Here is a 60,948-nt window from a genome sequence, read left to right on the forward strand (position 1 = left end):
TTCGTTCAGTTGAGAGCAGCCCAACTATAGTGAATGCTGTCTTTTCCTCTAACCTATCAGTTCAGAATCAGGAATGGTTATGTGTAGATGGCCTTTGTGTAGCTTCGCGAAATTTGAAAACAAACAAGCAAACAGTTCTTTGCTACGTTCAGTTTCGTAACGGTATTTAATGAATGCAACTAGATCACTGTTTTAGTCGTTTCAACACTGTTGACGCACGTGTAGTTCTTTTCCATGTTAAACTCAAATGTGACAGCATTATAAGGTTTTGTTTCTACTCTTTTAAGAAAAAAACCCTTTGACCTTCTTTACAGTACTTCAACAGAGGAACTCACCACTTTGTTTCCAGTACGAACAAACACAATTACCTAATTATCGTTTCCATAATTTAATTATCGTGATCTATGAGACTGTGCATTTTGTTTGTTTCAATATTCCAGTAACCGTATAATTTCATTTTGTGAACCAGTTATTTGTAATATTGTCTATGCATAATAATATCTCGTTTTAAAAAGAAAATAAATCAGAATACGATAAACCTATTTAATTTTCGTATTGTTTAAACAAAACAAAACAATAGAAAATATTAGAATTATTCTTTTACTTGAAATAACATAGAAAGACAAATTTATGGAGTATTTACCTGGCCAGGTGGTTAAGGCACTCGACTCGTAATCTGAGGGTCGCGGATTCGAATATCCTTCACACTAAACATGCTGGCCCTCCCAGCCGTGTGTGTGTGTGTGGGGGGTATAATATGACTGTCAATCCCACTATTCGTTGGTAAAAGAGTAGCCCAAGAGTTGGCGGTGGGTGGTGATGACTAACTGCCTTCCCTCTAGTCTTACACTGCTAAATTAGGGACGGCTAGCGAAGATAGCCCTCGTGTAGCTTTGCGCGAAATTCAAAACAATGTGTGTTTGTGTGTGTGTTTTTCGTATAGCAAAGCCACAAAGGGCTATCTGCTCAGCCCACCGAGGGGAATCGAACCTCTCATTTTAGCGTTGTAAATCCGGAGACATACCGCTGTACTAGCGGGTGGCAATTCAAAACAAACTAAAACAATATAAGCATGAAAAATACTTCCAAATAAGCGTGTTTTTTTTCCTGCTTTCAAAAGCTTGTGAATATTTAATTAATAACATAAAAGTTTATTTGAAACATCGTAAAGACATACAATATTAAAACTAGATTTTAAAGTAACAACATATTGGGGAAAAGAAAAATTGCTAAAAGCGCAGTTTTGACTTTTAAGACATATAACGTAATCTCCTGAAGTATCGCTTGGCTCTTGAAGGTTGTTTGTGCATACACACCCTTGAAAAAGATAAACATTTAAACGCAGTATTTACTTTCCAGGAAGCCATCGATTCCTGTTTTAACTGCCTATAAAATACTGGCCTCTACTACCACTGTTGGCAAAGTATTTCACAAACCAATAACCCTCTTAGAAAACTAAAGTTGTCTCAGCTGAAGCATAGGCTATATTTTTCACAATTTAATCTTTTGTTCTTTCGACCTTTGTCTTCAGATTATAGCAAAAAGAAATCAGACGCTTTTATCATATGGATTCCCGGGATAATATCATAAACTTTAAAAATATGATCTCTGATATTAATGGATTCTTACAAAATAACCCTTCAATTCAAGGACTCATCTCAGTAGCCCTTCTAAGAATCCTTTCAAATATAATTCAATGTATATTCTTAAGTAGTAACACTAAAACAGAAGGTTTCAGTTAATTGGTATTCGAATCAACAAGGGTAAGGTTTTGAAAGCAGGTGACTTTTAACCACTGTGTCACACAAATAAGAGTGAGTGTACTGTCGTGGTAGCGAACATGAACCTTTGGTTTCAAATCCGGAAGCTTGAGCCCAAAGTTATAGATTCCAGAGTTATTTCGTCTAATGTTTCACTACTTAAATCTATACGTAAATTTGGATTAAAAAAATACTTCGAAAGGTTTTGAGAAACTATGTGGTGGGTTTAGTAGCAACGTTCAAAGGTAGGTAAAACCAAACACACACAATTTCAATTCACCTTTAGTAATGACCTTGCTTTGCCCTCTACTTATTTGAGTAGGTGGTGTCACCTCACCTTACAACCACTTTTGTTGTGTCACGCGCGGTACCGCTACGTGCCAGGTACGCGTTGCTTCGTCACGTGGAATGACGTCATGTTGTACGTGCACTTCTCTGCATCTTTTTATTCATTTTTAAGCCAGGTAAACAACGTTGTTAAGCAGATCATTTTTGTCAAATTAATAATGTTAAGATATCGTAACTGTTAAACGTTCCATGATTTAGTGTAACTACAAAATGATTCAACATATTGATAAGTCGCCCAAAAGATTACTGGTTAATTTTATGTAGATCACACAAGTGGTAGAGAGAAGTAGAAATACAAGTAATAAATTAATTGGATTGAAATGTTTTGCTAACAAAGCCGTATTTCAAGTAGTATTAATATAAATTACGTATATTATAAATGAATTATTCTAATGAAACATTATTACAATGGCTTTATAACGTAAGTGTTATAACACTTTAACACAATTTGGGAATTCGATGTCATACATAACACATATTAGCATATTTGCAAATATTTCAGTTGTTGTATATCAGAAATGTAGTAATATGTTAAAATAAGCACACAGAAAACAACTTTCATTGGAACAGTTTGTTCTGAGTCACTGCATTCAAATACTGAAAAGAGTAGAATATGGCCTTATCAGATATGTTAATAACTTTTCCTTTAGTAACCGCAATAAGGAACGATAGTAAGTGTTCTGTGGAATTGAATCTAAGTTTCCGAATTTAACACAGTTGTGAAGACACTGATAACAATGTGAAAACAAAGTGAAAGTGATGTGTTATTTAAGACAATACGAATCTGATGAACAGAGGACTGACTGGCCACTCTAAACGTTGAGCACTCATAGTGTTAGAGATAAATGTAACTCAGGGTGATAATGCTGTGTTGAATTAAAGTAAACACCAAATTATTCTCCTGGTATAGATTTCGACAAAGCACGCAGTTAATGGTTTACAAAAAGCCAAAGCATGACTTAACGGAATTTCCTGCTACTAAGCAGATATTAGGACAGAAGTTACAAAAAAACTCATTCATCTTTTAGCTGAGACCCATCACATATAACTATGACTAGTTAATGTCATTTGCAAGAAAAAATACAAAAATTTCGAGGTATTTTGACTCAAGTACATCAAGAAATCAGGAAGAACCTAAAGACCCAAGGAAGCAACAATATATTACAATATGATACCAGTAACTAAACCAAACTCTTCTAGAATAACTGTGATTACAGACAATCAATCCCAAGAGAGAGAGAAAGAACGATCATAAAAACTGCTATTAAACTGTATTCACTATAAAGAAAGAAAATTATAGACTTAAATTGAAACATATGTCATCATCAATACATTTTTGGTTATTTGAAGAATGTTTTGGACAAATGAGAGATGACAACTTTAAGGAAATTGGATTCACAAGAACTCTATCAGATCTATCTCGACAAAAGAACTCAGAGAAATGTTCTAAGTGAAAATAACTCGTGGGGTATATCATCCAGTACCTCAACAATGATGTAATTCAGAAATCTCTCTATAGAACATGAAGACGAAAATAGAACCCGTTACACATTATATGGATCTCAAAAAAGGAAAACAAATCGTGTTTCTATATATTTATGTATATACGATAGGGACAATAATGTGAAAGATGTGGGAACATATCTTCACACTACCTATATTAGTGATTGTAATTTCTGTTTTCATAATAAAAATAGATTGAAACCTTGGTCAGCTAAGAGCAACGGCACGTCATCTTGGCTGAGGGTGGAGCCTCATTGTTTGAAACAATAATTAGGATAATTTTGACGTACCAATTCACAGCACGTGATACCAGTCATATTGGAAGTAAAACATTATCTCAATTTGCGCTTTTATATAACACCTGTCTCAAAACGAGAACTAGCTGATAGGGAATTTCTGAAAACTACTTTAAACTAAACAACAAGTAATGACTCAATGTTCTCTAGTTTACAAATTATGAACACTCTTTTATGAACATTAGTTTGTATAAAGCTGAACACGTTATTAAAACCAGTAAAACACCAAGTCATAAATAAGCTTAACGTTTCTAATTAACTATTACTCCAAACAAAGACTTGGAGAAGACCATGGAAGAGAAGAAAAATAAAAAAAAATGTTATCGTTATTATAATTTGATGTCATACATTTTTTGAATATATTTTAAAACTTTTTGTGTTTAGAGAAAATGTTTGAAAACACCTTCCTTTAAACACCGTTACAACTCCTAACGTAGTTGAAACTGTTTTAAATGAAATTATTATTTTCAGACATTTAATGAATTCTTTAAATGCTGAAGTGTTATAGTCAAACTTATAAGCTTTTTTTTTGAAATAAAAGAAAATAAAAATTATTTATTTAGCAGTAAATATGAATTATTTTAAATCAGCCTTTATCTTTATACTCGAAATATTGTTGAAGACACTTTTATTAGAAAGCACCTCAAAAAAAAAAAAAGGTTGAATGTCAATGTCATTTACTCGTTTGCTAATAGATCCTGGTCCAGCATGGCCAGGGGACTAGGGCGTTCGACTCGCAATCCGAGGGTCGCCTTCCCTCTAGTCTTAACGGCCCGGCATGACCAGGGGGCTAGGGCGTTCGACTCGCAATCCGGGGTCACGGATTCAAATCCCGGTCTCACCAAATTTGCTCGCTCTTTCAGCTGTAGGGGCGTTGTAATGCAACGGTCAATCCCACTATTTGTTGGTAAAATAGTAGCCCAAGAGTTGGCGGTGGGTGGTAATAACTATCTGCTTCTCTCTAGTCTTACACTGCTAAATTAGGGACGGCTAGCGCAGATATCCTTCGTGTAGCTTTGCGCAAAATTTAAAACAAACCAAACCTATCTTTTTGCAGTTCATTTCTTTCAGCAATGCAGAGAAGAGCTTGGTTTATGACTTCCAGTTCTATCCTTGTGCTACTAGTGGGAAGCTTGGATGCTATACCAGCCTTACATAAAATGTTGGTCCATGAGATGATGATTGTACCATCAGGAGAATGATAGTATCTACAGAAAATGATGATGATTTGTCCTCATCAGCATGCTTGTTGTTGAGAGTGTGTAGCTGAGGCATCACTGATAAACTCTGATGAGGGATGGTTTGTTAGGAAGTTCGCGCAAAGCTATCTGCGCTAGCCTTCCCTAATTGAGCAGTGAAAGACTAGTCATCCCCACCTACCGTCAACTCTTGGTCTACTCTTTTACTAAAGAACAGTGGGATTGACCGTCACATTATAACCCCACACGGCTGAAAGGGTGATCATGTTTGGTATGACGGGAATTCAAACTCGCGACCTTCTGAATGCGATTCGAGTGTTCTAATCACCTTACCGTGTCGGGCCAGCCCATTGTGTAGCTTTGTGGTTAATTACAATCAATCAACTCTTAAGCCTTTGTAATATTTAGCTATGTACTCCTATACATATTTATTATTCAGTTCTTGAGATCTTTATCGGTAAAACTTAAGCAGCAAGATGAATGTAGCAGCTGTAGCTAACAATAACTTTTATGAAATCATTCAGTGACGGCCTCCTAACTAAAATGACTCACGGATCTTAGGTAATTCCAAACGTTTTAAACCTTGTTGAATATAAATACTGTTATTTTGCTTCTGGTTCGTTCAATAATCACAAAGGTTTTCTAACCACAAAGTACTTGCAGCTAAAGACTGCACACTCCCAATATGGTAGCCAAGTTTCCATTTTAGCTTCGTCATGTCTTAGCTCGAATACTATAAGCAACACTGAATATACCTATAGTGTTTATCGTACTCTTAAAAGAAAATTAACGCAGTTTTTCTTGTTTTTGAATAGAATACATTCACTAGTCAACTTCTTTAATGAGTTACTATTTCTGCCTCAAAAACTAAATTTCTCATAACAAAAACAAAGCTTCCACACCAACTGCTAAATGTTCAGTTATTTTATAACTTTAATAACTCATGTGACACCCTTCCTTTAAAAAATTCGTTATCTTCAAATCAAAATAAAATATTACATTTTACTTAGAACATACACGGAACTCAACACATCATAGTTCCGGAAAAATAAGGTGTATTTTGGCCTCATTAATTTTACGAGATTTCTTGTCAACGGTGTTACGACTACACTGAATTTCCTGGTCCAGTTTATAAGAACAGATAAATCAGAATATAATGTTATTAGTATTTAGACCTATCCCTCATAAACATACATGGCAACTTCACCCAAGAGTGAAGGAAGACAAATAAACGCGTCCGTTGGTAAATGTTGAATTACGACTACCCAAGATGATACTTTATGACATCTTTGCCCTTTATGATTTCCTTTCATCACAAACGTATTTTTTTTTACGTCAAGTGTAAGTTTACCCATTATTTCTTTAGACTAAGGTGCATGATGTATTATGCAATGACATAAAGTATTGTAAATCATTAGCCGATTGGATCTTCAGCTGTTCTTGTGCTAACGTAAAAATTATAATATTTAATACGTTATGACGTTTTTACTTGTGCGGAATTAGTCAATAAACAGGCAGTTCGTCGTATTTAAGTGTGTGTTCCAAGGTGTTTGCTCCAAGGTGTTGGTTTATCCGAATTCTTACACTACTTCTTAATGTTATTCCAATGTAATCACACAGTTTACCACACATCACTTTCTCCTGCTCAGGCCCGTCATGGCCAGGTGGGTTAGAGCGTTCGACTCGTCATCTGAGGGTCGCGGGTTCGAATCCCCGTCGTATCAAACATGCTCGCCCATTCAGCCATAGGGGCATTATAATGTGACGGTCAGGCACACTATTCGTTGGTAAAAGAGTAGCCCAAGAGTTGGCGGTGGGTGGTGATGATTAGCTGCCTTCACTCTAGTCTTACACTGCTAAATTAGGGACGGCTAGCGCAGATATCCCTCGTGCAGCTTTGCGCGAAATTCAAAAACAAACAAACTCTCCTTCTCAATTTCCAGAAAATCTTGTTTTTCAAATTGTGTTTTTCATAATGACTCCTTTCATACTCTCACAACGCGTTTATAATCTACCTCTATTACCTCTAATTCTTAGTTTCATTAGAACACTGCAACGTATTTTATTATTATTAAAAAAATTCAGTTATCGAACTCGACCACTGTCTTTCATACCTTGTTTTTTCTCAGTTCTCACCAAATCTTTATGGGATCTCAGATATTTCGAAATATTCCTCTAACCAAGTTATACTTTGTAATCACTTTTATCACACTTTTAACTTCATTAAACCTTTTCCAGAATACTATATTTCTATTTTGTTCAGCCTCACGAAACCTTAAGTTATTTTTTCTTTCGAAACGTATCACACTTTTAACTACCTCTCTGATTGTTACTTATTGACCCTCATAACAACCTTGCAGAAAAATGTTTCTCATTATGACACCCACAACAAATCACACTAACTCATTCTTTCATTGATACTAAACTTGGAAATATCTCCTCTTCTCAGTTCCCGACATTCAAGGTCCTTTTCTTTCTAGAACGGATTACAAAATAACTAATATTTTAGCCCAATCACATCCTGGTTATGACGCCTCCCCTTCTTTCTTCTAATTAATTACCATTTGACACACCTTGACCCGTCTTCTGTTACAATGGCGGTGTGAGTATGTCCCAGGTGATTCAGCGGCAAGTCTCTACACTTATGACGCTAAAATTCAGGTTTCGATACTGTGCGTGTTTTTCTTTTAGCAAATCCACATTAGATTATCTGCTGTGTCCACCGAGGGGAATCGAACCCATGATTTTAGCTCTGTAAATCCGAATACTTACCGCTGTCCCAGCGGAGGACAGGTTTCGATACTCGTGGTGAATTCAGCACAAAAAGGTTGTTGTTCAGCTTCGTGCTAAAAACCAAAACAAACAATCCCTTATAATGTGTCTCTTCTACTTCCTATATCTTATTACAGAACTTTCATGTACTCTTTATCTTTCTAATCGTATTACACTTTTGAATATGTCAGTTTCGGTAATTTCTTTGTGTCCACAAATTCCTTCTTAAGAACCCAAATTTTTTTCTTGGTTCCATCATATTTTTATTTAGTCCTAATTATTCTTTTCCAGTCAAATTATTGTGTCCAGTCAAATTTCTTATCTTCATTCTCAGTTTTTTGTATCATTGTAAGGTGATGTTTTATGCTATAGAAAATGTACTTTTTTATATCTCAGTTATCATTAGACCTTTCCAGAGTCAGATTCCTTTTGAATTCTATTGAACTCCTACTAGGTCGCAGGCCGAATATTTCTTATAGGTCTAGAAATTCACACCCATTTGACAACTTTGGAGACCAAAAAGAAAACGTGATTTTAGAGTATTTTGAGAGTGATGATTTCTAAAATGCAGTAAAATAGATTCTACAATTGGACATTGATGCTCCAGAGGGTTCTATTTGTTTGTTTGTTTTAAATTTCGCGCAAATTTCGTCTTACATGAGGGATATCTGCGCTAGCCGTCCCTAATTTAGCAGTGTAAGACTAGAGGGAAGGCAGCTAGTCATCACCATTCACCGCCAACTCTTGGGCTACTCTTTTACCAACGAATAATGGGATTGACAGTCATATTATATCCCCCTCCCACGTGTGGGAAGGCGAGCATGTTTGGTGCGACGGGGATTCGAATCCGCGACCCTCGGATTACGAGTCGAACGTCTTAACACGCTTGGCCATGCCGAGCCATAGAGCGTTCCATATTAACCCTTTGTTTGACGCTAACTAAGGGCTTTCCTGAGTGTGATGTAATACCAGAAATTGGCAATGGAACATTCTAGTCCTTTTATTCAATATCATTTTGCAAAGAATTTCCTCCAACTTTTAAATATATAATTTTTTGACACATCTTTGAGATTTATTGAATATTTGTGGTAATTGATCACCCAGTAAATTACGTGAAACCCCAAAAAAACAAATATTTTGGCTTATGAAAGCTTGCAAACCGGTGACTGTGTCCATCGTTTTATTAATGCGACCAAATTTCTCTCGATTAAAAAAAAAATCATTCACTTATTAGGTGTCTTTATTGGCAATTCAGAGGTACTTATAAGTCAGTTGTGGAACTAGGTTTATTTAAATGGAGAAACTTAATTGTCTTTCATTAACTTTGATGATCTAGCTTCCAGTCTTTTAATTCACTTTATAAGAATCAAGCACATAATCCAGTTTTGTTTTATCTTCTATGTGAAAACAGTAATTCACGGTACATGGTAGAATATGCCATGGAAAGTTAATAAATACAAGGTGACACAGCAGACATGCAGGAATTAGTGAGCCAGTTTTAAGTCAGCATACATGCAACTCCTATCAGATTAACCCTCCAAATCACTTTCATCACCAAAGTCTGAAAGAATGTTATCATGCTCGATCACATCAGTTGCCCCAGGCTGGTTTTCTGCAGACCAAGCATATTTTGATCAAGTAATCCTTTCTCTTAACATGAACCTTTTCCCCGGGTCCCGGGTTTCTTGGACCAGTACGAAATGTGTACCATTAGATTGTCTGTAGCAACTGGAATACGATTTGATAAAACAGACATAAGACCATTTTCAATGTGTTACCCGAAACTTTGTGAACCTGGAACAGCTGTTTCAAGGATTGATAGTGTGTTGCAACTTGGTAGTTATCCTAGTGATTAACAAGAACATCCTTGTTTGGAGGTAGTGTGGCATCAGTCTTATAGTGATATTTGAATATTTCATACCTCACATCATTCACAATATATATGTGGCTATTGAGATACAACTCGCAAACAAACATATCCATTGTTGGCAAGTGAATGTTCCCCAGTTGCCAATTTTTTGCCAATTGTCTGAAATACACTTTCGTAATCATTGGAGTGGCAGAGCCACCAGTTATCTCTGGCAGCCTGGCTGCTTTCGAATACCGTTTTGTGGCACTCACTATTCTTGTTACAACTGCAAATTTAGAATATAGCACCTCCGATAATACCCAAAGTCTAGTCTTTCGAGGCTTTTCAAACATACAACACAAGATAAATTATCAGAATCAGAGAATGGGAACACATGATCAGGGCACTGTTTCTGTCCCTAGATAACTGCAGAGTAATATCTCACTATCTTTTGTTTAGGTTATATCGTTGTAACAAATTCACAAAGTTTCTTTAAACTTGTAATTGAAAACCCTGTATGTTACTTTCTTTTTCGAACATGAAAACAACATGTCGTGCAGGCTGCCATGATGAAACAATGCATCAGTGTGAATGGTTAATTAGTGGAGGAAAAAAAAAGCATTTTTCAAATGCCTACTACTAATTAATGTGCACACACTTTTTCCAGAACATTATTATTTTATTTTAAACATCTGGAAAGTGATCTAATTATTTTGATCTTAGTATATCTCAGTTGTGAAACGAAATTTAAGATGTTTCTGCTTATGTCCCGTAGACAATACAAACTCCCGTTTCTAACATCCTTATTATACACATTCTTGTAACATTTCATTTTAATCTCTCTTATTTATCCTCTTACAACGTTTACCTTTCTTCAATATCCAACCAGACTCGTAGATCAAAACCTTTAAATAATTGTGTATTTTAAACTTTTGAAGAAAAGTTTCAAGAAGGAAAACCAAAACAGTACAAAGATGATGGTGAGACAAAAGAGGAAACAAGGAGGCGAAAGAAAATATTTCAAGTAGAAAAAAAGTGTCGGGGAGGGAAGAAAAATGTTGCAAAATGTGAAGACGTAAACTACGATTATTGTTTACAAACATAAACAGCCACCCGTTTCTGCTAGCACTAATACTTTACGTCTCTTCCAGATTTCTTCTTACCTCTACCTGATTATCTCTGACTAACTATCTTAATTGTCCCACCAAAATGTTTGTTTCTTAATTTCGCGCAAAGCTACACGAGGGCTATATGCGCTAGCCGTCCTTAATTTAGCAGTGTAAGGCTAGAGGGAAGGCAGCTAGTCATCACCACCCACCGCCAACTCTTGGGCTACTCTTTTACCAATGAATAGTGGAATTAACCGTAAAATTATAACGCCCCCATGGCTGAAAGGGCGAGCATGTTTGGTTGTGACAGGGATTCGAATCCGCAACCACTAATATGTTTGTTTCTTTTGAATTTCGCGCAAAGCTACTCGAGGACTATCTGTGCTAGTCGTCCCTAATTTACGAGTGTAAGACTAGAGGGAAGGCAGTTAGTCATCACCACCCACCGCCAACTCTTGGGCTACTCCTTTACTAACGAATAGTGGGATTGACCGTGACATTATAACGCCCCACGGCTGGGAGGGCGAGCATGTTTGGCGCGACGGGGGATGCGAACCCGCGACCCTCAGATTACGAGTCGCACGCCTTAACGCGCTTGGCCACGCTGGGCCTCCACCAATATGTCGCTCAAAATTATGTTTCTTTATTAGCTTTAATTACTAGAACTTCTAACATCAGCTCATAAACAATGGATGTCATTCAAATTTATGGGTTAATATAAGAATTAAAACTACGTATGTGTTGGATGTGTTCACAAAATTCATTGAAATACAAAAATCAATAACAGAAATTGTTACTAGTGTTGTCATTTACACAGCAAATAAAAGGTATTTATTATCCGAAAAAATATTATTGAGTTTTAAATCAAAGATGAACAGTTCAAATAGTTTCATTATATCACAGTGGAAACACACATAAAGCATTTATTTTCTGCCTGAAATATTATATTCAAGCTAAGTAAGCCTTATGCACACAGAAATCATTCCAAATTTCATGGCCAACTCGAGGAAGGTCACATGATTTAAGTAAGCACAAGATGTGACACGATACCCTACTCGATAACCTCTGACGTCATGACAAACGCCTGGGAATTCGAGATTTTTAAACATTTTTTTTAGCAGTAAGCTCTAGCCAATAAACAGCCGTCTAAGGAATACGCCCTCGTTTTAATCAATGATGTTTATTATTATTTTTTCACTTATGAAGACCTTGTTTCCAAAGTCTGATGCAATATTTTAACTTAATCCTTAGTGACGTCAAGCTCTTCTTCAGTGTGGTTCCACTTCTGATCTGTATTTGTGGCGTTCGTCTCATTTTACACTAAAACATGTGTCGTTTAGATCTTATGCTGATGAACAGAAAACCTAGCCTTAATAAAACATATTTTAGTTACTCTGTATTACTGATGAAAATATGACGCTTAATGTGGGAATAATTTTCATATAAATGTAGCCTTTACATCTGCTGACTGACAGTTAAAGAAAATAACTTTACATCTATTAAACGATAGTTAAAGAAAATAACTTTACATCTATTAAACGATAGTTAAAGAAAATAACTTTATATATTTAAATAAAAAACTGCAAAACTTAATGCAGTTAAAGAGATGTCTAATAATTTTTAAATCAAATTACACAGTACTTTGTCTGTTTTAAACCATAATATAACGTGCACTGTTCCCTAGAGCAGAAATTCCCAAATCGTGGTCCGCGGCCCTGCTGTGGATCCGCAATAATGCGCAAGGAGGTCCGCAGTAAAACAATCAATTTATGAAATTAACATTTATTGAAATAGTAACGAATAAAATAAAATGCTAAGACATTATAAAACTGATATAATTATATATACATATTAGCCTCATATTAACAACTAGGCCCGACATGGCCAGGTGGTCATGACTCCTAATCTGAAAGTGGCTGGTTCGAATCCTGGTCACGCCAAACATGCTCACCCTTTCAGCTGTGGGGGCATTATAATGTGACGGTCAATCTCACTGTTCGTTGGTAAAAGAGTATCCCAAGAGTTTACGGTGGGTGGTGATGACTAGCTGCCTTCCCTCTAGCCTTACACTGCTAAATTAAGAATGGCTAGCGCAGATAGCCTTCGCGTAGCTTTGCGCGAAATTCAAACAAACAATAAACAATTAATAACTGTAATTAACGTAAGTTTAATTACGTAAATTCGTTGTGGGCCTGGCACCATTGCCTGTAGATCCCAAGAAAAGAAGACAGTTGTATTGATGCTTATATAAATCGAAGTGGGCCCGGCATGGCCTAGCGCGTTAAGGCGTGCGCTTCGTAATCTGAGGGTCGCGGGTTCGCGCCCGAGTCGCGACAAACATGCTCGCCCTCCCAGCCGTGGGGGCGTTATAATGTTACCGTCAATCCCACTATTCGTTGGTAAAAGAGTAGCCCAAGAGTTGGCGGTGGGTGGTGATGACTAGCTGCCTTCCCTCTAGTCTTACACTGCTAAATTAGGGACGGCTAGCACAGATAGCCCTCGAGTAGCTTTGTGCGAAATTCCAAAACAAACAAACAAAAACAAAATAAATCGAAGTATATAAATAACATAAATGTGGAGCCTGACCTTCGTTTGAAACTGTCAGACATTGACCCAAAAGTTCAAAAGATTGTTTCAGCATAGCAATATCATTCTTCACATTAGCCTACAGTGGCACAGTGGCATATCTGCGGACTCACATGGGCTAGAAACCGCGTTTCGATACCCGTGATTGACAGAGCACAGACAGCCCAATATTTAGCTTTGTACTTAGTTACAAACAATCAGTTCACTAACAAAGCAGAGACCAACGTTTCGATCTTCCTCGCCGTTCTGAGATACATTTTTATTTGAAATGGGTTTTTCGTCATCAAGAAGTCGTAAGATACTTCTTAGCTTTACAAATTAAATCGCTTCTCGTTGTTCTTTTCTTAAAGTCAGAATCAAGCGATAAAAGTAGTATAATACGCATATAATACACCAGTTACACGTAATAAAACTATTTGTAACAGGAAGTGGTCTGCCAATACAGTGATGAAGTTGAAGTGGGTGCAGGTCCGCCTGTTGGCAAAGTTTGAGAACCCCTTCCATAAATATTCATTAAGAACCGTGTAGTCTTTATTACGTGTGCACATATTTATTTATAACGCATGTTGCAAACGTGCAACTGTCTTCATTATTGGAGACCTCCCTGATAAATAAAGCCAATGAAATTTGGACATTACATGAAGAACAAGAAGATAATATATAACTAGCTATAACGTTAGTTTCATCTATTAAACGATAGTTAAAGAAAATAACTTTGCATCTGCTGACTGATAGTTAAAGAAAATAACTTTACATCTGCTGACTGATAGTTAAAGAAAATAACTTTACATCTGCTGACTGATAGTTAAAGAAAATAACTTTACATCTACTGACTGATGTGATCGAGCATGATAACATTCTTTCAGACTTTGGTGATGAAAGTGATTTGGAGGGTTAATCTGATAGGAGTTGCATGTATACTGACTTAAAACTTGCTCCCTAATTCCTGCATCTTTGCTGTGTCACCTTGTATTTATTAACTTTCCATGGCATATTCCACCATGTACCGTGAATTACTGTTTTCACATAGAATATAAAACAAAACTGGATTATGTGCTTGATGGGGCATTTGAAAAAAACAACAACAAATTTCGTAAAGATTGTAATAAAAAAATTGAAATGATTTCCATGTATGCACACCAGGAATCATGTTTTAAGCACTAATTTTCTCAACCACCATAAATTGATGTTGTACATTCTTAAGGCAGTTTATATATATATATATATGGGCAGTCTGACTTATCGGACAATTGCTCTGGGCATCACATATGGAAGGGTTCCTAATGCTATACCTTTTAAACTCCTTTTCAGTTTTATTATCGTTATGGAGCTCATTTATTTAATTATTCTTCGGATCCAGAAAGACTACAGCCGCCCCTGTATATACAGAACCAAAATTATTACATCATCCAAACCAGAGAGGGACATGAGAAAGTCTTAACACCCAAAAGTTATATTACTACATCATTAGATAACTACTTCAATTGTACACATGTCGAACTGAAATCCGCTGCTGTTATCAAGAGAGTTTTGTATTAAAGACTGCGGCCTGAAACCCAACTTTAAGATTCTGAATATAAAACATCATTTCTTATGTCAGTTGCAGCTGTGGTTAACTAATATACTTACATCTAGAACATCTTGACACCAAGTTAATGACCAGCTCAGTGGTCATCATGTTATCATCAGAGAGAAAAATGGATTCAGTTACAGACAGAAGTACACTAACACCAAAGCTAACATCGCTACTCTAAATGGCTCATTTACAACATAGACATTTTGAAGACCGAACTAGTGTTTCATCTACTCTGGAAAGTGACATTGATAACGTGAACAATATATTTGTTTAACGTCTTTTGCAAACATTATAACAATCTTTAACAAAATGTTTTTTTTTTTTTTTTTTACAACAGGATTCATGATTCGCAAGTAATTAGTTCAGTTACTATGTGAAACAGAAACCACCTAATGACACGAGTTACAACACGAAACATGAAACCACCAAACATTGCAGGGTTTATAATTCGACATACGGCGTGAACGTCATTAACCAAGAATAATAAAAGCAACCAGTATTTGGGGGATTTATATATTAATACTTTGAATGTATTTCTCAAACTGTTGTTATTTTTCTCTCTTGGAAGGTCACCACATAGTGTGTTATAGCTCGTTTCAAAGAAAGCCCCCCCAAAAAAAAAATAATAAAAAAAATCAGTGTGATAAGTCAGTTACATCCGTGGGGTGTAGCAGTCTTCGGCACTAGGCCTAAAAACATCGATTGAGACACTCTTAAACAAACAAATTTCACCTGTTTACTTTCAAAGAATTTACTTTATTCTAGTTTTCGTGGTGGACTTAAGCGTTATCAAAACAACGCAAGGTTATAACAGGAAGTGTTCATGATAACACACCTTACTCTAAAATCCCATGCTTCTGAGACTTAGCAGCGTTTTGCTTGTTTGGTGACGTTATGAGTAACGGCCAATAAAACAAAAGTTACCAGCGAAGCAGGATCTTGATCTGCAAGAATGTTATGTTTAGTCCTAACCGCGCACGTGACTTATGGTTCCCAGAATTTTTGGATTGAGGCCGGGATAGGAGGTTGATTGTTCTTTATCTACGTGTAAGGAGGGGGTCTGGGACGAGCAATGTGGTATTTGGACTGTTTTAATTTCAATGCGCGTGTTTTATTATGTAAAAATAAAATTGTGATTGTAATTTTATAAACATTTGTCGAAAATTACCAATCGCACTAAAAAAACACTTGGAAACACATTTAGCAGCTTGAGAATGTTTAGAATGCAAATAATTATGATTTTTAGTGAAATTTAATTTAACTTCAGGTTTAATCAATAATTTTACTGCCAGAATTTTGATCAAAGGTCTGTCGTAAGCGCACGGGTGCGAGTCTGGTATTCTGTCTTTATCTGCAGGGTCGTTCGTGTCCATTTGGGTGGCGTCAGATTCCCCACTGTAGAGCTCTACCCTTCATAGCAGGCACCTTTTGTGATATCATGGTTCTGTCTTTCAAGATTTTAAATATTTTCTGTATTGTGACTCTTACTTTCACGAATATATATATAAAAAAAATTCAGCTTCCAAATTCACTGTTTGTCCCCTCTTGCTACTCTCCATCGTAATTAAAAAGTCCAAGCAACGCCCAAGAAGTATTTTTCGAAAGAATGTGAACCCTGATTACCTACTGTTTAACTATGCATTTGTTATCGAGTAGCTTTTCAAATACGTTGAACACGGTGCAACTAAAATGGATAATTAACACGTTATGAAAAATGTTACTGGTGTGAAGAAGTCCCACGACAGACATTCACAACCTTCTAGTAGAAATACGAAGAAGGTTAATACCTCCACTTTAATAACAATTTATAAAATAATTTACACGTGATAATACTGTGGCGAGAGGTGGCGCCACGGGTAATTGTCTAACATCTACATTATTATGTGATCTACGGAAAAAAATCGCAACCATTTCACATTGTAATATCGTCGTAATTAAATATAAGATATTTTGTTTAATAATATATAAACATTAAAACTCAGTAGGCGTTAATTATTTGATAATAAAAAAAAACACAATAAAACATCACAACAGACGCATTTGTCTTTAACTGTTACGCGGATTCTAATGTTTGGTTTGATTTAGCGTTTTATGGCACAAAGTTACTAGGCGATCTGCGCCTTCTAAAAAAGATAATGATATATGAATTTAATAATCACGTATGGTTGTACCACGATAGAACGTATTTTAATTAGGGTAAACGGGCACATTATTTGTTAATTTTAACCATTGAATTTAAAATTGAAACAGTGACTTTCGATGACAATTATAGACAGGTCTCTATTCCTCTTTCAAAAGGGGCGCTTCACTGACGGGCCAAAATGGGGAGGTGAGAGTACATGCCCCAAGGATCCATTCTGGTCCTATTGCCTCTGACTTTAACGTGGCTTAGCTGAAGCGTACATTTACTGGTTTAAGTTTAATAAATGAAGATGCGAAGTAGTTCACCTTATGCCCAATATGCCAGCCCAACTTTAGCCTTCACAGTTTAATTTTACACATATAAAAGGAGGGTGCTTCACATGACCACATTTAACATTTTAAGTTTTTTTGTTTGTAATTAAGCACAAACTTATGCAATAAGCTATTCGTGCTCTGCCCTCCACGGATATCGAAATCCGCTGCAAGTCCGCACACATACTACTGGGGACGAATGTTTCTAGTTGTTTATCGCTTAATAAATTTCTTGCATTGTTGTTTCCTTTTACGTCTGAGTGCAGAATTGGTAGCGTAGTGAAAACTCTTACAAAACTAATATTTTAATGTCTTTGTATAGAGTTAACGTATACTCAAGCAACCGAAAAATTAAAAGCGATTTGTACTGGAAGGTACATCGGCCTCCTTCAAATAATCTTAATTTTTACGGTCACCTCTTTATATTGGGTGTTGTAACACGAGTAAACAGTTACTTAGTACGACGCGATATGTTGCATTGTAACAAGTCGGTGTACCAAAGTAAAGAGTTCAGGGGCGTCGGCAGAATTTTTTCCGGGGAGGGAGTAACTTGTACTTGGAGAGCAAAATTGTATGAAAATGCACGTACATGTGCTGAGTGAATAAATAAATAATTGTATTTTACATTTTCTGGGATTAAGGGGGACTTGTCCCCCTTCTTTCCCCGGATGCTTATGGAAGAGTTTGTTATGTTAAGCCTTTTAGTGATGATTCATATAGCAATCTTTTAACTTCAGGAAAATTGAAAACACGAAGATTATGTATGAATATTCATCAGTATACTAGAAAGAGCGCAGATATTTTTTTTAAAACAAGGTTTATATCATAATACAAATGTAGCACAATACAAAATTAATAATGAGCGAGATAAATTATACGAGGATCTTATTAAATTACTCGATGTGTTACATTTCAAGCTTTGGCGGGCTCCCGATCTAACTATGCCTACACATGTATACCTGGAGTGTTCTAAATGAAGTTACGAAAATCTGGTAACTTTGACGAATACCTAGAACAATGGTTCTTAACCTGGGGGTCGTTTGAAGTTTCTTGGGGGTCACGGAAGGCTTGGGAATTATTGGGGAAATCACGGAGCAGTTTGTAGTTTTTGTGGCAAGTGCCTGTAACTGCCCACCAATGAGAAACACACTGAAGTGCGGCAGTCGAACCACGTCGAGATGCTTGTTGCGCAACCACCTGTCTAATTTTGAGTAAAAATTTTCATATATTACAACGTTTTGAATTACCTAAATTTTTTAACTATATAATATTAACACATGGAACTTAAAATTTAAATATCAAAGTTTCCATCGTATTTGGTATATTTTCTCATTTTATATATATATTATATCAACCCTCACACTGAGTGAGTAAGCAGGTTTTGTATGATATAATTCCACGGATTTTGCATTTGTTTAGCATTTGTAGCATTTCTCAAGGTTATTTATTTGTAACCTTTTCAATAAATTAGGATCTTTATATAGTTTTGTTTTATTCTACCTTTACGTAAGGTTCACCATTACAAAAATTATTATAAGTGTCACAGTAATACCCTGGAGAGTCTCAGGGGGTAAAACGATGGAAAAGGTTAAGAACCACTGATCTAGAAGCTAGACTTCGAATATTAGTTAAGAGAATGAAGTAAAGTGACATACTCAACGTGTGAAAGCTGAGTTGTTGTTGTTGATCGAGTGAGCTAACAGTTAATCATGAATTTTTCAGTTAGTTGAGTGGGTGGGTGTTTTCTAATAGCAAAGCCACATCGGGCTATCTGCTGAGCCCACTGAGGGGAATCGAACCCCTGATTTTAGCGTTGTAGAATTAGTGGAGTGCCAGCCATTCAGTAAAATATTTAGTTTTAGAGAAGTATTTGAATCAGTCAGTGTAGGTTACTACGTATATCCGGTTCCTTGATCAAATAGTTGTGAAACTGTACGTGTAAGTCATTTGAACTTTAGTCGTAGTGCAATTGTTGAAAAAAGATTTGTTGAATTTAAAATAAAAAACTTATTTGTAAATTTAGACCTTTAGGAACGTTATAAAATAAATAAACTAGTTTGTTAGTGTCCAGTATACTGGATTTAGCCTCATTTTCATTGAAGATTTCAAAAGAACAGAGCAGTGTTACACAACTTTTGCAAGAAGTGGGATTTTTTGAGAGGGTGGATAAAGTAAAAGTTTGAATTTATCTGAAGCTTAACTTCACGTGTTTAATATGACGGCCACGTGGTCATGAAGTGAGGTCTACCATCACTGAAGATGACGAAATTATTAAAATAGAGCTTGTTTGTTTTTGAATTTCGCGCAAAGCTACAAGAGGGCTATCTGCACTAGCTGTCCCTAATTTAGCAGTGCAAGACTAGAGGGGAAGGCAGCTAGTGATCACTACCCACCGCCAACTCCTGGGATACTGTTTTACCAACGAATAGTGGAATTGACCGTCACATTGTAACGCCCCCGCGGCTGAAAGGGCGAGCATGTTTGGTGCAACGGGGATTCGAACCCGCGACCCTCAGATTATGAGTAAAATAGAGTAAAAAAAAAAGAACAAAATAGAACAATTAAAAGAAAAAGAAGAGAATCTAAGAAAGAGGTTAAAAGAAATAAATATATTATTTAAAGAAACAATAGAACCAAAAATTTTGATTAAATATGAAATTAATGAAGCTGGTAGAGATAGATGTGCAGAAAGTTTATAAGAAGGATGATGAAGCACAGTAGCGCTGTGATGATAAAACTAAAGAAGAACACAAAGGCTATGATGACATAACTGACGAAGTAAAACAAGACATCAACATGGGAGGAAAGAGCATCAGTGACAGGAAAAAAAAAAAGTCTGGAAAACGAATTATTAAATGTTAAGTCAACAAAATATCTATTTGCATCAGTTTAAGATTTCTAACCTAAAATACCATGTACTACAGAACGTGCAATAGGAAACTTTTCTTTTTTGGTCTACACCTATTACCACAACTACTGTGAAGCCTGTCGCTGCAGGATTTACCCGGATTATTCCAACCATTACACCATATTAAGTTCCGAAATTTATCTGACCAGTTCAACAGGAGCTGATTGATGGAGTATGAAGGAAAGGTAAAGTGGGAGACATACCAGACTCAGTTGTAAATCATCTCCAGAGTGAATGCGAGGAATAGTGAAAGACAAGCCACTTGGTTTGATGCACATTTAAACAGACTGACATCAAATAACCTTCTATACGTCAGCCATAACAGTTGGTACTGCTCTAGTTGAAGTTCTAGAACAAATTTTCTGGATAGAGTACAGAGAAAAGAAGATAATTTGGCTGAACCTGCACAAGACTTGCCCAGTTATTCTTCTCACACGTTTCTTGTGTAATAATGGTTTCACTGACATGCCATAACAGAGGAGGATATGAAAATTAGGCTGAAGCAAAGCAGATATGCATTTTTAAAGGAAGCTCTTCAGTTGACCCTGGAACTCGAATGCATTGAAATTTCAGATAAGCTACTAAAAGCGCCATCTAGAAATTATGATAATATTATATTCTCTCGTAATAAAACATACATTTTCTGGAAAATAGTCTAGAAGAATTGAAATAATTCATTAGACAGCTGTAAATAAATCATAATGAGATAGGTGTTTGAAGTTTAATTTATATAGACATATTTTGCAAGGAGCTTTAGATTAAAAAAGGTATGAAATTAGAATTCTTTTAAGAAAATACTAGAAACATGGAACTGTTATGACTGCAGAAAACACGACCTTTATAATCGAAACAATAAGGAATCAATAGCTGTTATTAAGAAAAGGAGTTGGTAACGAAGGATTTTTTTAGGAGTCTCATAGGTTTATTGGTGGAAACTTTGTAATAGGTTCATTGATCTAAACTGGCTGTACATCTACAACTGTTGGACGTAGTTTGTTAATAAAAGGTAGGAAACTGCATTCACAGCAAGTGAACGTAACATTCCAACAAAAGGGAAGCTGGAAGTTACCAATACTGCAGGAAACTTTTGTACATCTCATAAATATTCATCTCGTGATTTAGGCATAATGGGCTGGAAGGGCCCTCCTGGAGATGAAAATATTCATGTCATTCATGATTCTATCCAGATAAGACTTAAATTACTAAGTGATAAAATTAAAAGTAACCAGTATGTTAATGTTGAAAAGACTGTGTTCATTGTGGTGACGTGGTATGAATGTGCAGTCCGGCACAAGAAAGGACGAACTTCAGTTATATAGGTGCTGGGACTGGCGAGTTACTAGCCTGAAAATAATATATGACGTGGTTTACAAGGATGGAAGACCCAATCCAAAGATTACTCACTATGAACGTTTTTGAAAGTGCGTCGAGAATGGCCAATTGAGAAACTTGAAAAACTAACTTGTAGGTGGAAACTCAACTTGCTGAGGATCCCAGGGTTTCCGTTAAGACCACTTCCAGTGGATCAACAAAGATAAAGCTGACTTAGCAACTTACCAATAAATAACTGCCCCAGTGATAGGACAACTAGTAGCAACGAGGTACAAGAGACCACCCCATCTGTATTCCACAGAACTCTGAAGAAAAAAACCATCAAGAAAAGACGTCGAGAATAGATAGTTTAGTGTGGTGCTTTATTTTCATGTTAGAATTGTTTAAAGGAATTCACAGTCCAGGAAGAGGCACTGTTGTATACTGTATTTCCAATGTCTTAATTTAGATGTCAGGTAAAGGGCGCATCATACTAAAATCAAGTATAAAAGTAGGTTCTATAATATCTAGTATGTTTTTCATGGCGTCACGAAAGTATAGTAACTTAGATGAGTATTTAGAGGTGAAACATCAGTTATAAATACGAGTTAGGAAAGATAAGTTGTTATAAGATGTCATTGTGAAGTATTCAGAGTATGAACGTTGTTGTTATTCAAGTAATAGTTAGTGTTTTTCTCAGTTATCAAATGGTTCAGTCAGTTTTAGTCGGTAGAGTGCCATTCTTGATGACGAGAAACCCACTAAAATTAAAAATGAATCTCAGAACGGCTGGTATGGGTATTAACACTTTAATCGATAAGCAGAGAACAACGTTTTGACTTTCCTAGATCATCGTAAGGTTAACAATTAGAGAGTACAAGAGTTGCACTCTCTCTTTCTTAACCTGAAGATGACCTAGGAAGGTCGAAACGTTGTTCTCTGCTTATCGATTAAAGTGTTAATACCCATACCAGCCGTTCTGAGAGTACCATTCATTCAGTGAAGTATGAGCCAGGGTTAGTTGTCGCGAATATTCAGTTACTCGTGAAACTGTATGAGTACACTTCCTTTTACATTATTCATAGCATCATCAGTGAGTAAATCTTTGTTGAAATCGAAAGTGAAATTTATTTGTGGGTTTAGGCCTGTAGAAAAATTATTAAATAAATAAAATAATGTGTTTTAGCTAAGTGGACTGGATTTCGCTTTAATTTCACTAAATGATGTAAAAACCAGCTCAACAAAACAATGACGTTACAAAACATATAGTACTATGCAAAAGTGTTAGGACAAAGTTAAAAAAATGTATTCCATATTACTTTCAAAGAACAACAGAAGGTAAGTCACAGGTGAAACACCAAAATTAATATTCATATTTAGTACCACAGAAACTCAGTGGAAGTGCTTCAGGTCAGTAAACGGTTAATATTTTGTGGGTCCCTCTTTTGCTTTAATAACTGCAGACAGTCTATTTGACATTGTTGCAGGATATTTAATCAAAGTGTCATTTGGGATTTTACTTCAAATGTCTTTAATAACTCCCATAAAATTTCTTTGGAATTAATTTTTGATTTATCAAATTTCTGATCCATCAGATCCCAAATCTGCTCAGTTGGGTTGAGACTGGTTCTCTGTGTGAGGCCATTAGATCGTCTAAATGACTCCAGCAGCTTCTTTCTTAGTTAAGTAATTTCTTCACAGATTGGATGAGTGTTTGAGGTTATTATCTTCTTGGTAGTTAATCAGTTACCAATAATATGCAAAACACCGGAATATCATGACCAGGGGCATAGATTTTTTACACCCGATGGGGGGAGAATATTTTTGCAACCACTTATGTGGACTGTCCAATTTGCAAATTGGCAATCTCTGATTACGTGAACCTGAAAGCTGTAAACATGCAGTCATAGAGTAATCTTGTTGCCACGATACTTGGATGTATACTTAGGCCTACTGATTGATACTTACGAACTATCGCTTAGATAGAAAAGCTTAGAAGCACGCCTATATTAAAGATGTACATTTCGGCTACTGAAAAAGCTTACATCTAGGCCTAATTATGTAATTCGATTGGTAAGAACACGAGAATCAAAAGAACAAACACACAATTTGTAGGTCTGTGATGCAATAAAACAATTCTACAGACCAAACTGTAGGGGGGATGATTGTATGCACCATACCCCCACCTAAAATGAAGGGGCGATGTATACCCTCCATGCCCCCCCCCAGGATGTACGCCCCTGAATGACAGATCAGTATCTGATGGTACTTGCACACTCCACTATTCCATCAATTTTACAAATATTTCTTGTCACCTCAGCAGAAAAATACCCACAAATCATCACACTGCTTTCCCAATTTTCCATGTTAGATGCTATGCACTGTGGTAAGCATCTTTCACCTTTCTTTCGCCGAACGTACAACCTAGGCTTTGAACCAAATACTTCAAACTTGGACTCATCTGTCAATAACACCCTTTTCTAATTACAAGAACTGGAGTTTCGGTATTTTAATCAATATTTGTAGATCGAAGCAAAGATTTTTTTTAACTACTACACAACCAAATACTCCATTCTCATTGAGTCTTTTTTATACTGTAGATCTGGACAGTTTTTTTATCATTTGGTACGTGATTGTTTATCTCATGCTAGAGATAAGAGGCAGTCTTCCATCTGTCCGAAGGCTGCATAAACAAAGATACTTAACATCAGTGTCATTCAGTTAGGGTGTTCTTCCCCTTCCTTTACTATTGTCAAACCAATCTATCTCGGTCTTATGATCTAGGTTGTACTTGACATTGTTTTGGGAGCATTTCAAGTATGCAAGAATTTGTAGGTGAGTCCAACGAGCATTACATAAAGTTTGTATGCGAACCCTATACAGCTAACAATTCTCTATGTTTCTTGGTCAAAACTGAAACAAAAGTAAATATATAACGTTTAAACCCTGTTTTTATCAAGGGTTATTTGTGGAGTGCTGTTAAATTGATTACTTCTATCATATAGCGTACCACATGCTACCTTCTTTCTATATAGTTAAGGCACTGCAAAGGGTACCATGACAGTTATTCCAGACCCTAAATTTTATTAGTATGTTCATTCAAGCAGAATCCTTATGACGTGACCTTGATACAAGTACATCGAAATTCTAAATAATGATAAGTATTCTCACACTGACTCATTCAGTTGTCCACAGAGATCAGTGAAGTATTACTATAGTATTAAGATTTACATTATGTGATAACATGGAGGAATTAGTAACATAGAATGGAAAGAAAGACATAACATTCTCTTGTTCAAACACTTTCACATAGTATTGTACTTAAATATTTTGTTGGCGTATGATATATCATACTTTACAATATTGGTAAATAATATAAATCTGCTACAATTCAAGAACGCTTTTTGCAATTAATGAGAATAGTTTATCACATAATAATGAAAGAGATGATAGCACTTTTTGTCGAACTTTTGTGGATTTATAACGCTAAAAACTGGATTTCAATGTCCGTGAATGAAAGAGAATAGATAGCTTATTGTATAGCTGTGTGCTTAACTTCGAACAGACAAACAAAAATTACCGAAATCGCATACGTTAAAGAGAGTGAATACATTGCATATTTTTAAAGTTTATATGTATATTTCACCACAACACAGAGTAATGCTAGATCCAAAGATGGCATCATTTTGTTTCCAAAGCCTGAATATTCAAACAACGCATTCTTTAATTACATTAACTTCGAAGATATTTAAGCACTTTCTGCCTTAAATATAAAGTCGGAATTTTCGTGTGCTTTAAGCATACGCGCGTGTGTATGTGTATTTTATCATAGCAAAGCCATATTAGGCTATCTGCTGGTTCCACCGAGGGGAATCGAACCATTGATTTTAGCATTGTAAATCCACAGACTTACCGCTATACCAACAGAGGACTTAAGCATATGCAAAGAAACGCGTATTTCAGATAAACAAACTACATAGTAAATACGTTTGAAACATTTTACTTTAATAAATATGTCATTTCTGTGCCATACGTCAGGTAATAATCGTAAATTATATTTACAATGCCAAAGGTCATGCGCATGGTAAAAACTCTTTGCTCATACATGAGATGTAATGACAAACATGCATTCATTGGTTAAATTAGCATAATTTCAACCAAGTAAGGTGATTTATTTTTGACAGATAAGTAGCAAATTGCCAACTCATGTCATTTAATTAAAAGATAAAAACCTGTTACCTCGCCATTGACGTGACGGTCCTCTTCAGGTGAGCCTAAAATTTATGCTCTTCAATCTATGGTAAAAATTCTTGGTCTAATCAGATAGTTAAACTTTCTTGCTCGAAACTGTGGTCTTCTATATTATTCACAAATCCATAAATTACATATTTACATGTCCTGGTCGTAACTGAAAATTTAGAATACTCTTCTATTTTGTTTGTTTCTAATAAGCACAAAGCTATACAAAGAACTACCTGTGCTCTGCCCACCATGAGTGAAGAAACCCGATTTATAGCGCTGCACATTGACAGCATTATTCATGTTTTGTCTTTATCTAATATCCCTCTTTATTATCCAATGACAGTAACTCCATTTGTTTGTTTGTTTTTTAATTTCGCGCAAAGCTACACGAGGGCTATCTGCGCTAGCCGTCCCTAATTTAGCAGCGTAAGACTAGGTAGAATAAAGGCAGCTAGTCAACACCACTCACCGCAAGCTCTCGGGCTACTCTTTCATCAACGAATAGTGTGACTGACCGCACATTATAACACCCTCACGGCTGAAAGGGCGAACATGTTTGGTTTGACGGGAATTCGAACCCGCGACCCTTGGATTACAAGTCGAACGCCTTAACCACTTGGTCATGCGGGGCCTTTCTATATTTTTAATGATGGTGAATTACACATGTATAAATAATACAAAGTCATCATCGTCTACTCTGTACCTCGAAATGATAAATCATTAAAATAAATATAATTTGGAAGACGTGTCACTGAGTGGCCATCATGATCAAGAATATGAGAAATGAATAAATGTTTCAAAAGTGTAGAAAGTGAAGAACTGGATGATTAAATATGACATGTTAATACAAAAACAATCGCATAAAACAATGCAAAAACGTAATAAGTTCATAAAAGTCTTAATTCGAACAAGGCAAGTCAGATGTGAGACAATAACTAGAATGCATAATGTTCCCAAATCTCTCAACTAAGATAAAAGTTCGTGCAGTGTGATCATAAGTGAGACAAGGTCGAAAGAAAACTTAAATGTGTAATAATTGTAGAGAAATGAAGAAATATTTAGAACCCAGAAGATATCAGAGAGATGGTCAAAAACCATTACTAGAGGAACTAGATGTCTTCTTTACCAAAATAGATGTGTCCCAGTAGTAGAGCGATATATCTGTGGCCTTACATCGCTAGAAACTAGGTTTCGATACCTCTGGTGGACAAAGTACAGATAACTCATTGTGTGACTTTGTTATTAATTATAAACAAACAAGCTCTCGTTACGTAATTCAGTCAGGTCAAAGTATCTTTTTAAGTATGTTATACACGTGTTTCCGAACCTCGAGTTAGAGCGGTTATTACCTGTTGTAAATGAATGGACCTGTGAATGCCACATGTGTATGTCTCTCCTGAAAATATTACACACACACACATCTAGAAGTCTCTGCTGAGACAGTACAGTAGTGGAGGGCTCGCATGAGAATATCCCAGAAACTGACGTCTGAGCGTTGGATCAAAATGTTCTCAACGTGAACATTAAATAAACACAGATCACAAAAATAACGAAACTTGTGTGACACAGAATCAAACAGAATACCTCTGGTAAACATAAGGTGTCAGTGATGACGCCATATTACGAAGTTAATAACAGTTGAAATCCTGTAGTGAGGAATTTGTATCTTACACCTTGCCAGCAGGAAAGTGGTTGTAGAAACCAGATAAAGAAATAGTTGGTACGCTATAAACATATAACACGTAAGTTAGGGGTAATAAAATTGAACCTTTGGAAATCCCTGCATCACATAAAATATTGGAGTGAGTACTCTTTATGAAAAATGTGGTAAAATGATTCAAAAAATAAAGTGAATAAATCAAACTCAGTGGAACTTGTATATGTCTGAGATTGTTTATAGATTAATCCTTGATGCAAAATAGATCAGAAAGCACTTATAAAGTGAAAAAGAAAAAGACATGGTGGTTTATAAGTGTTTGAATGGTTAGCAATTGCATCTGGTAACTTGAGGAGCTGAAACACTGTTGTTAGAACACAAACTGACCTAGATGAGAGGAAGTATATGAAGCTGAATTTTGAGCATGTGGTCGACAAGCAATAATTATTTCAAGAGTTTTCCAAAGAACAACAATAAGACTGATAAGTATTCAACGTTCACTGGAAACGTAGTTGGTTTAAAAAAAAAGTAGAACAGTGAATTTCTTCCAAGAAACTGGCTGAAAGTCAGTGAAAAGAAAGAAATTGTGGAAAGTGATTACAAGAAGTTGTGCTGGAACATGTTGGGTATAAGAGTAGTTTAAGACTTCTTCTGTACTTACCTTTAACATCTAAATGAATGTCTTGAACAATACAGGAAACATTCAAAGAAAATGCTTTAGACTCTTGGTGAGATCTGTCGGAGCAAGCCTCCTGATCTAAAGGATGTTAATCTGAAACGTGAGATTATAAAGAGAAAGCAAATATATTAACTTTATTAATGAAAGAATGAGACTCTGCATCATTTACCAGGATTGAATAGGATAAAGCGTAACGTTTTCATACAAGAAGTTTAAATTGTTTTTGTAAAGTAGTTGGAGAACTTCATAGGATGTTGTAAATCCTACACCAGTGGTGTCACTTCATTTCTCACACGCTTTGCATCTTCTGTAAACCACAAAAACTGTACAGAACAAATGATGATAAGAGTAGCAATAATCTTATATCAGCGACAAAAAGAGACGAAGAAGATACACTGGCCGATTAGTTACTGCACATGTATGTTGTACATAATATGGAATAGGGCTATGTAGAGATCCAGCAGAGATGAAACTAGATTCCAGAGCGAAGGCAAAAGTGGTAACCTATAGAGGAGAGATTAGATGCACAGCAATATTAGCAACTGACTTATCAATACGGGTGTGACAGTGGTGCCAATCGGAGTTACAAAAATTTATAAAGTCCGATAATGGGCTCAGACGAGCATGGACGTTGTTTATCTGAAGTTAAACTTTGATAATTTACAACTGGAAAAAGCATACTAATGGAAAGAAGGAATACAACAGAAGCAAAAACAACATTCTGTAAAGAACCTGAAATGACACAAAAATTGGAGGGAAAACGCTAGGGCGTGGAAGGAGCTCAGCAATGGAGGTTGAAGTCCGTCAGTTGCAAAACACCCAATATAAGGTGAAAAATGAGTGACGTGAACGTAGAGAATGGGCATATACTGTAACTATGGTAACTATCCAAGCAGAGAAGCAATCGGTGACCAGAAGATATTCAAGATAACCATGTAGAGAAAGAGAATGAATGCAGAAAGGATTGTGGAAAGTGATTACAAGAATTAGATGGTCATGACGTCATGATGATGACAAGAGTAAAAACGCCAATGAGACAGCTTTGTTGTATGTGTGAACTTTAGAAAAATTCCATCCAGTTATAAGTAGACACTCAACTACAAGGAGTGTCTGAAGTAGCAGAAGGTTAGTAAAGAAAACTAAATGTTAAAAACAAGATATTTTGTATGTCTTCAAAATACCTCTTTTGTTTTCTGATTCCCCCAGATGACAAAAACAAAAATAAGTAACAAGAACAGAGTAAGTTATTTGCTTACTAAACTTAAGACTGCCTTACTTGAATAATTAATACTTTTAAGGACAAATGGTCAGTGATAGGAATTAACCTTTATAAAAATAAATGGTAAGAAATGAAATAGCGCTGATAGCCTTCATGTAGCTCCGCGCGGAATCAAAAACAAAACAAGAAATAAAAGAACGTCTTCAGCATGAGATGGGAAACAGAGTTTGGAGGAACAGTAATGAGGTTGGAAGCACTAACTGGAGCCATCACGGGAGTATCGTACATCTTAGGAGAAGAGCTACAGAGAAGCATTCGTAAGGATAGTTCAGAGAGAAAGTACGACAAACTGTAAGCAACTTCAAAGAGTGCACAGGCGAATAAAATGTGAGTAAACAGGTGGGCAAGAGCTTGCTACAGTTGTATGAGTTGTAATACAAGATACAAAACATTAAGGCCGGCATGGCCAGGAGGTTAAGGCACTTGACTCGTAATCTGAGGGTCGCGGGTTCAAATCCCCGTCGCACCAAACATACTCGCCCTTTCAGCCGTGGGAGCGGCTGAATGTGACGGTAAATCCCACTATTCGGTGATAAAAGAGTAGCCCAAGAGTTGGCGGTGGGTGGTGATGAGTAGCTGCCTTCCTTCTAGTCTATTGCAGATAGCCCTCGTGTAGCTTTGCGTGAAATTCAATACAAACAAAAACAAAACATTAAAGGTCTCAAGTTTATAAAAAATCTTCCGTTTTATTAACTGCAGTTTATCTGAATTTAAGACTTAAATTGTGGTTGAAATACTACAGGGTATGATCAGAAAGTTCTAAGACTTCGCTTTTATTCCGAAGAATAATGCACTTACATCTGTAATATATGTTATCCCCTTAGCGACCGTTTCGTCAGTGGACGATGTCGACGGTCACTCAAAACGTTGGTCATCTTTGACCAATTCCCGGCCATCTTGGAAGTGTTTTATCCACTGATAAACAACAGTCTTACCCAAGCAGTTGTTATCAAAGGCAGTTCTTAACATTTTAAGGATTTCTTTTCCTCCTTTATCATTTTTCACACAAAACTTGATACAAACACATTGGTCTTCTTTTCTGTCTATTTTTATTACGACCGGGATAAGAGATACATCTGTCTTTGAACATGGTTTTCGCATCACGAGTATAAGATTCGGAGAAATGGCTTGTTTGTGGGGCAGATCACTATTTGTACTTTGTACACACCTCAATGAAGCTCACTGCCTCTGTATTGGCACCTGTAGCGGAAGAAGTCTTAGAACACTTTCATCAGACCTTGTATACTTTGAGAAAAGGTTTGTTTTGGTTTTTTGTTTGCTTTGAATTTCGCGCAAAGCTACTCGAGGGCTATCTGCGCTAGCCGTCCTTAATTTAGCAGTGTAAGACTAGAGGGAAGGCAGCTAGTCATCACCATCCACCGCCAACTCTTGGACTACTCTTTTACCAACGAATAGTGTGATTGACTGTAACATTATAAAGCCCCCACGGCTGAAAGGGCGAGCATGTTTGGTACCACGGATACTGGAATTGCGAGTCGAGTGCCTTAACCACGTGACCATGCCGGGCCAACTTCAAAAAAGTATTGTATTGAGAACTGTGTGTTATAATAGGCTTAATGTTAGTGTCTTGTCCTTCGCTGGGACAGCGGTAACTTTAGGAACTTGGAATACTAATATCCGGGGTTCGATTTCCCACGGAAAACACAGCACATAACCCAACATGATTTTTGATATAAAACAAACGAATATAGATAAATTATTTTCACTCGAAGCGTATTATTAATTACTTTTATGAAATGTATAGATTAAATCATTTCTTTATACGTCTGTTAGCGTATATAACGCACGGAATGGTTATATACCATTAACCCTAAAAATATAGGGTATTTTTAAATATTTTCTCAGAATGTTACTGATGGTTGTACTTTTAGTATGTTTTTTTTTCAAAGCGAATAAGTCTGTGAGCGTTAGAAACACTAGAACTATTACGAAGTTAAATATAACTTCTTACAAACTGCTTTTAGTTTGTTTGCCCCACGGTGGCACAGCGGCGTGTCTGTGAAGTCGCACAGCTAGAAACGGGGTTTCGATTCCCTTGAAGGGCAGAGCTCAGATAGATCATGGTGCAGTTTCGTGATTAATTCCAAAAACAAACAAATAAGGTTTTAATTTGAATGCACCAAAGTTCGAACACTCGTAAAAACAAATATAGCGAACTTTATTATCTTTGGTAAAGTAGTAAGCTGCCGCTAGATGGCAGAAATTATACAAGTGATTAAAGTTGTTCAAATAATATGTCGGATCGCGGAAGTACAACTACATTTCTGTTACCAGTTGGCGTAAGATCTCGCCAGATTCAACTTGTTTTAGTCACTATTATACGAAAACTGTCGTGGATGTTATGTACTCAGAAGGTTGTGTTAGGCTAGGCTTTTCCTACTAAGAAAACAAGTTGTCTTTTGTTTCCTGTATTATATGTAAAATGGAAAAGCGTTGTATCAAAACGCGAGATCTCACAGATAGCTCAAAAACAGATGTAAAAAAAACCCAACAGTTGTCGAGTTTACGAAGAATCGTATTTATTTTTTAAACCTTTATTTTATTCTAGATCAACGAATTTAAAAGCCTACCATTTAAATAAGTTTTACAGCTATATGAAAATATCCCGAGCTCAGATTATTCAACAAAACGTTAAGTAACACTAAGAAATATTATTAGATCTTCAGTCGATGTGTGAGTGAAGATTGGGTTAGTTTGTTTTGAATTTTGCGCAAAGCTACACGAAGGTTATCTGCGCTAGCCGTCCCTAATTTAGCAGTGTAAGACTAAAGAGAAGGCAGCTAGTCATCACAATCCACTGCCAACTTTTTTACTGACGTATAGTACGATTGACCCTCACTTATAACACCCCACGATCAAGGGCGATCATGTTTGGTGTAAGAGGGATTCGAACTGCCGACCCTCAGATTGCGAGTCGAGCTCCCTAACCATCAGGTCATGCCAGCACATGAGTGCGGAACATTCTGCTTTTAACAATAGTACTTATCCCACCACAGGGGCATGTCAATCGGTGTGGTATGGGGATCTCTGCCTCTAACCGCCTTCTGAAATACAGACATTTAAAATTTTAAAGTTCTCTCCATTGTGATTTCCACTGACATGACAGTATTTTCTTCTGCCTTCATGCAAACTGTGTACCCTCTCCCCTAAGCCCCCAACTAAAAACAAAATCACAGAAACGCCATATCCTAAATATACGTGTTCATGTTAATTTAAAACGGCCTCGCGCTACAGAATCATGAAAATGAGACGTAGGATTAACTATCAAATTTTATGAGTTGAGGGTGGATGTCCGCTAGTCTATCACTTCCACATTAAGAACAGCTATGGGCAGATAGTCCTATGTGCAGCATTGAACAAAAGTTCAAACAAACAGATAGGTTCACCCAAAAAAATTATGCACAAATGCAACCCGTAGTTGGCAACGTTGCTTTTTTTACATATATATTTTAGAAATTACAACGGTTTGTTTCACTACATACTGTTATTTTCCCAAGGGGAGGAAGAATGGCTCCTGGAGCCATTCATTTGTGTGTTTTTTGTCACTCAGTCAGTAGACACTGAAATGCCTTCATATCAAGGACACCTAACGTTGCAATCTGTATTTTCATGACGTCATTCTAATGTGTATATGCCATGAATCGCGAGAAGAATTATACACTTTGTAAGCTACAACACAGCATGATACATGAACTTCAGAAGCAAGAAGCAAAGACATTTGTCACTCTTGATTTTGGTTATATTTAAATTTTAAGCAGAATAATTTCGGGAGCCCTGTACACCTAGCGTTGGTGTTAGATTGAGTATTTTTCTGTAATGTAAAAACTAAAGTTTTACGCAGGGATACAACGATGTATGGGAGAGTGAAATTTCCTAATATCTATCTTAATATAAGAAAGAAATGTTATCAAGTGTTAAGAATAACAACTAACTGTCCTCAGAGTATTCACTTTTTGTCTGCAAGTTAATATACGAAAAATGAACATGAAACTGAAATGTATTGAAGGTACTAATAAAGCCCCCCTTAACATCAACTTGCTTACTAAGATACTGTCAATATAACATTATCATATCTCTATAAAACAGTCAAAACTGAGAACCACCAAAACACTGAACAAGTGGTAAACTAACGCGTAATAAAAAAAAAAATTTTATAAAAGGAAGTAGAAATCGATATATACTTAGTTATAATATAGAAAGTTTAAATTCTACAAAAATAATAAAATAAAAAAGACAAAACTACAAAAACAGAGTTACTTAACGTAACACACACACATATTTATAAATCACTATTTCGGCTCATCGTTGTAATTATGTTAGTCTAAGCCAAAGTAGGGATAATTTAAGTAGTCATTAAGTAACACGGTTTTAGTTGCTTTTACTTTTTTGTTTCAATATTTTATTCAGCATTAATGGTGTTAAAAGACACGTAAGCTCAAGAAGTTTTTTATAGTTGTTTTTTTTTTTAATTTCGCGCAAAGCTAAACGAGGGCCATCTTCGCTGTCCGTACCTAATTTAGCAGTGTAAGACTAGAGGGAAGGTAGATAATCATCACGACCTACCGCCAACTCTTGGGCTATTATTTTATCAACGAAGAGTGGGATTGACCGTCACATTATAACGCTCCCGCGGCTGAAAGAGCGAGCATGTTTGGTACGACGGGAATTGGAACCCGCGACCTTCGGATTACGAGTCGAGTGTCTTAACCACCTGGCCATGCCGGGCCGGTTTTTATTTCATTTTTATTTAGCATTAAAACTTTCTATATTACTTTAGCTAGATAAATTGCATATATGTTGATCTCTACATGTTTTTATAAACTTAAAAAAAACATTGATAACACTTGTTTGTTTCTCTTTTATTAGTTATATTTTTGTGTGTCAATATTAACAAATCTGGGGCTCGCGTACACTTAATTCGATTTTACCTTCACCAGGGCCTTCAGCAACTACCTACCCTCAAATCTAATCATGTACCTAAAGTAGCGCATCCTCCATTTTATATACATTTACAATAATTTACTTTCCGTTACAAGAAATAAATCGTTGGAACCCCACGTGGAAGAGTCTTCTGACTGAATTAGAGCGGTAAGTTTAGTCTTAGCACACCAAATTAAAAATGAATGCATGTAGGTTTAAAAACATATAACTATGGGTCATATTTGATACTTTAATCGGGTGAGGCCTAAGGTTTCGAGCTATATCAGCTGTCATTAAGTCAGCTAGACCGAATACGATAATTAGTACCAAATACGTTTTCATGCTTGGTTTGTTTGTAGGCCCGGCATGGCCAGGTTGGTTAAGGCGTTTGACTTGTAATCCGAGGGTCGCGGGTTCGGATCCCAGTCGCACCAAACATGCTCGCCCTTTCAGCCGTGGGGGCGTTATAATGTCACGATCAATCCCACTATTCGTTTGTAAAAGAGTAGCCCAAAAATTGGCGGTGGGTGGTGATGGCTAGCTGCCTTTTCTCTGGTCTTACACCGGTAAATTAGGTAAACAAAATTTGTTTGTTTTGAATTTCGCGCAAAGCTACACGAGGGCTATCTGCGCTAGCCGTCCCTAATTTACTGGTGTAAGTATAGAGAAAAGGCAGCTAGTCATGACCACCCATTTTTGGGCTACTCTTTTACCAACAAATAGTGGGATTGACCGTAACATTATAATAACCTCACAGCTGAAAGGGCGAACATGTTTGGTACGAGAGGGATTCGAACCCGCGACTCTCAGATTACGAATCGAACGCCTTAACCCACCTGGTCATGCAGGGCCTGCTTAGTTAGAGTGATAACTTACGTCTGTACACATAGTTACAAAATATTGTCGAAATTAAAAGTCACCCGAAATCTTAAAATGCGTTTTATGTGTTGGTTAATGTAACAAAAAATAATATGCCAGGTACGTTTCTGTAAAAATAAACTCTAATAATCATGTTGTGATTTTTGACGTACTCCAAAACAGGGAATCGTTCGGAACACAAAATTAATATTTTATTGAAGGATGTTGTGAAATTAAATGTTTGTCATTGCACTATATTTTCTTACATTATTATACAATTAAAGTTTGAAGAATGTGTTTTATCTAAACGCCATACAGATAAAAAACTGATATTTGAAGTACAACACGGATACAAACAAACGAGAGTCAATTAGATAATACCGATTTCTACGAACTATTTGCAAACTTAACACGTTTTCCTGAAAGTGTATTACTACTGTAAATAATCTTATTTTTTTGAAAACCTAAATAAAGTATATATATATATATACAAATAGTCTTTAAAATTGCTGACTAATCAGTTATTTTCCCTGTGATTTATTTACACATCCGAAAAGCTAATCGTGATAGTTGTTCATAAATGAAAAGGACTGGGTGTGTGTGGCTCAGTATTCAGTTTCAGTCTATAACACCATGGGTTTAAGTTTCGCATACCATTGCCGCAAAAGCGCATTCTGCATTTTTGAGTTGTTAAAGGAGAGACAGTGAGATCATACTATTCGATAAGCGTAGTTGAAGAGCTGGATGTGGGTGTTGTTAACTAGCTAGCTTCATGCTAATCTACTACTTTTAAAAAATAATGATTGCTAGCGCAGATAATTTTGTAGCTTTGCGCGAAAATTCGAAACCAAACAAAACACGAAATTAAAACATTAATTTATATTAAAGAGCTGACTGATCAGATACATTAATAACATTATAAACGGATTGTCCTGTGCATAGAATATTTAATTTTTTTTATCTTAAACTTCGCATATTTTAAAAACGCGTGCATTAATATCGTTTACTTTGTACAAAATAAGCACATTACAAACAAAATTGATTTAACTCCATAAAAGTGCACAAGAGAAACGTAAAATAGGTTATACGAGTGTTCTAGGAAACGTGTACTTATCTTAAAGATTCGATTTATGTGTGTGTAATTTTAAGAACAACAATAAGTAACAAACAAGTAGGCTTACGTTATTATCAAACGGATCTCTACTTGCTTTTGTTTACTGAAAAGCTCATTTTCTGCGTAACGTGTTCATCGAAACATTTTCAAGTACATTATTGTGTGTGTCAATATTTTCGTCGTTCAACGTAAAAACTGAGGCTTATTTTATGATGGTGCAATAATCCATTTTGCAAGTTGCAGGGCCTTCAACTTCTTTTTTTTTTTCCTAATTCGAGTTATAATAAACATCCCGTTATCTTAAGAAAACCTTAAATTTTTTGTAAAGTTGTTTACATCTAGTTTTTACAGTGAATTGCGTTACAAAGTTGGCGTTGTGCCAAGGCGGGTAATAGTAATATTGTTGAACGCTAGAATGACGTGTTTGTGACGTTTCATTGTTTTTACGCGGAAAAGGACTGTTGAGGTGGGCCTAAACTTTTGTTGTTATTTTTTGTTGGTGTTTTTGTCAAAGAGGTTATTTATTTTTCAGTATCTTTTGGTTTTTACTTACTGTTTCAAATCAAACAATTTTTTAAAGGATATTATCTCACACGTTTTATTTTTTCTTCATATCGACTTGTTTTTATACAATTTACATGTAATGAGTTTACATATTACACTCTTATCTGCAATATGTTCTCATTGCACGTAATTATGAGTGATTTTATGTTATTCCCTGTTACAACCCTCGTGTAAATAACTACCACAAAATTAGGTGAAATTGCTCACTTTTTATGAGTGATTTGCATAAGGAATCTAAGTGGTGATTAATTGTTCACTGACAGTAATTTTGTTTATAATTTTATTTTGTAATCTGGACCTTTTGCTACAGTGCGCATGACTCTACATCAAGTAAATTTATAAAAGTAATCTTAGAATACCTTCAGTGTTCGTAAATTTTAATGATTAAAATAAATTACAAAATATCTAAAAACAAGGATTTGTTAGAAATATGCGAATCAAGGAAGAGATAGCCAGTTTCAGTTCGTTCTGTGTTTGAGAAATTATTAAACCATGGAACTGAGTGGCATTCATTAAGTACATTTAGTTACATGATCGACTAGTCGTAAAACTATCCAAATAGGTTTAATTGTAGGTAAGTCTTAGTACCCTTAAACAAGTAAATTTATGTTAAAAATGAAAACGTTGCAAGCGACTTTAGGCCTTCACTTATGTACAAGTGAGAGTGATCTGTAGCAAACGTTAAGAAATAAATAAACAAACTTGTTATCGTTACGTGCAGTGGGTTTCGCATTATTTTCACCAAATAATTTAAAAGAACATGCCCAACGAAACAACACTTTAAAACAATGTCATCCGATCACATGTAATAATACCAGTGGGATAATATTAATTTCTCCTTATGTATTTCCAGTAATTATCCCGTCTCCGGTGCGGCAGCGATGAGTCTTTGGATTTACAATGCTAAAATCAGGGGTTTGATTCCCCTCGGGAGACATGGCAGATAGCACGATGTGGATTTGTCGTAATAAAACGAACACAATAACCATTGTATGGCTCATGAGCGCCTGTGAGTTTACAACATTAACTGCTTGGAAGATGCAGAGATATCACATGATGCATCATTACGCATTACAACATCTGTAGTTCCATCCACCTCTTCAGTTAATGTATCATCATACTCCTGGGGGATACTTTGGTACAGCTGAAGAGTAGAAAAAATTATAAGGGCTCAAATCAAGTGCACTGGATAGTAAGACAAACACACGGATATCATAGAAATGACCAATAGGACATTACAGCTGCTGGATTTGAGAACGAAATTCAGCGCAGTATTTGTCAATACACAAATTACCATGAGTAAAGCGTTTGTGTGTGATTCGTCAGACTTATTACAGATACCATCAGAAATAACACTGTAAATATTTTTCTTGTAATTGTATCTTCAGGAAATCAACTAATATAAGATTGATGAATCTTTGTGTTTATGTGTATGTGTAAAACGATATATTTTATGTATCGAACATACTATAATATATATATTCACTTAAAACAATTGTTGTATTACTAGTCCTCATGAAGCTGTAATGGCGATATGTTGTCTTTGATAAAAAAGTTTATTATTATTATTATGTAGAAAATAAATATTTTTTGGGGAGTTTACCCCTTCCTATCTTTATTGCTAAAATGACGTAATATAATGGTTCGGTCTTCCATATATTTATCTAACGTCACGCAAACCGACAATGTTAACTTTTACGTTTTATTTTACCCCATGCTTCTGAACTGAAATTATCTCAGTTCAATGTTTGATGTCGAAGAAAGGTTTAATTCCTAGAGTTTCAAAGTTGATGACCTTGATAAAGAAGAGAAAGATTTACCAAACGAAAAAAGGTTAACATTCGAGCGATCAACGAACGCAGCGAATATCAGATTCTAGAACATTTGTGAAACAAAGACCAAGTGAAATAACAGTTCTTTTTTTGGGTTTGGATGAGATCCAACAAAATGCTGATATTCTTCCAACAGCTGATGTAACCTTTACCACTTTCAGGTTTAAATTGCTTAAAAATAGATTTTGGAGAATTCAAGATAAATATGGCAGCGTGTGAGGATTATCATTTTGGTGCCCTCTATTGGCTGTTAGCTAAATCAAGACATTACATACTATGAAATTAATATTTTTCTTCTTTGCTCTGAGCATAGTTATATCTGTTTGGTATTAAGTACAACACTAGATAATGGGGTATCTGCAATCTGTCCGCTGTGAGGAATCAAATATCAGATTTTAGTGTTGTGAATTTGCAAATTCTTTGTTTATCCACGCGGGTTGAAGAACACAGATTTTTTTTCTCTCTCTGTATCACCTTTTTTCTCTGTCTCTCAGTTTTTGTTTAGAAGTTACCGACTTCTCGTAACAGTAAATGGTGAACGTCATTAAGAAGAAAGAAAAAGAGCGAGAGATTTGATTGGTTGGTTGTTGTTAAGCGCATTGTGACGCAATGGGTTATCTGTGCTTTGCCCACCATGGGTATCGAAACACGATTTTCAACTTCGTAAGCTTTCAGACTCAGCACTGAACCACTGGTAAACGAAAGAAAGAGAGAAAAACATTATAAATTTTCAATTCCACTCGCAAAACTCTAAAAAATTTATTTTTTTAAGTGTAAAAAAATAAACACAAAAGCTTGTAATAGAAATAAATTCAGATATTGAAAGTTAGTGACCAACCATTAAAAAACCATAAAAACAGATTTTGCTGAATTACGTCAAATTCACATATAATTATTGTACTATTGTATACTAAACGTTAATGTTTTTCTATACCAATCTGTCACTATTACTCAGCTTCAACATTTTGGATTCCCACTTCAGTTTTTAGCTAAGCCTACCCTTTAACAAAATAAGAAGAAACTAACATTAACTGCTAAAAATATACTTATAGTTTGAAATACATACAACTCTATCAGGGTGATAAAGATAGGATAAAATATTGATTCTTAAATGCAGTAACGAATGAGGAACAAATATTTTACTAAAACTCAGTAGTGTTGTGTATTAGCTATCTAAATACAAACTCACAGAGGAAAAACTAATAATTTATCGGAGTTAAATAAACATTCAAATTGTTACGACTCCATATTTCAACAGAGCAACTTACTGAAGCTTTACTTGTTCCAAGAATTAGGCTTAACAGGTAATTTTTTTAGCATAATTACGATTTGAAATATTCCAACCTAGGGCCCCAGCTTTTTCAGGTAATCGTTTTTTACACAACCTGCTCCTAGAATTGTGCCCTAGTGTTAATACCACTACAGTAATATGATTCACTTGTTATTGTGACAATTGAAAACTGCCGGATTTAAATTATTCATTATTATAATAGAACATATCTATTTTTAGGGATATAAAAAATAGAAGAATTGTGCCTGTGGTCTACACTTTGATTACCTACGAGGATTATAACTGTCGAAAACTCACTATAACCATCACCTCTCACCCAGATTATATACTATGATGGTCATTCAAAAGAGTCTTTATTCGCCTAACCATTTGTTACAGGATAAATTGTGTAAAGCAGGACTGTGTTTTTGCACCGTCAATTTTCACTATTACGTTGGTAGTTATGCTTTCAGGTGCCTTTAATTATTTCGACACCAGAGTACGGATCGTACGGATCAAGTTGCTATATGACAGAAAGCTGTTTAATTTCAGAAGACTGCATGCCAAGGCTAAAGTCCTGGAAGAAATGTTAGATGAACTGCTGTTTGCTGACGATTATGGTCTAGTAGCCCAGGAGAACATGAAATGATCATGGACCACTTTGTTGCAAGTTGTTATTGTTGTGGTCTAACCGTCAGCCGGAAAAAGGCAGAGGTTATGTAGCAACTAGCACCAGGCAAGTCACCCCGTAATTAATATCCGTAGAAGACAATGTCCTCGACGTCTGAGGCAACGTTACATACCTAGGTAGCACGCTGTCAAGAGAAGCCATCATCAACAAAGAAAGTGCCAACAGGATTGTTAAATCAATCTCGGCCTTTGGGGAACTCCGGAAATATCACTGGGACCAGAAAGACATAATTTTACAGATAAGTCCATAAAACTGTTGTAATTTGCTGTCTGCTTTTTTTTTTTTGTATATGTGTCTTAAATAACATATAGTCGACATGTGAAGAAACTTAAATATTTTCATCTCAACTGTCTTTTGACAGTTTGACAGATTTGATTGACTGATTGTTGTTAAGCGCATTGTGATGCAATGGGTTATCTGTGCTCTGCCCACCATGGGTATCGAAACCCGATTTTCAACTTCGTAAGTTTTCAGACTCAGCATGAACCATTGGTAAACGAAAGAAAGAGAGAAAAAACATTATAAATTTTCAATTCCACTCGCAAACTATAAAAAAACTAACTTCAACAAGCCTGTTGAATTAAGTGTATATTAAATCTTCTGAAGGGACCATCTACATGCTTTCAATGGGTTGCAAAAGTGGCTTTTTTTAAATAATAATATACTCTTCAAAACAAGAAACGCAAAAGGGATATTTTTTTTTATTTTAAAGAGAAATATATGTAATAACGTTACAAGCTCAGAGTATGTGATGTTACACGTGTTAAGGCACTGATTGTCAGACCAAAATGGCAATAAAAGTTGTGCACTTTGAAAACGGAGGAAAACATCGGATTTTTCGCCAAAACACATTCGTGTCCAATAAATTTGTTTGAGAGATCTGCATGTTCTGCAAGTGCAACATATGCAAAATCCCTATAAAAGTGACGGGTTCTCGGTTTCCATAGCTCAGTGTTAAGCCACTCACACGCAATACAGTTACGCCAAGACTGACTAAAGCACAACGCAACAACGCCATTGGTCGCTTGGAGGCAGGCGAATCTCGATCAGATGTTGCCAGAGCTGTGAATGTCCACCCAAGCACCATCACAAGGCTATGGAATCGTCATCAACAACATGGATCAACTCGTGACCGTCCACGATCTGGCAGACCTCGTGTGATCACGCCCGCACAAGATCGCAACATCCGGTTACGTCACCTTCGGAATAGGACCACCACTGCGACGTCTACTGCCTCAACCATACCAGGGCTGCGTAGGATTTCCGATCAGACCGTACGCAACCGTCTACGAGATGCAGGAATCCGACCTCGACATCCAGTCAGAGGCGTCATCCTCACTCAGCAACATCGTCAAGCACGGCTGCAGTGGACTCGGGCACATCGGGTATGGCCTCATCGACGATGGAGGCATGTTTGGTTCAGCGATGAATCACGTTTTATGCTTCGTAGGTAGGATGGAAGGACCCGTGTTTACCGTCGCCGAGGTGAACGTTTTGCAGCAAACTGTGTGCAAGATGTTGACAGATTTGGTGGTGGCAGCGTCATGATGTGAGCTGCCATCGCCTACAATGCCAGAACAGACCTTTTGCATATTCGAGGGAATCTTACGGCTCAACGATACGTCGACGAGATTCTTAGGCCCCATGTGCAACCCATCATGGTGAACGTCAACGACGTTTTTCAACATGACAACGCTCGTCTTCACACAGCCCGACTCACCACTGTCTTCTTGAGACACCACAACATCAACGTTCTTCCCTGGCCCTCCAGATCACCAGATTTAAACCCCATCGAACATCTTTGGGACGAGTTGGACCGACGTCTGCGACGGCGACAACCTCAACCGGAGACTCTACCTTAGCTTGCAGCAGCTTTGCAGGCTGAGTGGACAGCCATTCCACAGGATGTGATTCATCATCTCATCGCTTCCATGGGCAGGAGATGCCAAGCAGTTATTGATGCTCACGGGAGGGCATACTCGTTATTGACGTTGAGTGACGTTAAACTTCAACTAGTGAGTGTGGACTTCGCCTTTGCAGACTTTGGATGTTCAGCAGTGAATGTACAAAGTTTCACACATGTCATACAGAAATACTCGGAATAAACTTGTTAACAATTTGTCTTATATTTTGCCTTTTGCGTTTCTTTTTTTTGAAGAGTATATTTAAACAATTCTACTTAGACACGATATATATATTTTAGGAGTTTAAATAATTATTAGTGTAAAAATATTTTATTTATTCTTGTCTCCTAGTGGGGCAGCAGTAAGTTTAAGGACTTTCAACGCTAAAAATCCGAGATTCGATTCTCCGCAGTTGGCATAGCAACAAAAATTGACTTTGCTTGCTTTAAAAGAAAGAAACAAAGTCTTTATAGCAAAATATGCTATACCACCTTGTCTAAATAGTTATTTTCAGGTGTTCTGTACAAACAATGGAACTTTTTGATGGGTTAGCGTAATAACACGCATCTGGAAATATAAGTTTAACCTTCAACAAACTAACAGAAACTCATTGTCATGTTCAGGTACAGCAATAGAGGAACAACGTAAATATTTAGAACTTTTCACCTACCGAGAAACAGTTGATGTCTGTACAAATTATGGTACTATTTTTTATCCAAATAGAAGAAAAAAATATATATTTAAAGGAAATGTTTTTGTTTCATTATTGTAAAATAATAATATATTCGCCATACATTTACTTTATGCTACTAGAGTAGGGTTATCATAAATTCAAGTTATAGAGAAACCGGCAGATAGGTGTCAATCAACGTATTCATACAAAATTCGAAATAATTAAAAATTAAATGCTATAAAATTACTTTCTTAGGCTCTGGACCCCCCTATTTAGAAATGAAATAAAAGCTCTATTTTTTGTCTCAAATACATGATACAGCCTTACGTTTTCACCTAAAATATTAAATGAAAAAATCTTCTGGTGGGACAGCGATGAGTCTACGGATTTACAAGAGTAAAATCAGAGGTTCGATCCCTTTCGATAGACATGGTAGATAAATATCTATATTAGTTTGTTGTAACTTAAAACAGACCGAAATAAATTAACCGAAAACGTTGCACTAACTGAAAGGATCCCTAGGTACAAACTATGATGTGGAATTATAAATGTGCCCTACGTTTTGGAGGTGGCTGCAGAGTAGGACCCACATTACGATGGAGATACACCGTCTCTCTGTCTTAACCTCCATTCGCCAGTCTCGCATAAGAAATAAAAAGAGTAGCAATATATATAGAAAATAGGAAAGCGAGATGTAAGTGTTCAAGCTCACAACGTCCCACATCTATATCACCCCTCACTGTCTGCAAACAGTTACGGGAAGGTGACTGTTCTCCCAAGTAAGGAAGAAAAAATTAATTGGAATAAAAATAAGGAAAAGAAAATAAGGTACTACCTTAGCAATGAATGCCCTTTACCATATTGGGGGCTGGAATGCTAACTTCAAGAGGTAAGTTTTCAACTTACTTACCCCCAAATGGTAGTATCTTATTTTCTCATTTTTATTTCAATTATCAGTGATGTCGAGAAAACCCACTTATAGAGAAAAATATACCTGTAAAAACGGCTGGTTTGGGTTGAGAAATATTTTACGTAAAGGAGCGAACAACGTCAGGTGAACCTGACGATGACCGAAGAAGCCGCTTTTACATATATATTTTTATTTCAATTAATATTTCTTCTTTACTTTGGAGAGAAGTCACCTTCCCACAACTGTCTGCATGCAGAGAATGGTGATATAGATGTGGGACATTGTGGGTTTGAGCACCCACATCTCGCTCTCCTAATTTTTATTGCTACTCTTTTATTTATTATGTCAGAATGACGAATGGAGGTTAGGACTGGATATACGGTGTATCCCCACCGCAGTGTGGGTCCTACCTCATCATTCACCTCCAAAGCCTTGGGCACATTTTATAATCCCACATTATAGTTTGTACCTTGGGATATTTTCAGTTACTGCAGCGTTTTTCGTTTAATGTTTTTTTTTTGTTTTGGCCTGCTTTTTAAGTTATAACAAACTCATATAATTAGTCAGAGGTTTGAATTTGCTGTTTTTAACGCATCTCTTCCTTGTGATTTTGCTTACTTAACTTCAATAAATTTGTTTTATTCTGACTAAAATATACATATATATGTATTACATACACATATACATTTAATGAAAATATCGTCAACAAATTATTTATCTAGTTTCATTCCTGTTTCTGGTTGCCCTACTAAAGAGATAATGACGTTTTTCGGGTTTTCTATTAATATTTTATTTTTCCCTGTTAAATTTTTATTTCTCAACTTCTACATTTGTTGGGATATTGTCTGTCTGTTTGAAACTTGCAATTCATCGAACCTGTTATAAAGTTTGTTGTACGTCTCGTTTTTGTTTAATGCCGTCATTAGTTTATAAATTCAATCTCTTTTTTTTCCTCACCTATGTTTATGTTTATAGATGTGTTTAATCTGCTATTTGGTATTGAAAGAAATAAAACCATGAATATTAATCTCTTGATTACGTCTCTTAACTTGCTTTATCATTTCCTAAATTTTGTACAGTGATCGTCCGTTGTACATTTCTTAATGGTGCTGAAGTACCTTGATTCTCTTGTACTCGTCAGGTGTTCTCAGGCCTGGCATGGCCAGGTGGGTTAAGGCGTGCGACTCGTAATCTGAGGGTCGCGGGTTCGCATCCCTGTCGCACCAAAAATGCTCGCCTTTTCAGCAGTGGGTGCGTTATAATGTGACGCTCAATCCCACTATTCGTTGGTAAAAGAGTATCCCAAGAGTGGGTGGTGATGACTAGCTGCCTTCCCTCTAGTCTTACACTGCTAAATTAGGGACGGCTAGCGCAGATAGCTCTCGTGTAGCTTTGCGCGAAATTAAAAAAGAAACAGACATTTGTTCTTACCCCCACGTGTAACATCGGTTTCACATATTTTCTTTTTTCCATGACCACAATAACAGCTTCGTCTGTTGCTATCTTTTCAAAACGAAGCATTGTGACTGTCTATTTTCCCTAGGACTAAAATTTTGATAACCTTCAACTTTTATCCGCAAACATTTCGTATTTTCATATACTTTCTTCTGAGTATTCCTGTTACTAGGAGACGAAAAAAAACATGATAGTCCACCCTATCTAAACTTTGGTTGTGTCTAGACATGCGAGTACACACAGGTGCATGTCAGATTTAGCCATGAAACACCTGGAAAGAAACGCTGACTCAGATAAAAGTAGCTCACTGAGTTGCTAATACTCTCTAATACTGCCGATAGTTAGAAGCTCAGAGAGGTCGCCACTTTCCAACAGAGCGAGTTGAATAAGTTTCTCCCATTGAGAACAGTTACATCATCGGCTAAACCGAGACAAATGCTTGTATGTGTTGCTCTATACTCTATAGGGTGGTTAGAACAGGTTAACCAGTCAAAAGTAACAGCGTATACGTAGTTCATCAATAGTAACACGTGTTGCGCATAATATGTAATACGTTTTGAAACAGTAAGTTTTGCTCTCTCCTCTCAAAAGTAAATAAAAAACTAAACGAGAGAGATTTTATTAAAAGCACGACGTTTTCTTGTTTCAAATTAATAACACACAAAAAAAAAAACACAATTGTTGAAAACTTGCTATTTTTGATTCTCAAAATGAAATATTTCTTATTCGTTCCAGTGTCACATCTTTTGTGCATACCCAGTTATCTGCAGCTGTATATACATCGGTGAACTGTAGCACGAGTCAATAAATCAGTTATTGTGTTGACTGACTGACTGCCCTCCAGAGGCACAACAATGTCTGCAGACTTATAACGCTAAAATCCGGGTTTCGATACCTGTGTTGGGCAAAGCATAGGTAGCCTGTTGTGTTTAACTTCAAACAGTCAGTCAACTTCATTGATCACCACACAAGTGGATTAATTGTTGTTTTGAATTTCGCGCCAACTGTTCTTAACGTAGCAGTGTAAGACTAGAGAGAAGTCATCATCACCCACAGCAAACTCATCGGCTAGTAACGGTAAAAACCAACGAAGAGAGGGATTAACCGTCACATTGTAACGCGCTCACAGTTGAAAGAGCGAGCATGGTTGGTGTGACGGGGATTCGAACCCGCGACCCTCTGATTACGAGTAGAGCACCCTAATTGCATGGTCATGCTGGGCCAACACAAATGGAAATCAAAAAAGTGGGTAGATGTGTCATCTCCAATAATTTACAGTTTGTGAGCAATTGTAGTACATCATATTAATGTTGCTCAACTTGTACCTTTTTCAAATAAAAATAAAGTGATTAATTAATACAGTTTAATACCATATTTAATTATCCTAACTACATGTAAAAATCATACATTATAAACAAACACACACATATAAAACTATGTGGTATGTGTACCTGTTTTATACAGTATTCATAAATTTAAGTGTATGTTTAGGACTAGATAGCAATAAGTTTTCTTATATTTACATGTATGTCTTATGTATTAATTGTAAGTTTACATGTACAATTATTTACTGGGGCAAATGAACAATTATTTATTGGCCAGATTCTAGTGCTGGTGTACATGCTTATTACACTGTGTAATACAAATTAAGTTCCTGGATAGTATGTGTTATTTCTTCTATGTAACACAAATTAAGTTCCTGGATAGTATGTGTTATTTCTTCTATGTAACACAAATTTTATTCCTAGATAGTATGTGTTATTTCTTCTATGTAACACAAATTTTGTTCCTGCATATTATGTGTTATTTCTTCTATGTAACACAAATTTTGTTCCTGGATAGTACGTGTTATTTCTTAATTGCGTATATTGTAAAAGTACAGAAAATGACCATTATTCCCTTCAAACTTTGTTTTTGTGACCTGGATAATGAAATTTAGAAATTAACTTATTTTCTATGTAAAAACGGGCAAATTTGCACATTTTCATTTACATAAGGTCTGAATAAAACAACATATGAACCAAGATTTACATGTATTTATACTAAAGTTATACAAAAAATGTTTAGAAGCGAGTAGTTTTTCGAGACTTGCGACTCTAATGTAAATCACTTTCACGGATCAACCCCCAAATATAGTCTCCCGTCATGTTTTCGTTATACGCTCCCAGGTCACAAAACTACAGTTTGATGAGAAAAATAGGTCTTTTCCATTTACTTTAGGCATAAGCAATTGGGAAATAACACTTTCTCCCCAGGAACAAGAAAAAGTAAAAATTTTGTTACATGGTATTGTTTTATTAATTTTAGCCAATCAGATCTGTTTAATTTACAAAGCTATATTTAACCCCTACCCTAACTACTCGATTTTCCTCGGAAGAGGATATACGAGGGCTGTTCAAAAAATACGCGGACTGACGTCATAAAACAAAATGTACTTTATTTAGAAGTTACAGGTCTGGGACCCCTTCAAAGTACTCTCCTCCCCAACGCACACACTTATCCCAACAGTGTTTCCGCTTGTTGAAACAGTCTTGGTACGCTTCTTTTGTAATGTCTTCCAGCTCCTTCGTCGCATTTGCCTTAATCTCGGGAATTGTCTCAAATCTTCTTCCTTTCAAGGGTCTTTTGAGTTTGGGGAACAAGAAAAAATCGCAAGGAGCAAGGTCAGGTGAATAGGGGGGGTGGGGAAGAACAGTGATCGAGTGTTTGGACCAAAACTCACGAGTTCTGAGGCACAAATTTCGCAGCAACGCGGTGCATCTTCAATTTTTCGGTCAAAATCTCGTAACAAGATCCAACTGATATCCCACACTCTTCAGCAAGCTCCCTGACAGTCAGACGTCGATTTGCCCGCACCAGGGTGTTGATTTTGTCGACAGTTGACGTGTAAGGACGTCCAGGACGCTCATCATCTTCAATGGACCGTCGACCATCCTTAAAACGTCCATGCCACTTGAAACATGCCGTACGCTTCATAGCAACATCACCGTAAGTCGTGTTAAGCATAGCAAAAGTTTTAGTCGCAGATTTTCCAAGTTTAACACAAAATTTCACAGCAAGTCGTTGCTCCTTCAGGTCATTCATTCTGAAATCCGCCAAACGAAAAAATCGCACTTCACTTAAAACCGCGTAGCTAATACACAAATGAAGATATCTGCAATCGGGAAATGGCGTCGTAATCAGCTGATATGTGCGAACTTAGCGACACCAAGCGGATTTCCCTGGAACCAACTGGAGCCGCGCAATTCAAACAGTCCGCGTATTTTTTGAACAGACCTCGTATGTCTGTATATACTGTTCATCTTATTGCCACACTTTACTGATCAACATTTACATGTATTGAGAGTTTAGAGGTTATAAGATATAAGTAGAAACGCCGCTGTTTGAATTAGTAATCGTAGCATTCATATCTTATTGACAAAATTCAGATGTGAACTTTTTCAAAAAACAAATTCTGGAAATTACTGCGCGAGAAAAATGTGCGGAATGTGCTGACATACTCTATAAATATTTCATATATTAAAATTGGTACCCTTTATTTGAAATAATAAGTTTTTAAGAACTCCATTTTTAATACCATATTTACATATTACATCAATAAAGATATAATAAAATTCTAACGTACAGTACAAGTGCACCTTGCGTTCTTGATGTGAGGAGAGTAATTTTATTTAAAATTGTATTCTATTATAAAGAAATAGTTGTACGTACCATAGTTATTTTTATACCTGAATCTTGAAAACCAAAGTATGTAATTTTTACTAATTTATGTTTGTGATATCATTCAATAGATGGCGATAAAAGTATAAATCGTCTCAATCATTTATACAGATAACGTATTCACGCCACGTCCACCATAGAAAGATAAGTTAACGAATCAATATATCATTTCAGACAACCATTCAAAACGGTATATGCTATAAAATCAATTTAATACAACTCCACAAACAAATCTAGATAATAACAATGTTTAACACTATGTATTAAGTTTTGTTGCTCTGCAAATATAGAAAAAGAGTGAAAAATTTTAATCAGAGCAAATAGTTCACGTAAAAGCTTTACATGATGCTGGCTCTCCGACAGATTTCTGCAGACTTGAGATAGTCCCATACACTGTTAAGTGTATCCTAGGTTGTGAAACCTAAATAGGTAGGTTTGAAATTAGGGTTGATTTGGCGTTTTATGACGCAAAGCAACTAGGCTATCTGCGCCATGAAAATAGGGAAGGAAGAGGCAGAACACCTACATTCAATAACACTGATGTTAAGTGTCTTCGACTGTCACTAGTCTCAAGCATGATATAAACGACCAAGTAGTAAATGATAGAAAAGTATTCAGATCTTCAGTATCAAGTTTTGAATATTCAGTCACAAAACCTTTACTTCGATCTCCAAGTATTGTAAAGAGACTGAAATATTGACTGAATGTACAAAAACTGGACTGTTGGTTGTTGTGAAAGGGTATTATGGATGTATGAGTACAAATTTGAAATATCCGGTTCAAAGTGTAGGTTCTACATTCTGAGGGAAAAAAATTGAAAGATGCTTACCTCAATGCATAGTACCTATCAATAAAAATAGAGGGAGACAGTGTGATGGTTCGGAGGTATTTTTCTGCTGAGGCACCAGGCACTATTTGCACAATAGATAGAATAAAGGATCAGCGCAAGTACCATCAGATAACGACTCGTCATGGTATACCCAGTGGTTTATGTATTATAAGTAAATAATTCTATCACCAATATAATGCAATGACCCCAAACACTCATCCCCAACCTATGCAGAAATTACTTAGGTAATGAAGAAGCTGCTGGAGTCATTAAAATGATTTAATGGCTCCAACAGAGCCAGGATCCTAATCCAATTGAGCATATCTGAGATTTTATAGATCAGAAACTTCGTGGGAGTGTATTAGAAACATTTGGAGTAAAATCCCAAATGACACTTTGATTAAATATCCTGCAACAATGTCAAATAGACTGTCTGCAGTTATTGAAGCAAAAAGGAAACACAAAATAGTAATTGTTTACTGACCTAAAGCACTTCCACTGTTTCTGTTGTACTACACATGAAGATTAATAATATTTTGATGTTTCATCTGTGACTTACCTTCTATTGTTCTTTGAAAGTAGCCTGAGATATGTTTTTTACTTTGTCCTAATACTTTTGTACAGCATTGTATATTGCTTACAATTTGTAAAAATTAATTGTCCTCACCATGACAAATTGAAGAGATTGATTTTTGCCTCAACCAATCTTCCTCACAGTTATATAGGACCCAAGCCTCTGTCCATCTGACAGCTATTTCTAACAAATCCTTTTTGGTACTGGAATCTGCTTGAGTACTAGGTAGGTGATGAGGAATTTCAACAGTTGGCATCCTCCGAGTTACATGGATTATGGTGATTCACCCCAACAGGTTCTTTCTTCATCCTTATTGTTAAAATCCCCACTATTGAAGTGGAAGCTCTTTTATTCACTCATAACTCTACATACAGGGGTGATGGTGAAGTTAGCTGGTTTGTCTGGACAGCCATGGAAGTTGGTGGTATCTACAGTAGCTAATGTTTTTCGTTAACCTGCTCTATCATTTCCTCCTCAGGACTTAGTCAACACTTGGGAGAATCTGAATGCTGGAAAAGTCTTCTTTGGTTTGGATATAAAGTGGACCCCATTGAAGTTAAGAGCACATCTAGCACACATTTGTTTATCATCATGTATATGTGTATATTCATCAAGTATTCTTGTAGTTGATACACATAACATCCACCTTACTGCAGTAACACCTGGTTGTCCTTCGAAGCTACCCTTGATAGTGACATCAAACTCTGTTATATTTCACTGAAGGCTTTCTGAAACAAATAATCAATGGCAAAACTTGGGTTATTTAAGATTCTTTAGCCATAAAATGTTAATGGAATCAATCTCCATTAAACTTTACCAATGTACAGTTTACATCTGGAGAAGATTATGCAATAAGTGACAAGTTAAAATGGATGTGAATGTGTGTAAAAGGTTGATACAGGTCCTGATATTTAGGATTTCTAACTAATAAAATCACAAGTTATGCAAATAAGTCAATTGCAACATGTATTGCATTCAGATTATGTTATCATTATTTTAAACTTCGGACTGAACAACTAGATGAGATATTTTGCCCATCTGAAGTGACACACAAGAGAGAGAGAAAAAGAAAGGATTAACTTAGGGTCAATGGAAATAATGGTTTTTTTTTTTTTTTGTGGTTTATGTGATGTGTGCAGAAGTTAAAAGAGTAGCAAGACAAAACTGAGGGCATATGACCTGCAGATGCTGTTTGAGATTTGACGTGTAGAATATCTTTATGGAAAGCGTTTAAAATATCATATTTGGCTTTGGAAAACATACTTTGAGACAAGCTTCTTTCAAACATTGCCTTAGTGTTTGTTTCGAAAATGATGTCGGAGCATAGTTGTCCAGAAATCTTAGAAACTGACCTGTAAGTATTTCATTCCTTGTATTCACTGGATGACAGGAATTATGTCTTTAAAATGAAAGGCTATTAGTAGCTTTACAGTGGATTGATATATTTATTTTATTATCACAAAGTACCAAGTTGATGTCAAGGAAAGAATGTTACTGGTTTAAAAGTTGCAGATATTAACTAAAGTTGGGTGGATGTCCTGCACAAAATAGAAGACTTCTTATGGATGTAAATGTCATCAATATATTTGCTCTTTGAAACAGTCCACAAAAAAGTTAACACCCCTTTAGTTTGCTTATAGTTTGAACAGAAAGGTGTTTTGCTTGAAGAAACATTTCTTTCTGTTGTTCTCCTTCTCCAAATTCTAACTGGATGATTGACTTTTGGGATGAATTGCTGTCGGCAGCAGTAGAAGCCAACCCTACATAGAAGGTTAAGAGTAGAGGATTGATTTTAATTTTTTTCTTTTTCCCAAGGACAGCTGGAAAGTTGAAAACTTAAGTGGTCACTTGCTATTGATTATAAATATCTTTTGGTAATCCAGTGTTCCAATATCTCTTCCAAAGTAAAAATATCACTGTAACAATGAGAACGTTGTCTGTGCAACAACAGTTAATCATGCATGTATCTTATCAATAATTTTATGTATAAGGAAGCCACATTTATATAATGGCTCAAGTGGTACAATATTTTGACTTTAAGTATAAATAATAAAGAGCAGGTTTTTCAGTCACATAATGAATAAATGTGTTAAAGCCATCTGAATCAGCATAAAAATTTGTAAAAGTTGTTATTCGCTTGTCATTTTTTGTATTTCATGTGCACATAACTTTCTAATACAGTTAAGAAGAAAACTGAATTTAGAGTGGACTAGGCCTTAAGACACCATTAAAGGGTCACTGTCATTTATAACTTGCAATAATGTTAGTTTTAGGCCAAACTAAAAACATATCATCACACAAATGGTGTGGTTTTAATCAATTTGACAGAAAGTTTGCTTTAAACTTGTTATGTATTTGCTTTGTATTGTTACCTTCACAAAACAAATGTAGCCAAGCTAATTCCAAGTAAATGTAACACAGTTGGATCACGTTAATAACATTCAAACACTGACGTTTCATAAATTTACTTTATTTTGACTTTATTTTTTTACAACACTGCTATCCAGCTATTGAGATTTCCAATATCTATGGCATGCAAGTAATTCTTACTTGGTAAGTACAAGAATATGGCACTGCAAGTGTATTATCACAAACAGTTTTACACGAACTCTTATAGTTTACTGAAGCAGTTTTTGATGCATAAATAGACAAATAATTGACAACATATTATTTCATATTACATGGACGAACTCTTCTGGGATATCAGCAAGTATTGTAAGAAGAGCAGAAACAGGACTACATATTCCATGAAGCACCATATATGAAAGTAAATGTAGTTCCACTTTTGAACCAAACACAAATGATGCAAAACCACTTCATATAATTAAAATAAAATGTTATGTTTCAGTAAAGCTGTAATAGTTATTTATTCACTAAAGTTAATGAACTAACCATTTGCTTATAAATAGTTACCAATGGCGACACTAATATATCAGTTTTGAACAAATTTAAGACATCTCGAGCCTGTTGCATTAAGCAATACAGCATGCACTATTCTTACGGACTTTCTCACTTTAACCAAATTCAACAACCATCACTGAATATATACAGTTAACAGTAGAGGCTTTAATTGTTTGAAAACAGTGAAATACTCTTAATGTCAATAAAGTTGAAATTAAAAACAGCTGCTTAATTTGATCCTAAAAATTGCACACACTATGTTTATAACTATTTAAGAATAATGCTATTTGATCTATGTATTTTGTAAGAGAATTTTAAAATGTCGACTGAAGTTGTTCATACATAACATAAAACAGTATAGCCATTTAGAAAGTATTACCACGAGCATGAAAACCAAGTCCACTACTATGAGAAGGCCATAATAATAATTTAGAATTGAACAGTTGACCAGTGTCTAAAGGTGAATTGGCTTAGGTCCTTACTACAGAATACAGTGAAAGAAAACCTTGATGAAGTTAACACGAAACATCGTTTATCATTATCTTGGCTTAACAGAAATATTTTCTAATTATATAAATTACAAAGTACTGTGATGTTATGGTTTTTTCTTAACTTTAGTAAATGTTTCCATAACCAAGTATTGCCTGTAACATTCGGGGGAATTGTAAAAACCTACTTAGCACAAAGGTAGTGCACGTGCATTGATGTAGAGCTCAGAATTCTATAATGTTTACTTTTGTTTTGATTAATATCTGTGAAGTCACACAAAAAAAGTAGCTTGTTTAGTGTAACTTTAAATATAAAAATCAACAAACTTAGAGTTTATGTGTGTCATAACTGATTAAGTAAAACACAAAAATATAATAAACCCAGAGGTTTAAACCAGTCCATAGGGTACGTAATACTTCAAACTCTCCATGATTTGTGCTTACGCCATAAATTACAAAATTATTTTCTTAACTTTAATGATAAAAGTTTGCTAATAACACTAGCTGTCTTCAAGTAAAAATCAAGTGATCGTAAAACTTCTTTACTGTGGGATCAGTTGTAATAAAGATATGGAAGCAATTACTAACAAAATAGAATGAAAGCATATACACTGTGATTCATACCAATAAGAATCAGCTACTTAAACATTCACATGAAGAACATTATATGCACACACAGATATATATATATATGTATTTCTTATCATACAGTTTTTCATATACCACCAAGTGTTACTCTTTTACTTTTGACTTACATTTGTTAACTTTACCTGATATCACACAAAGAAATGAAGATTACAATCAGTCATTTGGACATTTTAGCTTTTCCTTTGTTAACTACTAGATACATGGAAAAAACTAATATATTTGTATATATATACACGCTCTATACATAGTTATGTAGCACAAACATATTCATACCCTGATGTTTATTTTACTCAAGAAATGAGATGCTAATTTCATCAATCCATCACAGAACTCTGTTGTTTAAATACTAGTGAAACATATTACAAGAATTAAATTTCTAAATTATGACACATTTCTAAGACAGCATGAATTTCAAACCACAGATAATTACCACGTTTTACAATGAAGCAATAAAAAGAAAATGGCAAAAATAATACGGGGGAAATCATTAAGTGTCCAACATTTCAGCCAAAAGACCTTTATCGGTGAAACAATAAACAGAAGTCATTTGGCTGAAACACTGATTATAAAATTATGTTCCTTTAATATAATTTTACTAACTTCTTTCAATTTTCAAATTTTTTTATCATATTAAAACTGAATTAACTTGTTATTCACGTTGATTTACATTTCATACTGATTTCATTAATTATGGGAGTTGTCAGTAATTAATTAAACATATATTTACAATGGATATATTCTTTAACATTATCATACATTGAACTGGGATTAGCTTAATTACAGCGCCATCTGATGAAAACTATGAGTACTTTTAATACAATGAAAATATGAAAATGTAAAAAAGCTTTGATTTACCTAGAGATGCTATTTATAATAAAGAACTAACTATTCTATAAAAATATATATTAACAAAAACAAAATTAAAAATACACTTAATTAACAGAAACAATAACACCTAAACAAAGGATATAGTTGTACTTAGAAAAATATTAATTAATAGCTGCTCATTTAAAAATTATTAAAGCGAAACTAAACATATCTAGTTATGCAATAGCACATTATATTAAGCAGTTAAGTACTTGTGTGGAGCTTTGAAACTATACCAACAAATGACCACAATGATTACCTGAACACCTGCACCTAATGATACTTAATAGTCATGGTTTTCATTTCAGATAAAGACTTACAAAGAAAAAAATAATTATTTTTACAATTGACTCTTTTATTAAATTTCTGTAATCTGAACATCTTACAAAAACAAAAAAACAAGTGTAAAACAGCCAGTTCTGTACGTGTAACCCCAAGTGTAAAGTCGGTTACACTTAAAACTTACAAGCAATGAAAAATGGTACAGAAGTAACAATGTGACAGAAATTCTTAAATTAAGGTTTTCTGTTTAATTACTAAGCAAAGCTTTACTGTGTTAAAATGTCTACTGTAAGTTTCCAAAACGTGAAGTATTTGCTAAAATTTTGGGCAGTCAGAAAAGCATTATATCAGTACAACCACTATCTCAAGACCAGCCAAGAGTGGTAACAAGGGCAGAACTGGAACATCTGCCCCTGGAAATATTTCACTGAGATGTTACATCCCACTGAAGACAATTTATGCAAATCATACTCAGATATATTAAAGAAATAATTAATCTGATAAGCAGAAGACCCAAATTTGAGAGCTTTTTTTGCAAATACTTTCAAAATCACCAATTGTAGTGATGGAAACCATGATCTTCTGAAATAGAAGTGATGGCACAACATGGGCACATTTTCCCACTGAAATGTACACACAAACACACACACATAGCAAATGTAAGGTGCATAACAAGAAAACACACTTGGATGCACACTGCTGTTTTATGGTTTTTTTCTTGTATGCTGGAACTCAACCAGATATATCCTATAATAACAGGTAATCCATCAACTCTTACTTTTTTATGCTAATGGTACAACTTCACTAAATAATTATCTACTTAATTAAATAATGACTGAAAGCATAGAGAATAATAACACTCAAAAAGCAGAATATGTCCCATAACTATCATGATTTTTCTGGCTTTCTAACTATGCTACATTGTTACAAATTAAGCAAAGCTGGTCCAACTTACATAGTCAACATGTTTTCTGCTAGAATCAAGGTGAAACTGAAACTACACATTGTCTATTAAGAGAAAAAACAAACAACAGTAATATAAGGTAGCATCCTTGTGTTTTATTGGTTATACATAATATAGGATTAAAAGTTGGAGAAACCTACAGGCAAATTCTGAAATGGACGATTGACAGATGGGTGTGGCAAGAGGGCTCTGATTTTCCACTTGATAGGTTTGTAAATAATTATGAGTGAAGGCAATAAATATTATGCTTTTCCTGAGCAATGAAGATATTATAAAGCCTCTCGCAAGTCTGCTTTTTTTCAGAAACACTGATAAATAATATCTTTAGACTGGTTCTACAATAAGCAGTTGTGACAAATGCACACTTGTTGTGTACCAAGGTACCTTTGGCCCTCTGTTCTTGTTGCAAGGTTGTTCTTCAAGTTTCTAGGTCAAAAGATTGCAGGGATATCTTAACTAATACATTTAACTGTTATTAATCGTTACAAAGTTGACATTTTGCATACATGTTTAGACACATCAAGTCTTATTACTGAGAAAATGAATATCAGAAAATTTTACAAAAGCCCATGCAAGTTAAGGGCTACCAAGCAGATGAATCTATCAAGGAAGAAGGTAGAGAAGGCAAAAAACATTGAAGGACTGAAAATGTACCTGATGATCTGACAGTGGATAAACTATTGAACCAAAGAGGCAGTGTGGATACTTCTGATCAAGAAGATGTACTGGGGGCCAATGGTTGTGTTGGAAAATTACACAAGATGAGTAGCAGCAATGGAAAATTACTTCTACTTTGTCCAACTCTTGGAGGAGGTGGTCCAGCTGACATATCCCTAATGCCCAATAATGGACCAATTAGACTTAGTCTTAATGAGTCCTTCCACGTTCCAAAGACTCATGGATGAACATTTATAATTGAATGATATAAAGCATATCCTAGACTTCAATATTCCTCATCTAATGACAGAGTTAACTGTTTTGTCTGTCATCATTTTACTACAGGTGCTAAATATCAAGTTGAGCAACCTTTTGTGTCCAAAGAGTTCAATTTATGGAAATGTGTACAGGTCAATCTCCCAATAAACTTCTTAAACAAAAGCAATCCAATACACATTTGAACAACATTTGCAAATATAATATTTATTTATAGTAAAGGTTTTCTGAGAAAACAGTAGTGGGCTGTGTTAATGACACTCACTGGCTGACTGAGGAAAAAAAATACATAATACATCAAAATACTTGCATACACATTGAGACTTACAGCTGTCCGAAGAATAGCTCAGAGGTGTCATCATGAAAAAGACAGCTCAAAATGAGGGAAACTTTTTGAAAATATTAAACTTTTTGAAGACTCATTCCCAGATCCTAAGTGAACAACAGCGTGAAAAATCTAAAAATGCCAAATATATGCATCACAGTGTAGAAGATGCCATTTTGGATGTCTTTAATGATATAATTTAATATAATAACCAGCACCAAAAGCCTAAACCATCAACTTCAACTACAGCTGTGGGGTCATCTTCAGGGACAGTTACATCTACAGCCAGTATTGCATCTTCAGATTCAGCTTGCCAATCCAGGCACTTTACTGTCATCAAAGTAAATACTTTCTAAACATCAACAATGAGAATCTCCTTATGTTTTCTAATTTACCGCTATTGGTATATTGTTCATTTTACAATTATAAACATTCATTAAAACATATATGTAAATTAATAAACCGTAACATATATTGTTTTAACATTCTTATTTGGAGAAATGACAGTATGCTTGTGTGTGTATTCAAACATATGCTGGCCAACACCAACACCAGCTGCCTCCTTGTGTTTTCTATTACCAACAATGGTGAATTATATCACTCTATTTACATTAATAAACATCAATTAAAACATACAGTTTTTAATTTCCATTAATTTTACTATTCTGTACAAAACAAAAAAGAAGAGGTGACTAAGACATACCAGAAAATGCATCTCATTATTATCGTAATGGTAATTATTAATCAGCAATGGGATGATTCACCTTACACCATAATATTGGAGGACACACATCCACTGCAACTCAGGGCTTTACTGTAAGCTGTTTCTGAATGACATCTGACTTGAAGTAAAAGAGTGTCAGTTATGATGCAAAGTTCCAAGTTAGATTACTTGAAAGCAGCAGATACCATTGAGAGTCATCTAGCAGAGTTGCAAACCAACAGATGTGATGATATGTTTGCAAATCATGGACAATTTTTGTAGTTCTAATCACACTTGTAAAGCAGGACCCGATACAAGATTTATCTTACATGATGCAAACCATCTTGTCTCGAACCACTGATAGTTTTCTTGGACAACTAAACACGTGATTCAATGTGATAAATTCTTCAAATGTTCTGCTCCCTGTTGGCAATTTCTTCTAAATCTGAAACTTTCCTATTTTTTAGAGACTATCAAACCTCTTGTAGCCCATTATTGACTGAATCTTGAGAATGTACAAATGGAAGTGAGGCAAGGTAAGAGAATGGACAAGTATTCAAGTGTAACATTATTCAATAACCCACTTGGTTGCCCCCCTCCCCAAGTAATGATGAAATATCTATCCTCTCTTTGCTGATGAACAAAAAAAAAAGATGCCTTGGATAACCCTAGTGAAACAAAGTTGTTAAAATCAGGCTGAATTCAGGTCTCGTAGACAAACTAAAGATAACACAAACAGCATATGAATGGATGTATGAAAATTAAAATCTGCAATATCGATTCTGTCATCTTTCAAGTCTTTCTTTGGTGGGCATACAACTCCAAGATGAGAATTTCAAAAGCAGTTCCCAATTTTTTCAATGCTTGAGAATCATGATGAGAAAACTAAGTTTGGATAGGATTGAATTCCAAAGATGAAACTGTTCTTCAGGTGACAGATTCCAGTCTGCAGAGGCTTAAGGAATTATGGAATCTTAAAGTTAACATTTTCCTCAGTTAAATATGCATTTCTGAGAGATACTTGTATCTTTAAATAGAAAGCTATCTTCCCTGTGTGTCTGTCTTATGGACTTGCATGCCACTAGCCTTAAGGCAACTCCTGTCTAAACTCGAGATTTCTTGATATTACATAATGATATTATTATGCAGCAAGCCTTCTAGCAATAGGAGGATGACACAAATTCCCTGAGCAATGGCTCCCTCTGTGCTTTTTCACTTGTGATATTCATTCCATGAAGAGGTAAAGAATATTAGGATGGACCAGAAGTGGGGAAGAAGGGTGGGAACTATGTGAAGAGTTGAGTATTTGTTGCAAACACATTATTTTTAGGTAAGGAAAATGTAAACTTCCCAGATGATACACATTTCTCTACACAGAAAGCTAAAAGTCCAACACTGATATGATGGAAGGGCTGTTGCAAAAATTACTTGGATGAGTTCCCATCAGAAAATGCAAAAGGAAACTCATGACATTTGACAACCAATGGCAGAGGCTCCAAATAGGACACATATTCATGAGACCTCAGCTCTTCAAGAGTGCACTTTTCACACAGATTAAGGAAGAATAAGGAAACAAACCCATGTATTACAGTTACAGGTGGAAACATAATATGGTCATCCTAGTACTTAGAAGAGGTTTGAGGATCAATATGTATAGCCAGTAATGGCTGGGGCACATTCAGACTGTAGCAAGTTCTTACCTCAACAACACCAACAGACTTAGTACACTGATAGCAGTTACAGGAGGAGGGCATAGAAATTATAAGCATGTGTTGTATTCAACTCTACCATCAGACCACTGGATGAATTCCAGTTGTTGGAGGAGAGCACAGAAGTCATGACACAGAGTAGTATATATATATATGAAGAGTTTATGTGTCAATATGACTGGACAATTATTTGCTACAAGAGGGGGGGCACAATTTGTTTGTAAGTGCTCAACTCCACTAAACATATACCTGCAGGATGGAGGAG

General features: G+C 35.7%; 1 long non-coding RNA gene across 1 annotated transcript; it reads left to right on the forward strand.

The window, feature by feature from the left end:
* Window positions 1–30,721: 30,721 nt before the first annotated feature.
* Window positions 30,722–45,312, forward strand: LOC143251028 (uncharacterized). Its single transcript, XR_013028466.1, has 2 exons — window positions 30,722–30,785; window positions 40,348–45,312. It is a non-coding gene; the product is annotated as an uncharacterized LOC143251028 (long non-coding RNA).
* Window positions 45,313–60,948: the final 15,636 nt, after the last annotated feature.

This window comes from Tachypleus tridentatus, chromosome 5 (assembly GCF_004210375.1).
Source record: "Tachypleus tridentatus isolate NWPU-2018 chromosome 5, ASM421037v1, whole genome shotgun sequence".
NCBI classification, from domain to species: Eukaryota; Metazoa; Arthropoda; class Merostomata; order Xiphosura; family Limulidae; genus Tachypleus; species Tachypleus tridentatus.